Raw genomic sequence first — 65,312 nt, 5'->3', positions numbered from 1 at the left:
TGTGTGAAGGGGTTCCATTTTTAATTTTTTGAAGTAGTGCCTTTCACAGTGGCTTTGCGTTCCTACCAAGAATGCACAAGGATTTTCTTTTCTCCACATCTTTGCCAATACTTGTTGTTTGTTGATGTATTGTTGATAACCATTATGGCATGTGTGAGGTGATATCTCATTGTGGTTTTAATTTGTATTTCTCTGATGATTAGTGACATTGAACATATTTGACATGTCTATAAGCCATCTGTATGTCCTCTTTGGAAACGTTTCTATTCAGGTCCTTTGCCCATTTTTTAATTGGATTGTTTGTAATTTTGTTGTTGAGTTTCATAAGTTCTTTATAAATTTTGGATATTTAACCCTTCTCAGATGTATCAATGGTGAATGTGTTCTCCCATTCAGTGAGTTGTCTCTATATTTTGTTGATAGTTTCCTCTGCTGTGCAAAAGCTTTTTAGTTTGATGCAGTTCCATTTGTTTATTTTTTCTTTCATTTCCCTTGCCCAAGGGGATATATCAGAAAAAAACTTTGCTACAAGAAATGTCCAAGATTTTACTGCCTATGTTTTCTTCTAGGATATTAATGGTTTCGAGACTAATATTTCATCTTCAATTCATTTTGAGTTTATCCTTGTGCATGATGTAAGAAAGTGACTTAGTTTCATTTTGTTGCACGTATCTGTCCAATTTTCCCAACATCATTTATTTATTTATTTTATTTTTATTGACTTTAGAGAGAGAGGAAGGGAAAGAGAAAGATAGACAGAAAAATTGATCTGTTCCCATATGTGCCCTGACCAGGATCAAATCTGCAACCTTTGTGTATCAGGACAACACTCTAACCAATTGAGCTATCAGGCGAGGACACAACACCCTTTATTGAATAGACTTTCTTTACTCCATTGTATGTTTTTGCTGCCGTTGTCAAGTATTGTCTTTAAAAGCATGGGTTTATTTCTGGTCTCTGAACTGTTTCAATGATCTATATGTCTGTTTTTTATGCCAGTACCATGCCCTTTTGATTATTGTGGCTTGTAGTATAGTTTAATATCAAGTAGTGATTCCTCCAACTTTGTTCTTATTTCTCAAGATCATGTTGCTATTCAGGGTCTTTTGTGGTTCCATAGAAATTTTTGGAATATTTGATCTAGTTATGTGAAGTATGTATCTTTTTTAAAAAAACTATTGATTTTTAGAGAGAAAGGAAAGGAGAGAGAAAGAGACAGAAACATCGGCCTGTTTCTGTGTGTGCCCTAACTGGGTATTAAACCAGTGACTTTCACATATTGGGACGATGCTCTAACCAACCAAGCTGTCCAGCCAAGGCTGTGAAATTATGTGTTTTGATATCAATATTGGTATCTTGATAAGAATTGTATTGAAGCTATACATTGCTTTGGGTAGTATGGACCTTTTAATGATGTTAATTATTCCTATTCATGAACACAGTATATGCTTCCACTCCTTTGTATCTTCAATTTCTTTCTTCAATGTTTTATAATTTCCCGAGCATAGGGTTTTTGATATCTTTGGTTAAATTTATTCCTAGGAATTTTATTCTTTTTGAAGCAACTGTGAATGAAATTGTTTTCATTGTTTCTCTTTCTGATAATTTATTATTGGTGTATAAAAATGCAACTGATCTCTGGATATTTATTTTATATCCTGCTAATTTACTAAATTCATTTATCAGTTCTAGTAATTTTTTAATGTTACTACCTGATGACCCAGTGACTCCACTTCTGGGAATATATCCAAAGAAACTGAAACATTTTATGTTTTCTTATGTTCAGCATTATTTACAATAGCCAATATTTGGAATCAGCCTAAGTGTCTATTAGTAAATGAGTGGATAAAAAAGCAGTGGTACATTTACAAAATGGAGTACTATGTGGCCATAAAAAGGAATAAAATCTTTCTTTTTTATCTTTGCCAAAGTTGGATTTATTCATTCATTAAAATCAACTTAACAGCTCAAGAAGGGAACAGAAGTCCATGAATTGGGTGGCGAAGTCTGCTCCACAGTTTACAGTGGAACTGTGACTCCTATCACGTTGCTGGAGTTTGGCGAGAACGAACACCTGCCGTCTCACCTCCTACTGCTTTTAGGTGCCAGTTCCGAGAGCTCCAACCCAGCCACTCTCGCCGCACGTGCTGGCTGTTACGGACGGCCCAGCAAGTCCGTCCGAGGGAGGCTGACTCAACCAGCCGAACACGTGGCTTTGGACAGTCTTGGAGGCTCCTGTGTAGGCCTGGCCACCGCTGAGAGATCTTCCGCAGCAGTCCAATCCGCCAGCATTCACTCCGCTGTCCGGAGGGGCCGCCAGCCCACCTCTACAATTCCCGGCAGCTAGGAATAAAATCTTAACCTTCATAATAGCATGGATGGACCTGGAGAGCATTATGCTAAGTGAAATAAGCCTGTCAGAGAAAGACAAATACTATATGATTGTACTAATATATGCACTCTAATGAACAAAATGAATTAACAAGCAAAATAGAGAGAGACTCACAGAGAGTAGACTGACAGCTATCAGGGTGATAAATTGGACCAGACCCACTTGAGTTCTTGTCATTTGAAATAAATGAATTTAGTTCAGGACACTGATAATGCAAATAATATTTATTTCAGGCCTGCAGAGAGTGGCAACTCTGGGCATCAGAGATAGTGTCACCAGAAAAACTAAAAAATATTTAAGCACTCAGAGGCTAAATAACATCTTATTAAATAACAAATGGGTTAACAATAAGACCATGGAAGAAATAAAAAAAATTCTTTGAACCAAATGAAAATGAACTTACAACAAACAAACATCTACGGGATATAGCGAGAGCAGTTCTGAGAGAAAAGTTTATAGTATTACAGGAATACCTTAAGATGCAAAATAAAAAGCTCAAATAAACAAACCCTGCACCTAAAAGAACTATGAAAATAACAATAAATAAATCACATAGACAGTAGAATGAATAATATAATAAGTATCAGAGCAGAAATAAATGACTTAGAGCAGGGGTCCCCAAACTTTTTACACAGGGGACCAGTTCACTGTCCCTCAGACCATTGGAGGGCCGGACTATAAAAAAAAAACTATGAACAAATCCCTATGCACACTGCACATATCTTATTTTAAAGTAAAAAAACAAAACGGGAACAAATACAATATTTAAAATAAAGAACAAGTAAATTTAAATTAACAAACTGACCAGTATTTCAATGGGAACTATGGGTTTGCTTTTGGCTAATGAGATGGTCAATGTGCTCCTCTCAATGACCACCAATGAAAGAGGTGCTTCTTCCAGAAGTGTGCGGGGCCGGATAAATGGCCTCAGGGGGCCGCATGCAGCCCGCGGGCCGTAGTTTGGGAACCCCTGACTTAGAGGCTAAAAAAACAACACAAAATATCAATAAAACCAAAAGCTAGTTCCTTGAAAAGGTAAACAAGATTGATGAACCTTTAACCAGACTCATCAAGAAAAAAGAGAAAGGGCCCAAATAAATAAAGTGAGAAATAAAAGAAGAGAAGTCACAACTGACATCACAGAAATACAAAGGATTGTAAGAAAATAGTATGAAGAATTATATGCCCAAAAAATTAGACAACCTGGGCTAAATGGATAAATTCCTAGACACATACAATATTCCAAAACTGAATCTGGAAGAATCAGAAAACCTAAGCAATCTGACCTGTGGTGGCGCAGTGGATAAAGTGTCAACCTGGAATGCTGAGGTCACCGGTTTGAATCCCTGGACTTGCCTGGTCAAGGCACAAGTGGGAGTTGATGTTTCCTGTTCCTCCCCCTTCTCTCTCTCTCTCTCTCTCTCTCTCTCTCTCTCTCGCGCGCGCGCGCGCTTTCACTCTCCCCTCTCTAAAATGAATAAGTAAAATCTTGAAAAAAAGAGAGAGAAAAAGAAAGAAAGAAAGAAAGAAAGTAAAAGAAAACCTAAGCAGATCGATTACAACAAATGAAATTGAAACTGTTTTCAAAAAACAAAAATCAGCCTGACCAGGCGGTGGCGCAGTAGATAGAGCGTCGGACTGGGATGCGGAAGAATCCAGGTTCGAGACCCCAAGGTCGCCAGCTTGAGCGCGGGCTCATCTGGTTTGAGCAAAAAGCTCACCGGCTTGAACCCAAGGTCACTGGCTCGAGCAAGGGGTTACTCGGTCTGCTGAAGGCCCATGGTCAAGGCACATATGAGAAAGCAATCAATGAACAACTAAGAAGTCGCAACGTGCAACGAGAAACTAATGATTGATGCTTCTCATCTCTCTCCATTCCTGTCTGTCTGTCCCTGTCTATCTCTGCCTCTGTAAAAACAAACAAACAAACAAACAAACAAACAAACAAACAAAAATCCTGGAATGGATGGTCTCACAGGCAAATATTACCAAACATTCAAAAAAGAACTAACATTTGTCCTTTTCAAACAATTCCAAAAAATTCAAGAGGAAGGAAGAATTCCAAGCTCATTATATGATGCATGTATTATCCTAATTCCAAAACCATGTAAAGACACTACAAAGAAAATATACGACAGGCCAATATTCCTGCTGAGCATAGATGCTAGGATTCTCAACAAAATATTAGCAAACTGTATCCAGCAATATATTATAAAGATCATACATCATGATCAAGTGGGATTTATTGCAGAGAGGTAAAGCTGGTAAAACATTTGCAAATCAACTAATGGGATTTGACCCTGGCCAGCTGGCTCAGTGGCTAGAGCAACAGCCTGGCATACAGATGTCCTGGGTTCGATTCCTGGTCAGGGAACACATAAGAACTGACCATTTGCTTCTCTTTCCCTCCCTATCTCCCTTCTCTCTCTCTCTCTCTCTCTCTCTTCCCCTCTCACAGCCAGTGGCTCAATTAGTTTGAGCGTTGGCCCCTGGCACTGAGGATAGCTTGGTCGATTTGAACATCAGCCCCAGACAGGGATTGCCAGGTCGATCCTGGTTGGGGCACGTGCAGGAGTCTGTCTCACTATCTTCCCTCCTCTCATTTAAAAAAAAAATAAATGAGACTCATCACATAAACAAAATGAAGGATAAAAATCTCACAATCAGCTCTTTTTTTCCAGCTGGAAAGGAACCATGGAGGGTGCCGAAGAGAAGAAGAATGCTAATGTCAAAGAAAAGAAGAATGCTAATGTCAGAGAGAAGAAGAATGCCAATGCCACTGAGAAGAAGAATGCTAATGCCAGTGAGAAGAAGAATGCCAATGCCAGTGAGAAGAAAAAGGTTCCTGCTGTGCCAGAAACCCTGAAGAAAAAGCGAAGGAATTTCGCAGAGCTGAAGATCAAGCGCCTGAGAAAGAAGTTTGCCCAAAAGATGCTGCGAAAGGCCAGGAGGAAACTCATCTATGAAAAAGCTAAGCACTGTCACAAGGAGTACAGGCAGATGTACAGAACTGAGATTCGAATGGCTAGGATGGCGAGAAAGGCTGGCAACTTCTATGTACCTGCAGAACCCAAATTGGTATTTATCATCAGGATCAGAGGTATCAACGGTGTGAGCCCAAAGGTCCGCAAGGATCTGCAGCTGCTGCGCCTGCGCCAGATCTTCAACGGCACCTTCAAGAAGCTCAACAAGACTTCGGTTAACATGCTGAGGATCGTGGAACCATATATTGCATGGGGGTACCCAAACTTGAAGTCAGTAAATGAATTGATCTACAAGCGTGGTTATGGCAAAATCAACAAAAAACGAATTGCTCTGACAGATAACGCATTGATTGCTCGATCTCTTGGTAAATATGGTATCATCTGCATGGAGGATCTGATTCATGAGATCTATACTGTTGGAAAACGCTTCAAAGAAGCAAACAACTTCTTGTGGCCCTTCAAATTATCTTCTCCACGTGGTGGAATAAAGAAAAAACCCACCCACTTTGTAGAAGATGGGGACACTGGTAACAGGGAAGACCAGATCAACAGGCTTATCAGAAGGATGAACTACGGTATCTACCATGGTTATTTTTGTAATCTGGTCACTTAATAAACAGCAAAGTGACGGCTTTAAAGTTGAAATGTAAAAAAAAAAAAAAAATCTCACAATCATATCAATAGATGCAGAAAAGGCATTTGATAAAATTCAGCACCCATTTATGATAAAAACTCTCAGTGAAGTGTGAATAAAAGAAACATACTTAACATAGTAAAGTTCATGTATGACAAACTGACAGCCAATACCATACTTAATGGGAAAAAAACTAAAAGCAATCCCCAGAAGATCAGGAACAAGACAGGGTGTCCCGTTTCACCACTCTTATTCAACATAGTAGGTACTAAAAATCCTAATCAAGGCAATCAGACAAGAAGAAGAAATAAAAGGCATCCAAATTGGAAAGGAAGAAGAAAAATTGTCATTATTGATGATGACATAATACTGTACATAGAAAATCCTAAAGTCTCCACCAAAAGACTACTAGGTCTGATCAATGAATTCAGCAAAGTGGCAGGATATAAAATTAACATTTAGAAATTAGTGGCATTTTCATACAACAATAATGAACTGCCAGGAAGATAAATTAAGGAAATAAATCCCATTTACTATTGCAACAACAAAAAAATAAAGTACCTAGGAATAAATTTAACCAAAGAGGTAAAAGACTTGTGCTTGAAAATTATTAGACACTGAAAAAAGAAATCAAGAAAGATACAAGCAAATGGAAGTATATACCATGCTCATGGATAGGATGAATTTGCATCATTTAGTGTCCATACTACCCTAAGCAATTTATAGATTCAATGCAATTTCTATTAAAATACAAATGGTATGCTTCACAGATGTAGAACAAATATTTCAAACATTTATTAGGAACCACAAGAGATCTGAATAACAACAATGATGTTGAGAAAGAAGAGCAAAGTTAGAGGAGTCATGCCACTTGACATTAAACTATGGTACAAAGCCAAGGTAATTAAAACAGCATGGTACTGGCATAAAATCAGACATACAGATCAATGGAATGGAACAGAAAGCCCAGCAATAAACCCAATCCTTTAGAATCAATTCATTTTACAAAGGAGGCAAGGATATAGATATACAATGGAGTAAAGAAAGGCCCTTTAATAAATGGCATTGGGAGAATTGGACTGGTGCATGCAAAAACAACAACAACATGGAACTAAACTACCAACTGACACCATTCACAAAAAAACCCAAAACTCAAAATGAATAAAAGACTTAAATGTAAGTTGTGAAACCATAAAAATCTAGAAGAAAACATAGGCAGTAGACTCTCAAACATCTCCTGTAGCAATATTTTGCTCATATATATCCTCAGGCAAGTGAAATAAAGGACAAAATAAACAAATGGGACTATATCAAACTAAAAAGCTTTTGCACAGAAAATTAACAAAATAAAAAGACAACCCACTCTATGGGAAAGCATACTCACAGATATGTCTGATAAGAGGTTAATAACCAAAAATATGCAGAAAACTTCTAAAACTAAACACAAGGAAGACAAACAATCCAATTAAAAAATGGGCAAAGGACCTGAATAGACACTTTTCCAAAGAGGACATACTGATGGCCAATAGGCATATGAAAAAATGCTCAACATCACTAATCATCAAAGAAATTCAAATTAAAACCACAATGAAAAAAAATCACAAAACACCACAATGAGATATTACCTCACACCTGTCAGAATGGCTTTTATTAACAAATCAACAAACAAGTGCTGGCGAGGTTGTGGAGAAAAGGGAACCCTCTTGTACTGCTGGTGGGAATGCAGACTTGTGCAGCCACTGTGGAAAACAGTATGACGTTTCCTCAAAAAATTAAATATAGAACTGTTTTATGACCCAGCTCTCCCACTTCTAAGAATATATCCTAAGAATCCCAAAACACTAATTCAAAAGAAGATATGCACCCCCATGTTCATCGCAGCATTGTTTGCAATAACCAAGATCTGGAAACAAACCAAGTGTCCATCAGTGGTACATAAAAAGAAGGAAATCTTACCTTTTGCTACAGCATGGATGGACCTGAAGATTATTATGTTAGGTGAAATAAGCCAGGCAGAGAAAGATACATACTATATGATCTCACTTATATGTGGACTCTAATGAACACAATAAGCTGAGGAACAAAATAGAAACAGAGGCAGGGTCACAGAGAACAATGGACAGCTAGCTGTCAGAGGGAAAGGGCAAGAGGGGTTAAGATTTAAAAGGTGAAGGGATTAGCCAAAATCACATGTATATATCACATAGATACAGATAAAAGGGTAGCAACAGCCAGAGGGAAAGGGGGAGGGAGGTAAGAGTAGGGGGGCAGAGGGGTAAATGGGGGAAGAAAGAGACTTTGCATGGGGCATGGGGTGGCACAATGTAGCATGTAGAGGGTGTTACAGTGAGTGAACACTTGAAACCATGTCAACACAATAAATTTTTTTAAAAAAGTAATAGTGTTACCCTGAGGTAAAAGGGTTGTATAAGGTTGTTGAAGTTCTGCTAGGCTTTGAGTTTCTGTTAGCTAACAGGGTTAAAGAAAAAAGGTTTTGTCTTTGTCTTTATTTAATACCCAGTGATATATACCAGGTTGATTTCAGTTATTTTTCTGCTCAGCAGGAGTTTTGGCCTATTTTTTTTTTTTCATGGAGCAGTTGACAACATAATGCTTGTGGGTTCACATCCTTCTTTCTTCGCCCTGGGTTTCATGAATAGGTTATTACTCATATGTGCCCTTCATTAGAACAGTGCTCCATTCTGGCTGACAAATGGTCTACAGATTGAGCAAAAAGAAAAAAAAGAGGAAAAACTCATGGACACAGAGCAGTGTAGTGACTGCCAGGGGGACGAGACTGCCAGATTACACCCTTCTCTACCTCCTCCCACCACCCTGGTGGGATGGACAGAGGCTTGACTTGGGGTGGTGAACACACAGTGCAGTGTACAGGTGATGTGTTGTAGAATTGTGGGCCTGAAACCTGTATAATTTTGTTATCCAGTGTCACCCCAATGAATTCAATAAAAAGGAAAAAAAAAATATAAGTGTAGGTAACAATGTTTGAAAAAAAACAGCCTCAGCCCCGTCCACAACAACCAGACTGCCTCACCTCTCCAGCCTCTCCTAATAGGTAATTCTGTTTTGTTTCGTTTTCTGACCAACATAGTTTAACTTCTTTTCTTGAGCAGGTTGGACTAATCTATATAATGTCAGGGTCTATAAAAGCCTTCTCTCAACAAATGATAGTTTTATAATAAATATAAATTCCCTTGGTTCAGTACAGCTCAACTTGTGACTTCCACTTTTGCCCCCTTTTATTATAATGATCATATATTTTCTTTAGCCTAACAACTGCCAAAGACTGGGTAACTGGATTAGCAACAATCACCAGCTGGTTAGGGTTTATGGTGATTCTGCTGACTCAGTTGGCAGCTGGTATATCCTGAAGGATCTTTGAAAATGATGACCTCATCAAAGAATGTGCTCCTCCCCAGCATTTAATTCAAAGACTTTTCAGAGGCTTTCATGGATATTAAAATAAGTGACAGATTTTCAAAACAGATAATTCCAATTTTGAAGGTAACTCAGTTTTGGGACACAATGAAAATTGTGCTTACTGTAGAAATATTTACAAGAAAAAAAAGCGTCTTTATATATTCTCAAGTTTTTTGTGCTATATATGTGCCTATGTCAAAAATGTTCCCCAAAGGAGCATTTAAAATAATAATCTTTATATTGCGTTTAGGCTAACACAATTGATATTTATAATATTACATGTGCTTTGCTTCATTTTCATGATCAGTTTTGCAAGGTATGAAATGATTCTTCGGGAACTAAGTTCTTATTAATAATAATATGTCTATAGATCAGAGGGATTTTACTCACAACGATTTAAATTTCAACTGTCAGCCTAGAACAAAATTTATACAGACTGATTCTGTTTTAGAGAAGATTTTAGATAAATTCTAGATGAGGACATCAGTTTGCCTCTGTTTTCACATCAATAGGAAATTAAATTAATTTCAATACTCCTTCCAAACCACAGTGCTCTATTTATCATTTTCTAGATTAATCTGTGCTTAGAGGTTTCTCACTCTTCACATTTCACTTCTCATCTCTTTCTTTGTATTTGCTTTTAACTGTTTTTCCATTACTTAATTCTGCTGCATTTCACAAATACTCTCCTCCTGAATCTGCCAGCTTTCTTCTCTCATATTCATTCTAATTGTGATACTGACAAATATAAAAAACTGGTTAAAATAAAAAAAAGTTTTCTTTTAATGACATTATTTTGTCTTAGTGATATAATTAAATTGCTCTTGTTGAAATAACTACACCAAGCCTAATCAAGTTTTATCCTTATATGCTAAGAACATGCATTACAGATCACTAACATCACTAATACCACATCACTAAGACAAACCACTAATCCTATCTGATTTCAAGATTCATCATGAGGCTATGATAATCAAGATAATATGGAACTGGTGTAAAGATAGACAAATAGATGAATGAAACAGAATAGACATTTCAGAGACATTTATACATATATGGACACTGATTTTTAAAGAATATCTCTTTTGTTCTTCATTTATTAATTGATTTTAGAGAGAGGAAAGGAGAGAGAGAGAAACATCAATCTGTTCATATATGTGCCCTGACTGGGGACTGAACCTGCAACCTTTGTGCATCAGGATGGAGCTCTAACCAACTGAGCTATCCAGCCAGAGCCTATGGACACTGATTTTTAACATGGGTACAAAAGCAATTCAGTGGGGAAAGGGTGGATTTTCAACAAATGATGCTGGAACACTTGGATAACTGTAAGCAAAATTATGATCTTCAGCCTCCATCTCACAACATATACAAAAATTAACTTAAAATGGATCATAGACCTAAATGTAGAACTTCAAACTATTAATCTTCTACCAAAACTGGACAAAAATCTTTTGTAACCTTGGATTAGGCAAAGGTTCTTTTATATGACATAAAAAAATACAATCTAGTAAGGAAAATAGGGTAATTAGAGCTTCACTAAAATTACGACTTGCTACTTTTGAAGACAACATTAAAAGAACAAAAAGCAACTCACAAACTGAGAGAAAATACTTGCCTATCATATCTGGTAAAGGATGTGTATCCAGAATATATAACATACTCTCAAAAGTTAATAACAGCCTGACCAGGTGGTGGCGTAGTGGATAAAGCGTCGGACTGGGATATGGAAGAAGCAGGTTCGAAACCCTGAGGTTGGCCACTTGAGCATAGGCTCATCCGGCTTTGAGCATGGGCTCACCAGCTTGAGCATGGGGTTGCTGGCTTTAGCGTGGAATCATAGACATGACCCTAGGGTCGCTGGCTTGAAGCCCAAGGTCGCTGGCTTGAGCCCAAGGTCACTGGCTTGAGCAAGGGGTCACTCACTCTGTTGGAGCCCCCAGGTCAAGGAATATATGAGAAAGCAATCAATGAACAACTAAGATGCTGTAGTGAAGAACTGATGCTTCTCATCTCTCTCCCTTCCTGTCTGTCTGTCCCTATCTATCCCTCTCTCTGACTCTCTCTGTTTCTGTAAAAAAAAAAACAACCCAAAACAATACAAATTTTTCTTACCATCAATAAACTTTATTAAATAATATAATTGCCATTATTAATGATTTCTTGCCAGCATGAGGGCAATTTGTATATCCCATTTTTGAAAAATGTTTTATCTTTTTTTTTTTTTTTTTTTTTACAGAGACAGAGAGAGTCAGAGTGAGGGATAGACAGGAACGGAGAGAGATGAGAAGCATCAATCATTAGTTTTTCATTGTGCATTGCGACACCTTAGTTGTTCATTGATTGCTCTCTCCTATGTGCCTTGACCACAGGCCTTCAGCAGACTGAGTAACCCCTTGCTCGAGCCAGCGACCTTGGGTCCAAGCTGGTGAGCTTCCGCTCAAACCAGATGAGCCCGTGCTCAAGCTGGCGACTTCGGGGTCTCGAGCACGGGTCCTCAGCATCCCAGTCCGACGCTCTTTCCACTGCTCCACCACCTGGTCAGGCAAAATGTTTTATCTTTTGATGCAAAAAATTGAACCAGTGCTTGTTTGATATCTTCTTCATTTTTGAATTTTTTGCCCTACAAAAAATTTTGTAAGGACAAAAACAAGTGATAGTTAGAGGGTGGTAAGTCCAGGTAATATGGTGGATGTGACAGACATGCTTCTGTAGCATTTCTTCCTTGTTGAAATCCATAAAAATTACAGTGGCGTAAATGAACTTTATCAGTAGCCATGGGTACACTATGGCTTCACACATAAGACTAACGTGAATCAACTTTGTTTTAGTTAATTTGCTACGTCAGTATGTATACATTAAGTGATAAAAATAGAGAGGCACACATGCGCCAAATAAACATGTGCTTACGTGTCGAAACTTGTTGTGATAGAAACAGACAGAACTTTCCAGTAGACCTTATACTTACCATGTGATTGTCATTCTATTTACATGTATTTACCAGAGAAAAATGAAAGTATACAAAGACTTGTCAACAAATGTTCATAAAAAAGTATTCATAGATGCTTTATTTGTAACTGAAAAACCCCAAAACCCAAATGTCTAAATATCAATGGATAAACAAATTATATGGTAAGTGAATAAATAAATTGTGCCATATCCACACTGCTCAGCAATAAAAGAGTGAATTATTGATACACACTATAGCATGAATGAACCTCTAATTCAGGACAACTACATAATTTGTGGGACACAGTACACAATGAATATATGGATTCCTTTGCTCATAAATTATTAAGAATTCCATTTACTCCTCTTTCATATCATGCATTCATTCAATCATAAGCACTCACTATATGCCAGCCACTGTGCAAAGCACAATACTCTAAGTATAGTAAATTAGAAGTGCAGTCAATGGTCATCATGTCCTGTCCATTCAATTTCCAAATATCTCCTAAGCCTTTGTTCACTTCCTTCATCTCAAGTACCTCTGCCTTGCTTCAGGCCTCAGTAGCTGTCCTTTGGGTTATTTCCTTGGCTCTCATCTCTTTCTGTCCAGTCCATTCTCCACCACTTTTCAAGAGAGATCTTTCCAAATTGCAAACAGGACTGTCACCCCATTGAAGATGACTGGTTGTCTCCCAGTATCCATCCTTCCTATAGTAATAGAGCCTTTACATTTTAGCCTATGTCTTTCCAGAATAAAAATTACATTTTCCAGCACTCTGGATGCTAGTGATGGCCATGTAACTAAATTCTGGACAGTGCAATGTTAATGAAAGTGATGTGAGCAAGTTCTAGGTTATGCCTTCAAGGGGAAGAGGTGTGTTTTCCATGACCCTTTACTCCTCCCTGCTGGCTGAAATGCAGAAGTGATGAACAGAAGTTGGGACCACCCTTTTGGACTGCAAGATGCAAGCAATATGTTGAGGGTTGCAGAGCAACACACCAGGAGCCAGGGTTTCTGATGATTGTGGAGCCACCATGACCACTCTGGCTTGCCAACTGAGGGTTCTTTTTTTTTTTTTTTTTTGTATTTTTCTGAAGTTGGAAACGGGGAGGCAGTCAGACAGACTCCCGCATGCGCCCGACCAGGATCCACCCGGCACGCTCACCAGGGGGCGATGCTCTGCCCATCCAGGGCGTCGCTCTGTTGCAACCAGAGCCATTCTAGCGCCTGAGGCAGAGGCCACAGAGCCATCCTCAGCGCCTGGGCCAACTTTGCTCCAATGGAGCCTTGCTGCGGGAGGGGAAGAGAGAGACAGAGAGGAAGGAGAGGGGGAGGGGTGGAGAAGCAGATGGGCGCTTCTCCTGTGTGCCCTGGCCGGGAATCAAACCCGGGACTCCTGCACGCCAGGCTGACGCTCCACCACTGAGCCAACTGGCCAGGGCGGGGGGTTCCTTTATAAGAAGTTAATTTCTATCTTGTTTAAGCCATTGTTATTTTGGAGTCTTTGTTATAGTATCTGAGCCTGTTTTATAACTAATAAACACTATAACTCAAAGCTCAAAAAAATTTTTTTCAAAACAGTGACAATAGAGCATTAAACTGAGTGCTAGGCTTCCAGGCACTTTAAAGCACAGAATCCTGTGGCGCTGCAAAGGTCCCATGCTCATGAAGCTGCATCTGCTCAAAATAATTATCAAAGTGAAATAAGCCAGAGAGAAATGAGTAGATAATGTATGACATAATTTACATGAAATTATTGAAAATGCAAACTAATCTGGAGTGATGAAAAGCTGATCAGAGGTTGCCTGGGGACATTTTGAGGGTGGAATAAGGTAGGAGGAGGAATTAAAAATTAGCACAGGGGCCTGACCAGGCGGTGGCACAGTGGATAGAGCGTTGGACTGGGATGCCGAGGATCCAGGTTCGAGACCCCGAGGTTGCCAATTTGAGTGCGGGCTCATCTGGCTTGAGCAAAATAAAAAATGCTCACCAGCTTAGGCCCAAGGTCGTTGGCTCAAGCAAGGGGTTACTCGGTCTGTTGAAGGCCGACGGTCAAGGCACATATGAGAAAGCAACCAATGAACAACTAACGTGTTGCAACGAAAAACTGATGATTGATGCTTCTCATCTCTCTTTTTTCCTGTCTGTCCCTATCTATCCCTCTCTCTGACTCTCTCTGTCCCTGTAAAGAAAAAAAATAAATAAATAAAAATAAACTTACTTTAAAAATTAGCACAGGGAAACTTCCAGAGATGATGGACATGTTCACTATTTTGATTATGGTGAAGGTTCCAGGGATGATACATATGCCAAAACCTAGCAAATTATAAATGCACAATACATGCATATTACTATATGTCAATTATACTTCAATAAAGCTATTAAAATTTCAAACCACTGACCTTTGAGAAGTATTTTTAAAAATAGAGTTCACAATCTCTGATATTCAATTCTCCCCCACAGACCAAACATACACAAGTGTAAGTTAAGTAAAAGCGGAAGATACTATAAATTAACTTCTAAAATGACTGACATTTTACCGATACAAACTGTATTATCTGGGAAAAAAAATCATCCAGTATGAACTGGAGTGGACAGGAAAAGTCAGTTGAAAGGTGTAAAGCCAGTAGCCACGGCCACCTTTACAGCCACCTGGCCCATGCAGGTTCTCATTTGATTCGGACAGACGGTAATGAAACAATGGAGCCAAGAACTGGTGGGCCATTATCTTTAATCCTAGCTCACAACTGGCGGGCAAGAAATACACACAGTGAGAAAACACTTCCTTTCCATTCAGGGCTCCCAAAGCCACTGACTTATCTGAGTATTCCTAGAATCAAAGGTTTCTACCTCACCAGACTTATTCACCCCTGTTCCCCATCTCCTTCTCTCTGCACAAACTGGCTTCTCCTTTAGCACTCCGTCATCTTGGCTGCCTCTCTCCTGCAATGCTAATTTCAGGAACCGAGAGAGAGCAAGCCCCAATCTGCCCCATTTTATAGTGTAGAAATCCAAACCTTTAAGCCAATATACAAATAAGGAAGTCTCTGATACAAAGTCACTTATCTGAGGCATAATGGGATTCCTAATTGGAGTGCACTACCCTACATCATGCAACAGTCAAGGGCAGGGGTCGGGAACCTTTTTGGCTGAGAGATCCATGAATGCCACATATTTTAAAATGTAATTCCGTGAGAGCCATACAACGACCCATGTACGTTAGGCATTATTCAATAAAAATCTGGTGTTGTCCTGGAGGACAGCTGTGATTGGCTCCAGCCACCCTCAACCATGAACATGAGCGGTAGGAAATGAATGGATTGTAATACATGAGAATGTTTTATATTTTTAACATTATTACTTTTTTATTAAAGATTTGACTACAAGCCAGATGCAGCCATCAAAAGAGCCACATCTGGCTCGCAAGCCCTAGGTTCCTGACCCCTGGCCAAGAGTGTGGGGAAAAGCTTCGTTTTGAAAAGATCTTAGTATTAAAAGGGCGGGAAAGGCTTAGTCTTAAAACTAAGGCTTTGTCTTAAAACTAAACCTTAGGCTATAATAACTTTGCCGGCTTATAGCCTGTCTCCCACACCCAATGCACACTATAAGCGAGCAAACATATACATCATATTTGCAAACTTATTTGACCCACAAAAGGGTATTGAATGCAGCCTTGAGAGTGAATGAGACTTATATAAATGAGAAAAGGCAAAAAACCCAGTTTGCATAGTGTGGATCAAATACATTTGCAAATATGATATATATGTTTGCTCATTTATAGTTTGCATTGAGTGTGGGGGACAGGCTGTAAGCAGGCAGGGTCTTTATAGCTTAAGGCTTAGTTTTTTTTTTTTTTTAATTCACTATAGAGAGGGAAGAGTGAGAGAGAAGGGGGGAGGAGCAGGAAGCATCAACTCCCATATGTGCCTTGACCAGGCAAGCCCAGGGTTTTGAACCAGCAACCTCAGAGTTTCCAGGTTGACGCTTTATACACTGTGCCACCACAGGTCAGGCAAAGGCTTAGTTTTAAGACTAAGCTTTTCCCACCCTTTTAATCCTAAAATCTCAACACTAAGCTTTTCTCCACACCCTTGACTGTTGCATGATGTGGGGTGGTGCACTCTTATGAGGAATCCCATTATGCCTCAGATAAGTGACTTTGTATCAGAGACTTCCTTATTTGTATATTGGCTTAAAGGTTTGGATTTCTACACTATAAAATGGGGCAGATTGGGGCTTGCTCTCAAGCAAGCAGGAGAGAGGCAGCCAAGATGACGGAGTGCTGAAGGATAAGCCAGTTTGTGCAGAGTTTGTGTAGAGAGAAGGAGATGGGGAACAGGTTGTTGGTTGAATAAGTTTGTAAATATGATATATATGTTTGCTCGCTTATAGTTTGCATTGGGTGTGGGAGACAGGCTGTAAGCAGGCAGGGTCGTTATAGCCTAAGGCTTAGTTTTAAGACTAAGCCTTTCCACCCTAAGTGACTTTGTATCAGAGACTTCCTTGTTTGTATATTGGATTAAAGGTTTTTATTTCTACACTATAAAATGGGGCAGAGGAGCCCATGCTGGAAGAGAGCAGAGAAAGGCCACATGGAGGAGAGGAGAAGCAGCCAAGATGGCGGAGTGCTGAAAGAGAAGCCAGTTTGTGCAGAGTTTGTGCGGAGAGGAGGAGATGGGGAACAGAGATTGTTGGTTAAATAAGTTTGTAAATCTTTATTATATGCAGCTTAAGTGTCTGTTTGTCGCCGATAGTTTACTGGTTGCTTGCGTAACTGTACTAGCCAATGGGGTGAAGTTGCCACGGCTGAACGCAAATTGAGCGGGTCAGGGGGAAGGTGAACATTTGTTTGCATTGGCAATCATCTGTTTTACATAAAAACTATGTCTTAACGTAATTTCTTTTAAGAATGCCTCCTAGAAAATACAGCACTGAAGAGGAGAGAAAAGGAGCTAAAGCTGCACAAAAACGGCTTTCTCGACAAAAAGAAACCACTGAGCAGAGAAAGACAAGGCTTGCTTCAGTCGCAGAGCAAATGCATCTTTCTTGGCAAAATGAGCATAGAGAAACAAGGCTTGCCTCAGATGCAAGACAAAAAAGCCTGTCTTGACAAAATGAGTCCCTTGAACAAAGGCAGGAGAGAAATGCAAAAAAAACGACAGAGTAATGCTGACCGAAATGCAAAAAGGATTAAAACAGTTTCAAACGGAGAAACTTTAATTTTTGAGCATTCCTCTGGTGACATGAATATTAAATGTGAACACTGTCAGTCCTTAAACTTCAAGTTAGAAACTAATCGATTTGACCGTGGCAAGAAAGGATTTTCTCAAGGGGCGTCCTCGCCGCCTGCCCTGGGTAATTCAGTTTGAATTAGCAGACACCTTTGCACAAATCATTTTAATTACAATTTATAATATCTAGAACAGCGGTCATTTCGCATGACCGCCGGGCTTTCTAGTTTTAAAATATGTGGCGTTCATGGCTCTCTCAGCCAAAAAGGTTCCTGACCCCAGCTCTAGGCTAATTTTCTAAAACCCATTTTCATACATTCCTTTGTGTCTGTCTGCAAGAAGGTCACTGCATCCAAGAGACATTCACTCAGGGCTTTTAACTAAAGTTCACCAATCCAAGTCATAGAGGGTTCAAGGTTAGATGGGTGATTCCCTAAAGATGGATAAAATAAAAGATGTTTTGAGAAGTCAAACCCTCTTTGCTTTCAATTAGGCTACCTACCTCAATTTTCTTTTCTCTACCTGAAAAATAGTCCTACCTCCAGTTTCTTTATTCCTATCTGAAAAAAAGGTGTCTTTTTCTTTGAAACTTATTTTCTCTAATCTATCTTTCTGATCCTCTACTCTCCCACAATCAGAGGGATCTTGCTTGATAAAATAGATTATTTCACATAGATAATCAATCTCTCCCTAACTCATGGCACCTTGGTTTCAACAAATAAAACCCCCCTTTTTTTTTTTACTGTGTTGTGTCTCAAGATATCTCCTTATTCATTCCCTTCTTCATGCTGAAACTGACCACCAACCTAGTTTTGGCCTTTCTTACTTCTCTTCTAGACTACTTACTGACCTCATATCTTACATCCTGCCCACCCTCTTGCCAATCTGTTCAATACACTGTTGCCAAACCTTTGAGGTTCCTTTGAAATGATTTTCCTTGTCACAAATCTTTAGATATTCACCACTGCCTTTAAAAATAGATGGAAGCTGGAAGAAACACGAGTCCCTGATGGCATGAGTCCTACTTAATGATTTCTGGACTTTGTGTGAAAAACAAAACCAAAAATAAACCCCCAAAATCCCCCTCTTATTTGTATAAGCCAGCAGAGTACATTCCTAACTGATGTAAATATGAATGAACACTGATTTCATAGCTCAAATTTTGTGAATTAAAAGCTTTTCTTTCCTAAATAAAATAGGTTTCTCAACATACTTCTATTGTTTCTCCAAATATTTTTAAGACGTAGTCAAACTGCATAGAGTGATCCTCAAGCTTGTTTGTTTTTTCCTGCTCCCATGTTCATGGCAAGCTCTTAGCCTGCAATAATCTCTGGCAATTTGTCTGTTGTAATCATACTCTTCTTCAAGTACTCGAGTGATGCTTTGCATAAAGCAAGCCCTTCTGAGCCCCCAAACAATTTGCATCTTCTGGCAGCTCTTGGACTCCCATAGCACTTTGCCATTCACTTTTACAATTTATTTTGCATTTGATAATAGAATATGGACTTTGGAGTCAGGCAGAACTTCAAAATCATTACTTAATAGTTTTTGAACTTGGGAAAATTTCTTAATCTCTCCAGACTTCAATTACCCCATTTGTAAAATGTGAACACTAATACCTACCTATAAAGATTGTTGTGTGGATTGAATCAGCAGAAGTACCTGGCATAGGAGAAGTGACATGTCACATATTTTGAAATACATTTATTTGTATGACTTTCTTATCCAGTATGAAGTTCTGTTAGCTTTATGAGGACAAGTCCCAGTTTCCATTCATTTGGTATCACCTATTTGTATATTATACATAGTAACTTATTTGTTTTTGTTTTTTTATTTATTCATTTTAGAGAGGAGAGAGAAAGAGAGACAGACAGACAGACAAACAAGGGGAGGAGGAGCAGGAAGCATCAATTCCCGTCATGTGCCTTGACCATGCAAGCCCAAGGTTTCGAACCAGCGACCTCAGCGTTCCAAGTCAATGCTTTATCCACTATGCCACCACAGGTCAGGTTTCTTTTTAGATTTTTAAAATTCATTTTACTTTTTAAAGAAAAGGTTTGTATGTTATTATTAAGATATTCAAAGTTTTTTCAAAATGTCACATTCAATTTTGTAAAACACACAGCCATTGTGAAAATGAGTTAGATTTCATGTCATATGGTTTAAAGGAATAATTGGAGGAGAAACTATATATTAACTGCAACATACAAGCCCATTCTGCCACAGTATTTGGGTTTTATGGTAAACATATCAATAATATCGTAAGTTTTACATTTTAAAAAATATTTACTATCCATGATACTTCAAAGTAAATTCTAAGTAATACTTTATACACAAAGAAATGTATCCATTTTATGTGTTTAATATGATGAGTTTTGACAAATGTATGGATATATATCTGGGTAACACTACAATCAATGAATAGAGCATTTACATTACTCTAAAAGGATTCTGTGTCTATTTTCAGTCTGTTCTATCCATATGCACATCCTCAACCCCAGACAACTTTTCTGTTTGTCATTAGATTTTTCTTTTCTAGTTTAAATATAAATGTAATCATAAACTATGTAATCTTTTGTGTCTGTGTTCCTTTGCTCATCTAAAGTTTACGACATTAATTCATGTTGTGTGTACAGTATTGTGTTCTTTTTCACAGGACTTGTTCCTTGTCTGATACATTATGAATATTTTCACTTTTTAAATGGTGTCTTTGGATAGTAAAAGTTTTACTTTTTTTTTTTTTTTTTTTTACAGAGACAGAGAGTCAGAGAGAGGGATAGACAGGGAGAGTCAGGAACGGAGAGATGAGAAGCATCAATCATTAGTTTTTCGTTGAGCATTGCGACTTCTTAGTTGTTCATTGATTGCTTTCTCATATGTGCCTTGACCATGGGGCTACAGCAGACCGAGTAACCCCTTGCTGGAGCCAGCGACCCTGGGTCTAAGCTGGTGAGCTTTTGCTCAAGCTAGATGAGCCCACACTCAAGCTGGATACCTCGGGGTCTCAAACCTGGGTCCTTCCCCATCCCAGTCCAACGCTCTATCCACTACACCACCGCCTGGTCAGGCAAGTTTTACATTTTGATGAAGTTCAATCTGTCTTTTCTTTTTCAGATTAATACCCTTTTTTGTCATTGTATCTAAGAAATCTTTGCCTTCCTCAAGGTCACAAAGATTATAATAAGGTATATGATCCTTATCAAATTAATACTTGTCTATGCTGTAAGGTAAGGATCAAGGTTCCTTTTTTTTTCTTTTTTCTGTGTGGATATCCAGTTGTTTCAGCCTCATTTGTTGAAAAGACTTACCTTGACATCTGTTGCAAATCAGTGGACATATGGGTCTGGACTATATTCCATTTCATTGATCTATATATGTCTGTCCTTATGCCTACCTACCACACTGTCATATGAACTATGGTTTTATACTAAGGCTTAAGAACAGGTATGTATGTGCTCCAACTTTGTTCTTCCTATGCATCTCCATATACATTTGAGTTACTTGTTAAATTGAAATGTTTTCTTCCGGTAGGTGGGCATAACTGATAATTTTAACAATCCTGAGTCTTCTAATTCATGAACATGGAATAGCTATTTAGGTCTTTATTTTCTCTTGGCAGTGATGTGTAGGGTTCATTGTACAAGTTTTTAAAATTTATCCCTTCACATTTCATTATTTAGCATGCTGATAAGCATTATGTGGTTTTATTTTCAATTTTAATTTCTAGTTCTTTTCTAGTATGTGGAAAATGATTGTTACGTGACCTTGTATCCTGCAACCAGTTCCAGTAACTTTTTAGTAGATTTCTTAGGACTTCATAATTATAATACAATGTGGTCATTTGCAAATAGTTTCACTTCTTCCTTTCCAATTTAATTGCCTTTAAAAATAGTAGTTGATAGTGTTTATCAAATTTGAACAATTTTGAGCTATTATTTCTTCCCCAGGCATACCTCAAACTCCCCATCCCCTTTTTCCCCCTTCCCCTATTGGAATGTCTTCCTCAAAATTACCTAAATTACCTGGAGCAGGCTGGTAGTACTACCTGGGCCATGGGCCAAGAGCCTGGAGTGCAGCATGGTCCAGGTTCTGTTTTTTTCCCTTTTGGTTGTCTTTTCCAACCCTTTACTCCATCCACATAAGGATGATGCCATAGCTGAAAAGCTCCCAGACCTGGGTCTCTACAGTTGTTGGGTGGTTGGCCCTGGACTGGGGCAAAGTTTTCAAGTTCCAGGAGGAGCTCCTATTAAACAGATCACTTCCGTTGGCCTGAGCAGAATTTCTTCCCCTGGATGGACGGAATTCTGGAATTGACAGAAGAGTGCTGACATGCCGATTTGGGGGGACTCAAAGTGTTTCAGGCCTGTAAGTGGTTTACACAGATGATTTCACTTAAATCTCACAACAGTCACATGAGGTAGGTTTTTAAATTCTTTCCATTTAAGAAACAGGCATAGAGAGGTTTAGCTGCCCAAGTTCACACAGACTGGTGGAGCCAGAAATTTGGGGTTTGAATTTCAGTACTGCAACTCCAGACCCTGCCTTCTTGAAGGGGAAATAGGCAAGAGCTATTAGGAGAAACTGTATTTGGAGGAAGATTTAAATAAATAAGCAAATTAAACAAACAAATAAATGAATAAAGGAAAACTATAGCGTGAAGAACAGTGGGATAGTAGCTTCCTACTGGGAAATGGTTCTTGTGAGCTCTAGGTCTGTGGAATGCCTTTATGTATTCAAACTTTTCTTCGTTGGTTTTTTTTGCCATGTCCTCTTTCCTCGAGCTTCCCTCAAACAGGAACCATTCTGCGCTGCATATAAATCAATGCCCTTACAACACCTGGCTCCATGGTCAGTCCTATTGTGTTCCCACTATCCCACGCCCCTCAGGCCAGTAAAAATGAAGCCAGGTGAAGTGGAAATTTCTTCCCCCAAAGCTCTTAAGAATGAAGCTTTAGCGGGAATATCCCTGTACCTGTCTCGGCATCCAGAAACCACTTTATGAAAGGCTGGGTGGGGCAGGGCCACTCGAAGCCCAGGTGAGTCTGTCCTGACCGAATGCCGTAGCAAGGCACCCGGCGCCTGCGGCGTCTCTCTGAGAGGAGGTTCCCTCAGCCAGCAGGCAGGTGTTTCGTAAAAGCCCACAAATCGTACCCACGGACTCTGGGGCCCCAGAGGCCCCGCGCTCCGGGCGGGGCCGCCGGGTCTCCGCCTCGCGCGCCCTCACGCGGGCCGGGGGCGGAGCGCCCGGGGCGGCGGCCGGGGGCGCCCGCTCCACCCCTCCGGCGGCCGGGCAGGCGTCGCCGAGCCCCCTGCGCGCGGCAGATGGGGCGCCTGACGGAGGCGGCGGCAGCGGGCAGCGGCGCTTCAGCGGCGCGCTGGGCAGGGCCCCCGCCCACTCCCCTTCCCCTCTCGGCCACCTCCCCCGGCTGCACCGCAACCATGGCGTCCAGCGAGGAGGACGGCACCAACGGCGGTGCCTCCGACACCGAGGAGAGGGAGGCCCCCAGCAAGAGAAGGCGCCTAGGCTGGGCGGCCACCGCCTGGCTCACCTTCTACAACATCGCCATGACCGCGGGGTACGTACGCCCCAGAGTCCCTGCGCTCCCTCAGGCCTCCCCGCGCTGCTGTGTCCTGATACTCCGCGCGCCCAGCGCCGGCTGGACGGCTGGGGGCGCGGACTCGAGGGGCGCGCAGGTGGGGCGCGCGGAGGGGCGCGCGGGGCCGGGCTGCGGCGTGGGGGCGCGGGCAGAGGCCGTGGGGGAGGGGCGCGGGAGCCGCCGGCCCAGCCGGCGGGTTGAATGGAGCGGGGCGGGGGACCGGGCCCAGCTCACGGGCATTGCCTAATACGGTGCACGGCGTGGCGCGGCGGCCAGGCGCGGGCCGGAGGTTAAGTATAGACCCGGCCAGGAATGCGGGGCCGATCGGCGGGGGAGGCTGCTTCTGCCCGACCGCCCCGGGCACCGCCGCTGCTCCTGTTCTTGGAGAAACGCCTGTGTTCAGCCAACCCGGAGCCCGGAGCTGTCCCGTTGGTGCCCCAAACCCGCTTTCTCGGCTGCCGACCCCTAGTGTGCGTTCCCTCGTGTTGCAGATCTCTGGGCAGAGGTTTCTTTTAAAACTGTTACTGTCACCACGATTTTTATTTTTTAAGTAAACATACTTCCTAGAGCTTCTTTCTTGGGACTGTTAAAAAAAACCCCAAAACACAAAAACACCCTGTCTTATTGGAGCGTGTCAGTCATGTCCAGCATCTTTAGGGCCCCATGCTCCATTTACTAATACTTTGTAGTTTTGTTTCTGGCTTTGAGTTTGACTTACACGTTGTTACACAGTGACTATCGCACCATTCATTTTAATTTTCATAGCTCTCTTCATTTTTGCTCAGGCTGTTCACTCTTCGTATAATATCCAACATATACCTCCCGTGACTTTTAACCATCTCACCCTCTTCGAAATTTTCTAGGTCACTTACCCGACCTAGAGCAGAATTAACGCTGTCGCCTTTGGTTTCTCACACTTCATTCTCTCTTTCCAACCTGCCCCAGCAAATTACTGCTTATCTGAAACTTCTCTGTCTCCCTGCCTGTTGTGAGATGGTTCCTTGTCATTTCATCTCTGTTAAAGGCAAGGATAACTGAAACGGAATGATCTATGTAACTAATTCTTTGGAGGTTTTCTAAAGGCATTGAGATTTGAAGAAGGAATAGGATTTACATATGTAGAGGGTAAATATTTTCCAGTGAGAAATTTTGGAAATAGGCATGAAATGTGATAAAGCTTGGGTATTTTCTTTTGATTTAATTGGGAAGTTGGGGAACCGTGGCAAATAAGGCTAGAGAAGTGTTGAAAGTGGAACCCGAAGGTCTGCGTTTAATGGGGTTTTGCTTTTCTCTTAGCAGAACTTTGGAATGTTTATTACTTTTTTGTAATAGTTTTGAAAATAAAATAATATTTAAGAAGTACAGTTTTTACAGAAGTGTGAAAAAACTTGCATAATTCTATAAACTAGCATGACCTTTTAAAAAATTGTTTTGTATGACTATCTAACCTTCAGGTTTTTATTGAAACCTATTCTCAGCGAGGCCTTACCTGGCTATCTTCATTTAAATAGTAACCCCACTGAAAAACTCGTTATTGCCCTTTCCTGCTTTTCTCCATCCCACTTATTGCCATATAATTATACAGTGTATTTTACTAACTTGTCTTATTGATGATTTCAGTCATCCTCTATTAAAGTGTAAGCTCCATGAAGCAGTCAATAAATATTTATTGTGAATGAATATACATTATAGAGTATTGTAGTTATAGTATCTGCTCTATAGTATATTGTTTTCATTTATTATTCTGTCAAATATTTATATGTAATTTTCATAAATACAGTCTTTCATGGTCATATAAGTGTAGAGTAGATATATGATAACTGATTAATAACCCTAATAACATTTTATTTTTATTATCTCTATTGAATTAGTTGCTTAGGGTGAATTCTCAGTAGAATTACACATTTAAAGGATGTAAGGGAAAAAAAAAAAAAAAAAAAAAAAAGGATGTAAGGGCCCTGGCTGGGTAGCTCAGCTGGTTAGAGTGTATTTTCAATAAGCCAAGATAGCGGGTTCAGTCCTGGGTCAGAGCACATGCAAGAATCAACCAACGAATGCATAAATAAGTGGAACAACAAATTGATGTTTCTCCTTTCCTCCCTTCTTCCCTCTTTCTCTTTCTAAAATCAATAAATTAAAAATATAAGTAAATATGGGTAGGGAAGTGAGCTTTTTTTCTTTCCTTTTTTTTTCCTTTTCAACAAATACTTTTGAGGCTAAGTGCATTTTCCTAGGTTAACTAAGCAACATAAGATTAATAAATATTTTAGGTCCTGTCCTTGAAGAAGTATAACCTTCCTGGGCCAACAAAAGAAATGAAATAAGTATCTATAGAGGTTTTAGGTCAGTGTAACAAAGCTTTGTGGGGGAGACAGTGTATAGCCAGGAGCTACGGCCAGGGCCACCATCACAGCAGCCCGGCCCATGCAGATTCGCATTGGATTCGGACAGTCGGTAAAGAAACAACGGAGCCACAAACTGGTGGGCCATAGTCTTTAATCCTAGCTTGCACTCGGCGGGCAAGTAAAAACATACACTGGGCTCCAAAACCCACTCACATTCAGTGCTCACAAAGCTACTGACCTATCTGAGTTTCCTAGAATCAAAGGTTTCTAGCTCACCAGCCTTATTCTCCTCAGTTCCCCATCTCCTTCCTTATCCCAGATACAAACTCTACACAAACTGGCATCTCACTCAGCACTCCGCCATCTTGGCTGCTTCTCCTGGCCTACTCCACGTGGCCTCCTTCTGCTGCTCTCTGCTCTGCTCTCTCCTCTAATCATCCCAGGAACCAAGAGAGCAAACTCCCACTCCGACCCCATTTTATAGTGTAGAAATCCAAACCCTTAATCCAATATACATAATAGGGAAGTCTCTAATACAAAGTCACTTCTCTGAGGCATGATAGGATTGTACCACCTCACACCAAAAAGGGTGGGAAAGGCTTAATCCCAAAACCAAGCCCCAGGCTACAAGGATTCTCAACGCACATTAATATCACCTGGGCGATGGCCTCACGTGGGCAGGGCCATCTTTAACAAAGTGAGCATAATACATTTTATCTGCCCAACAGATAGCATTTCAACTGAGCTTTGAGGGATGCGTAGGATTTAGTAGGCATAGAGAAGGGAGCAGCATGAGTTGGGCATGACATTGCTGGACATGCTGATGAAGCAACAGCAAATGGTTTGAAGTGTAGGGAGGGAAATGGAGATGGAGGGGCAGTTTGGGTCACTGCAAAGGCTTCAAATGCCGCAGTAACATGTTTGGATTTAATCTGTAAACGGTTCGGGAAGGTGTTGATGAAAGGTTAGGTTTCACTACTTTTTAGCTGGGGAACTTCAGATAAGTTACTTAACCTCTGTGCCCCTGAGTTTTCTCATCTGTACAATTGGAACAACACAGTTTTGCTAGATTATTACAGGGACTAAACATTATAGATATGAAGTGTTGAGCAGGGTGCCTGAAACACAGTTGGTGTTTAAAAATGATAGTTCCTATTACTAGTGGTTAATTTAAAAATACACTTCTTACAGAAATAACAACTATTTAAGACATTTTCATTGTATTCATACTGTGAATTATTAGATCATCAAACCCAAGATTTAGGCATATGGTATATGTTTTCCAAAATATTAAATAATAGACATATATTTTATGCATGGATTTGCCACAACATGTTCATCCATTCATCTAGTGATGGACATTTGGGTCCTTTCTTATTTTTTGCTATGAACATTCATGTACAGATTTTTAGATAGACATATGCTTTCATTTTTCTTGGATAAACACCTGTGAGTAGAGTGGCTCGGTCATATGGAAGTCACAGTCTTGATTTCCTAAGAAACTGCCAAACTGTTTTCCAAAGTGGTAGTACCATTTTCCATTTCCACAGTCAATGAATGAGAGTTCCAGTTGCCGCATATTCTCACCAGCACTTGGTATAGTCAGTCATAGTTTTAGAAGTCCTAATAGTTATGTTGTGTTATCTCATTGTGATTTTAATTTCCATTTCCCTATGGCAGTGGTTCTCAAACTTTTTGAAGTTTGGGCACATTTAAAATCCTACAAATAATTGTAGGTGCACTATATACAAATTTCTGAGAAATATAATAATTAAGTCAAATATTAAAGAAAAAATATATAAAGTCCAAGCGTGCTTTTATGGTAATTAAACAAAATAAATATGACAAAATTAAATTTATTCTGACATTAAAGAATATTTTTATGTTTACATTTTTTGTTACGCTTTTTAGAATTTGTAATAAAGGGGTTAAAAAAAAGATAAGAAATTATCTTTTTAGATAATTATATTCTTAGTAAGATTTAGTAAATTCGGCAGGTCCCCGGGGCGCTAATGTGTTAAGTTTTGTTCATTCTTATGTTTATGAGAAACATGAACCTGATGTGTCCTAGTGATTTCTTCAACGTTTGGGCATATATTTGAAAGGCAAACTGTGTTGAGTGCAGAAAACCCCCACCATACATATCATCTTAACTTTATACCGAAGGATAGAAGAAACTTGCCTCCAGTCTTTCCGTGGGGGGTAGTGTAAACAATCCAGCACCACAGCTTAACAGCCTTTAGCAACCTAATCAGGCAAGGTGGAGGTGGGGGGGGGGGGGTGGGCAGACTCTCACCTTACAGCCAATTCCCCACACTTCTGTCCCCCCCAAAATCTAAACCCCAAAAACCCTGTTGGTTTTTTGGTCCCCAACAGACACATATTTATCTGGAATACCATAGGGCACACCTGGAAATCTTCTAGGGCACACACTTTGAGAACCACTGCCCTAGGGACTAATGACACTGAGCATTTTTTCATGTGGTTACTTACCAATTGTTTATCTTTTTGGAATGGTGTCTGTTCAGATCTTTTGCCCATATTTTATGGGGTTGTTTCACTTTCTGTTAACTTTGAGAGTCCTTCATATAGTCTGGATACAAGCCCTTTATCAGATTATGTGACTTGTAAATATGATATTTTGTCCAAGTTTTGGCTGGGATTTTCATTCTCCTCTTAATGTCTCTAAGAGCAGAAGGTCTTAATAAAGTCCAGTTTATATGCTTTTCTTTTTTCTATGAACCTTTCAGCTTAACTCTGTTAACTTAAATGTGTTATGTGCAATAAGTTAAAATATGCATTAGCTGCTAAATGAAAGTTTCAGATAAGGAAATTTAGATGTGTCATTGAGCAATATATGCAAGTATGGATGGTATGAATGTCAAAGACCATTGCTGGTACAAGCCTCCAAATGGTTACTTTCAAAGAGGTATAATATAAAGAAGAAATGATCTAGCTGGGTAGCTGGGTAGCTGGGTAGCACCATCCTGATACGCCAGGTTGCAGGTTCAATCCCCAGTCAAGGCATATATAATAACCAGTAAATTCATCAGTAGGTGGAACAACAGGTTGATGTTTTTCTCTCCTTTCCCCTTCCCTCTCCCCCTCCCTCTCCCCCTCCCTCTCCCCTTCCCTCTCCCCCTCCCTTTTTTCATGTGGTTACTTACCAATTGTTTATCTTTTTGGAATGGTGTCTGTTCAGATCTTTCCCCCCCCCTCCTTCCCCTCTTGACCTCACCTCTCTCCCTTCCACCTTCCATTCCTCCCTCATTCCCTTCCTCCCTCATTCCATCCCTCTTCCTCTCTAAAATCAATAAGTAAAAGTTTTTTGTTTTTTTTTTAAATTTTATTTATTCATTTTTTTTTTTAGAGAGGAAAGAGAAATGGAGAGAGAGAGACAGAGAGGGAGGAGAGAGACAGAGAAGGTGGGGAGGAGCTGGAAGCATCAACTCCCATATGTGCCTTGACCAGGCAAGCCCAGGGTTTCGAACCGGGAACCTCAGCATTTCCAGGTCAACACTTTATCCACTGCGCCACCACAGGTCAGGCGTAAAAGTTTTTTTTTTAAATAAAGAAGATAAAATAATAATGTGATTTTTTAATAAACTACTAAAATAATGGGTCTGGACAGTAATTATCAATGACGATTAACATCACAGACAAGAGGGACAGCCAGAAATTATGTACTCCCCAAAGAAGTACACAACACAGCCTGTGAAGTAGCCTGGACCGGGAACTGTGTGATCAGGCCCCTGTAACTATCAACTTACAGGAATTATAGGGGACAGAAGAACAAATAAATGACATCTGGGTATTTGATTAGTGCAACCCAGCCTGAGGGTAACTACAGGACAAACCACTTAGTGTCTTGACAGAAAAACTCTTAAGAGAAAAGCAAATGGAGGGAGGGAGGGGAAACCTATAGATTAAATGAGACATAAAGACAGAGCAACTAATTGCAAAGTATGATTTTTATTTTAATCATAATGTAAAGAAAAGAAACAATTGAGGAAATTTGTGTTTTCATTGTTTTGTGATTTAAGTTATCAATTTAAAAAAATAGGATAATGGTATTCTAATTTTGTTTATTTAAAATGCTTTTAGAGATGTATAATTGAGCATTTATGAATTACTGTAAGAGGTATGATTTGATTCAAAATAATGAGGAGAGGGGGTGGTGGGGAGAGAAGTGAAAAAGGTTTATATGAAACAAAATTGTCCATAAGATAATAGTTGAAGGGGGGAATGGGTACATTATAGCATTCTCTATATCTTTGTTTATGTTTGAAATTGTAGTAAACATTTAAAATGCAGTGTTTAAATTTTTTTTTTTAATTTTTTTCTTTTTTTTTTTTTAGAAGCTGAAAACGGGGAGAGACAGTCAGACAGACTCCCGCATGCGCCCAACTGGGATCCACCTGGCACGCCCACCAGGGGGCGGACGCTCTGCCCACCGGGGGGCGACGCTCTGCCCCTCCGGGGCGTTGCTCTGCTGCGACCAGAGCCACTCTAGCGCCTGGGGCAGAGGCCAAGGAGCCATCCCCAGCACCCGGGCCATCTTTGCTCTAATGGAGCCTTGGCTGCGGGAGGGGAAGAGAGAGACAGAGAGGAAGGAGGGAGGGGGGTGGAGAAGCAAATGGGCGCTTCTCCTATGTGCTCTGGCCGGGAATCGAACCTGGGTCCCCCACACGCCAGGCCAATGCTCTACTGCTGAGCCAACGGGCCAGGGCCTAAATTTTTTTTTAAAAAAGGAGATGTAGATAAACAGGTTCTTAAAGAAGCATGTGGTCTCCAAGAAATCTTGGGAGAAAAAGAAACATGAAAAGACAGCTAGAGGAAAGCCCCTCTCTCAGTAAGGTTTCTCAGGGTGGTTATAGCCATATGGGCTCCAGAAGAAGGCCCTGTGTTTAGCAAATAATGGCATGTATCTGCTGTTACCACACTGTTCTATTGTCTCCACTTATTGATTCTGTTCTTTGAGGTAAGAATTGTCCTGTTTATCTTCTAATTCCCCAGCTTCTGGCACATTACCTGGTTTAGCAATAAATGTTGAACCTAAAGACAATAAAATAAATTACACAAGTAAGCAAGGAACTTTCTACAAGTGGGACACATGTTTACATTTTCCTTAGAGAGTGTTTTGTCAAAAACCATGTATCCATTTGGGTAATCAGTAGCTCTGACACACATACACACACACACACACACACTCACACACTCCATGCATGCACATACACATTTAATACAGAACATTTTCAGAAAAGAATTTCTAAATGCATAAGTTCTAATTGTTTTTGGAATTGCTTCTGGTTTTGGTACAATTACTGAACTGATGGCTGTAGAAGTCCAGTTAGGTAAATGTAGGGCCCTTAGGAGAGAATTTGTGCTAGTGGGATTTAGGAAGTGAGTGCTCATTACTTCAGATTAGTTCTTGGCCAGATGAGAGATTAGCATAGATGGTTCAGTGGCCCTTTCTGACCCCACTGTGTTAATTTCCTTTATTTTAAACAGGTTAGTGATTAGTATTATCATAATACAATACTAGTTGGTACAATACTGCCACCTATGGAGTAACAGTAAAATTTGTTATAATGATATAATGGATGAATTTTTATATCACGCTATTTAAAAATACAGAAAACTTGCCCATGAATTCTTTGGTAGGTTAATAACTTACCTCTTTGATCTTTTGTAAAAATATGACTTTGGATTTACCTAAAAAAAAGAGCCATGTATATGGAAAGTGTGAATTCAAACATCTTATTGAACTTTTTTTTTCTTTTTCTTTTTTATTTTTCCAAAGTAAGAAGTGGGGAGGCAGTCAGACAGACTCCCGCATGTGCCTGACCTGGATCCACCCAGTATGCCCACCAGGGGGCGATGCTCTGCCCATCCGGGGGTGTTGCTCCATTGCCGCTGGAGCCATTCTAGAGCCCGAGGCGGAGGCCATGGAACCATCCTCAGCACCGGGTCCAACTTTGCTCCAATGGAGTCTTGGCTGTGGGAGGGGAAGAGACAGAGAGGAAGGAGAGGGGGAAGGGTGGAGAAGCAAATGGGTGCTTCTCCTGTGTGTCCTGGCTGGGAATTGAACCCGGGACTTCCACATGCCAGGCCGACCAGCCAGGGATGAATTTTTTGTTTTCTTTATTAGAAGTAGTGAATTTCTTGTTTTCTTTATTAGAAGTAGTGTAGGGACTTGGAATTGAGGGTAATGAAATAACGTTTTAAGCCTGGAGGGTACCTAAAACACTATCCAGATTAGTGGTCTAGGGTTAGCCTAGCACAGAATTCGGTGTCGGCTCTCATGTGGGGGTGACACCAGCAGTTGGATTCAGTAAAGCCGTGTTTTAGTGGAAAGGGAACAGCACTGGGTTTTGGAGACCTCAAGGATTGTATTTCAAACTCAACCATTAACTTACTCTAAGACTTAGGTAAGTCACTTGATGTCTCTGCATGGTGATTGTCTCATATAGAAGAATGACCTTCAAACTTTTTTGAGAGCATACTGATGTCAGTTACAATATTTGAGTATAACTTTCCCTATAACTTTTTAAAATTTGCTTATAATTTAAATATATGAATTACTGTGATTAGGAAATATCTCAAGGCACAGTATATACTTAGAACCAGACCAGTACAACATAATGGAGCATAGACTGAGCTAGTGGTGGGTTTAGGTCGCAGGTGAGTGCTTATGTGACCCTTTCTGCCTATTTCCTAAGGCAGGGGTCGGGAGCCTTTTTGGCTGAGAGAGCCATGAACGCCACATACAGTGATACCTCGGTTCTCGAACGCCTTGACTTTCGACCAAATCGGTATTCGACCAGGAAATTCGAGAAAATTTTGTCTTGGAATCTGAACAAATATTTGGAACTCGAACGTCCGAGATTAGCCGAGTTGAGCCGAATGGCGTTCATTCGGCCGAGCGCGCCTTGCCTGCGTCATCAGTGTGAGTCACGCTTTGTCACGCTTTGTGGTGAGACTCACGCTTTGTGGAGAGACTCACGCTTTGTGCACGCTTTGTACACTGAATTTAACCCTTAGACATGGGTCCAAAGAAAGCCAGAAGTGGTAATGCAGACAAAGGTAAGCGGAAAGCTGTGAGAACAACGATTGAGCTGAAAAAAGAAATCATTGCCAAATATGAACAGGGCACACGTGTTTCAGATCTGTCTGCTGAGTATGGCATGCCAAGATCTACTTTCTCAACTTTCCTTAAGAATAAAGCTGTTATAAAGGCTGCCAATGTTGCCAAAGGTGTTACATTGTTAACAAAGCAAAGGCCTCAGATAATGGAGGAAATGGAGAAGCTGCTTCTTATTTTCATTAAAGAAAAAGAGTTAGCAGGTGACAGCATCAATGAAGTCGTTATTTGTGAGAAAGCACCAGTAAATAGGCATATTTTGGGGGCTTGGAACAAATTAATCCAGTTTCCATTATTTCCTATGGGTTTCATTGTTTCGGTTCTCGAACAATTTGGTTCTCGACCGTTCTCCCGGAACGAATTATGTTCGAGAACCGAGGTATCACTGTATTTTAAAATGTAATTCCGTGGGAGCCATACAACGACCCGTGTACCTTATGCATTATCCAATAAAAATTTGGTGTTGTCCTGGAGGGCAGTTGTGATTGGCTCCAGCCACCTGCAACCATGAACATGAGCAGTAGGAAATGAATGGATTCTAATACGTGAGAATGTTTTATATATATATATATATATATATTTTTTTTTTTAAGATTTTATTTATTTATTCATTTTAGAGAGGAGAGAGAGAGAAAGAGAGAGAGAAGGGAGGAGCAGGAAGCATCAACTCCCATATGTGCCTTGACCAGGCAAGCCTAGGGTTTTGAACCAGCGAGCTCAGCATTCCAGGAGAATGTTTTATGTTTTTAACATTATTTTTTTATTAAAGTTTTGTCTGCGAGCCAGATGCAGCCATCAAAAGAACCGCATCTGGCCCTGGCCGGTTGGCTCAGCGGTAGAGCGTCGGCCTAGCGTGTGGAGGACCCGGGTTCGATTCCCGGCCAGGGCACACAGGAGAAGCGCCCATTTGCTTCTCCACCCCTCCGCCGCGCTTTCCTCTCTGTCTCTCTCTTCCCCTCCTGCAGCCGAGGCTCCATTGGAGCAAAGATGGCCCGGGCGCTGGGGATGGCTCTGTGGCCTCTGCCCCAGGCGCTAGAGTGGCTCTGGTCGCAATATGGCGACGCCCAGGATGGGCAGAGCATCGCCCCCTGGTGGGCAGAGCGTCGCCCCCTGGTGGGCGTGCAGGGTGGATCCCGGTCGGGCGCATGCGGGAGTCTGTCTGACTGTCTCTCCCTGTTTCCAGCTTCAGAAAAATGAAAATAAATAAATAAATAAATAAATAAAAAAAATAAAAAATAAGAAAAAGAAAAGAACCACATCTGGCTCGCGAGCCATAGGTTCCCGACCCCCGGCCTAAGGAGTCAAATGGGATTATAGTAGTCACTTCCCCATAGGGTCACTGTTAGGGTGGAATATTAAGAGATTAAATATGTGTTTATTTTTTTTTAGGTGTTAAATATGCTTTTAGAACAGTGTGTAGGACACTGAAAGCATGCTGAATCTATATTGTTATTGTCATTATCAGGAATATGTCTACATTTCAGAGGTCTTTGTGATGGTTTCAGACATTCATCTGACCTTTCACATTTCATAAGAAAGTCATGGCTTCTCTCTTATGTGCTGAGGTGGAGTAGAAGATCCAAGAGTGAAAGTGTCATTCTGCCACTTACTTATGCTCTATTGAGCTTGCATGTTCATCTGATTCAATCAGTAGTTTCTTTGTAGGAGTCTGAAGCCACTTTATGACTGTTCCTTAAAAAGTTAAAACCATATATTTTCTCTTTTTTTATTTAACTGTATTAGGGTGACATTAGTTAGTAAGGTTATATATGTTTACAGTATATAGTTCTGTGATACATCATCTGTATATTGCATTGTGTGCACACCACCCAAAGTCAAATTTTCTTCTGTCACCATATATTTGACCCCCTTTACCCTTTACTGACTACTACCCTACCCCCTCCCCTCTGGTAACCACTATACTGCTATCTGTGTCTATGAGTTTTTGTTTATTTTCCTTATTTGCTCACTTGTTGCTTTCAGTTTGATATCTCATATATGAGTGAAATCATATGGTTCTTGACTTTTTCAGTCTGACTTATTTCGCTTAGCATGATATTCTCCTTGTCCACCCATGTTGTTGCAAATGACAGTGTTTCGTCTTTTCTAATGACTGAGTAGTATTCATTGTATATATGTACCACATCTTCTTTATCCAATCATGCACTGAAGGACACTTGAGTTGTGTCCATGTCATGGCTACTGTGAATAATGCTAGTAATGCTTCAGTGGACATAGAGGTGCGTATATCTTTGCAAATAAATGTTTCCAAGTTTTTAAGATAGATACCCAGAAGAGGGGTTGCTGGGTCATATGGTAACTCTATTCTTGATTTTTTGGAAGACACTGCATACTGTTTTTCATATTCTTGATTTTTTGGAAGACACTGCATACTGTTTTTCATAGTGGCTGCACCAGTTTACATTCCCACCAGCAGTGAAAGAGGATTCCTTTTTCTCCACAGCCTCTCCAACACTTCTTATATTTGTCCTATTGATACTAGCCATTCTAACAGGTGTGAGGTGGTACCTCATTGTAGGTTTGATTTGCATTTCTCTAAAAGCTAGTGAAGTTGAGTGACTTTTCATATATCTGTTGGCCATTTGTATGTGTTCTTGGGAGAAGTGTCTGTTCAAGTCCTCTGCGCATTTTAAATTGGATTATCTATTTGTTTGGTATTGAGTTATATGAGTTTTTAAATTTATTTTGGATATTAACTTCTTATTAGTGGTGTTGTTTGCAAATATCTACTCCCATTTGGTTGGTTGCCTTTCTTTAAAAATTTTTTTAGATTTTATTTATTTATTTTTAGAAGGGGAGAGATAGAGAGAGAAGGAGCAGGAGCAGGAAGCATCAACTCCCATATGTGCCTTGATCGGGCAAGCCCAGGGTTTCAAACCTGCAACCTCAGCATTCCAGGTTGACACTTTATCCACTGTGCCACCACAGGTCAGGTGGTTGCCTTCCCTTGTTGGTGGTTTATTTTGTTGTGCAGAAGCTTTTTAGTTTGATACAGTCCCATTCATTTATTTTTGCCTTTACTTCCCTTTGGGGTCAAGTTTATAAAATCTTCTCTAAGACCAAGGTCTGTGAATTTAGTACCTATGTTTTTCTTCTATGTAGTTTTTTGCTTCAGATATAATATTTAAGTCTTTGCTCCATTTTGAGTTAATTTGTATACAGAGGGACAAATTGTAGTCTAGTTTTATTCTTTTGCATGTGTTTTTCCAATTTTCCCAGCACCATTTATTGAAGGTTTTTTTTTTCTAATGTGTATTTTTGGCTCCTTTATAGAAAATTATTTGCCCACATATATGTGGCTTTATTTCTGGGCTTTCAGTTCTGTCCCGTTGGTCTGTGTGTCTGTTTTTCTGCCAATACCATGCTGTTTTGATTATTGTTGCTGATACCTCTGGCTTTGTTATTTTTTCTCCAGATTGCTTTGGCAATTTGGGATCTTCCGTGGTTCAATACAAATCTGATGAGTTTTTTGTTTTATTTTTAAAAGTAATTTTGTAATTTATAAGTTCATTTAACTAGACACTCTGGAGATCACTGATTTAAAAGCCTGGGGTGGCTATTTATGTCTGTGGGTACATCATTTCAGATTTAAAACAGTTACAGATGGTGGGACTTTTTAAAACTTAACTATATTTTTGTAATTGTGAGAGAAACCAAAAAAAAATTTACCTCTCATCACTAGGTTTAGGAGGTTGAGTAGTAGGGTGATAAAGCTGGTCTCCTGAAGGGTAGCTTATATTTTAACTACCATTAGTTCACAGTATAGACTTTATATTTGATGTACAAATAGAATTTGAAAAGTGAGGACATAGATTTAAAAAAAAAAAAAACTCTATAAAAGCAGGTCCATGCCTATCTTCAATATGTCCATTATATATATGTATCCTTGTGTGTCACAGCAATTGTTTTTATTTAAATTATAAAAATAATGATTATTAAAGATTTTATTTACAGTTACATATAGTTATATATTATGCATTTATATAAAGTAAATATTTACACATACACAGCTTTTTACCTTAAGAAACCACTATATAATTCTATATAATTATTAAATGCTTTATAATAACTTCATTTTTGATAATAAACCCGATGTTTTTCAGTCTGTCAGCCACAATGAATGTTGTTTGACATTTTTATGTAGTTGGTCTCAAATATGTTCTAGACCCTCCTTTGAAGAGTCAATGTAAAAATAATGTTCGTCATTTCTTCCTGGGATTTTTAAAAATAGAATAATTAACTGAGCATAATAAAACATACATGTTATTACTATATAAGTTACGCCATCCTTTTTAGGAAGATCAGTGTATTCATTTTGATAGAACTTTATAAAATACTTTTATTTTCTCTAGGTGGTTGGTTCTAGCTATTGCCATGGTACGTTTTTATATGGAAAAAGGAACACACAAAGGTTTATATAAAAGTATTCAGAAGACACTGAAATTTTTCCAGACATTTGCCTTGCTTGAGGTAAGTGTTCAATGATGCTATTTTTCTGACATTTAGTATTTACTTGAAAATATATTTGTTAAGCAAAGCAATTTTGTTGATTACATACAACCTATAGATTCATTTAAAGCACAATTTATGTTGAATGCTACTAACTTGTGATTTCTTTTATTTGCTTACAGATAGTTCACTGCTTAATTGGTGAGTTTTTTATTTAACTTTTATTTTTGGTATAAATTGCCTGAAGACACTGTTTGACTTGTTTTTCTCTTTAAGGAATTGTGCCTACTTCTGTGCTTGTGGCTGGGGTCCAAGTGAGTTCCAGAATTTTTATGGTGTGGCTCATTACTCACAGTATCAAACCAGTAAGTGACGCAGACATATTCTCTACTTGAGCCTACAAGACAGCTTTTTTATTAATAGAAATCTAAAATGTTAATACTGGTGTATTTCAGGAAGGAGAACCATTGGACAAAAAATTATTGGGTTTGGATTTAAGTGTGATTGTTGACTCAGTGAATTAGTAGAATAACTCTGAAACACAGGCAAAACCAAATATTGGCATTTTATATTCATAATATACTCTCCTCTGGTGTTTTCCTTTTCCAACTTTTAAAATTAATATTCTTCTTCTAATGGTTAACAGAAATTTTTTTATTTTCTACTAAGGTTATGTGTATTGTCTTTGTTTTTATAATTGTAGTTGTCATTGTAAACAGTTTATTTTTTCTCATGTAGCCTTGAATGTTGTAACAAGAGACTTAAAAAGTAAATGTAGTTCTGGAGATCAGAACAAATGGGAAAGACTAAAAGTTAGTGGTGTTAAGGAGCCTAGGGAAAATAAGTACATTTTTTATTGAGACATGATAGGAGAGAGACCTGAATGTATTTAATGGCTTAAACCTTTTTAGGCAAACACACACATGCTTACTATGTCAAGACATTTGGCTGCTGCTGCTTCTTCCTTTTTTTGGGGGGGGGGGGAGTGAGGAGAGGAGACAGTGAGGCAGTTTCCCGCATGCTCCCCGATCAGGATCCACCTGTCAGTCCCATCTGTGGCTGATGCTCAAGTATTGAGCTATTTTTAGCACCTGAGGCTATTGCATTCGGACCAATTGATCTATCCTCAGCACCCGGGTCGATGTGCGAACCAATCAAGCCACTGGCTATAGGAGTGGGAAAGGAAGAGAAGGGGAGAGGGAGAGAGGCTGGGAGCAGAGGGGAGAAAGAAGCAGATTATCACTTCTTCTGTGTGCCCTGCCTGGGAATCGAACCTGGGATGTCCATATGCTGGGCTGACACTCTATCCAAAGAGCCACTGGCCAGGACTGACATTGGGTTTTTTAAACCCATAACAGAAACATTTCCCAGATGGGCCCTTCTCATCTTCTTGACAGCCTCTGGAATCTCCTGTCTACTTGAGGACAGATCTCTGGCCTCCTTTCCATTCTTCAGATGCCTTTCTTGTCTCCTCCACTTGGGATGAGACCTGTCTTCCCTTCCATTGCCTGCAAGACTCACTGGCCTCCTGTCTGTGTGGAGACAGATTGCTTGGACCTTCTGCCCTTTTATTACTCTACACCAGGGGTAGTCAACCTTTTTATACCTACCGCCCACTTTTATATCTCTGTTAGTAGTAAAATTTTCTCACCGCCCACCGGTTCTACAGTAATGGTGATTTATAAAGTAGGGAAATAACTTTACTTTATAAAATTTATAAAGCAAAGTTAAAGAATATAATAATAATTACTTACCAAGTACTTTATGTCGGATTTTCGCTAAGTTTGGCAGAATAAATCTTTATAAAACAACTTACTATAGTTAAATCTGTCTTTTTATTTATACTTTGGTTGCTCCACTACCGCCTACCATGAAAGCTGGAATGCCCACTAGTGGGCGGTAGGGACCAGGTTGACTACCACTGCTCTATACTTTAGCCCTCTTGACTAGTATTTTCACTCAACTTACTCAGTCCACCTGGTCCCTGACCAGTGACTGCCATACTAGTCATTGCTGTCTAGCAATGACCGAATGCCACATGGAGAGCCAGACTTTTAATTCAGATTGCTGAGTTTAAAGCAGGAGTCCAATATTAACAGAATAAAAGAGTCTGTCTGGACAGCAGATGACTGTCACAGCTGAGCCAGGACCACAGAGAGTCTGAAGACTGAGGAAGAAGAAAGAAAAGACAGGGTGGCCAACATTAACTGGAGAAAAGAGTCTAAAATAAAAACAAGCTAAAGGGTGGCTAGTCCCTAAAAGAAAGAAGATCCATCTGCTTTTTCTTTATGCTCCAGAGGATCTCTGCCATAAAATTGCTATTTAATTTTATCTAACTGTACTTCCCCTTTCCATCACTCTTTCATTAATTTAACCAACATTTACTGAGTGCATTCTGTATACCTGGCACTGTGATAATTCATGGATTTACAGAAAACGAATAAGACATTCCAGCCATCCTGTGTCCTAGCTGTTGGGGTACAAGGGGCAGTCATATACAGATGTTGAATCATTCAATAAACACTGCACAACTGCCCTGTGTATGACACCATGCTGGGAATCTGGCTATAGGTAACACCAATATGGTTTTTTACTATAATTGGGAGGGATACTAAACAAGTGTTGCACAAATCATTGTTTCATTATATTAGTATTGGTGCTTTGAATAGAGACCAGCATGTACTGCAATATACTTGGGGACTTAGCCTGACCTAGGGTGTGAAGGACAGCTCCTTGAGAAAAGAATGTGTAAGTTGAGCACTGATAGACATATAACAGTCAGGCAGACACATTTTTGTACAATATTGGCCCATGTTGTAATACAGATACAAGGAGGGTGAGCAAATTACTGCTCAGGGTGAGGGGAGAGGTTTGGGAAATGTTTTTTAGAGTGTCTTATGTTTTAATTCAATCTTAAAAAGATGAAGGATAAAAGGTTTTCTATGGGAGTAGCATTCTAGTTAGAGAGAATAGCATGTGTTAAGGCACAAATGTTCATAGCGTATTCTGAAAATAATGCAAAGTTCACTGTCACCAGAGAGACGTATTGGGGTTGCAGGGGTGTGGTGGTCAAGGTGGAGGTGGGTCAAGTGATTGCAGATGAAGTTGGAGAGATTTCTGAGCTCAGATTATACAGAACCTTGAACTTCATGCTTAGGTGGTAGCATTGTAGCCTTTCCTCTTGTTAAGCTAGGGCAGTGGTCGGCAAACTCATTAGTCAACAGAGCCAAATATCAACAGTGCAACTATTGAAATTTCTTTTGAGAGCCAAATTTTTTAAACTTTAACTGTATAGGTAGGTACATTCCTTATTGAGGTAGTGCCTACACGTGGTGTTTTGTGGAAGAGCCACACGCAAGGGCCAAAGAGCCGCACGTGGCTTGCGAGCTACAGTTTGCTGACCAGGGACTAGGGGAAACAGTGAAGCTTTTAAGTCACAGGACTAGCTGCCTCCAATTTTGTTTTTGTTTGTTTGCTTCTTTGTTTTGCTTCTAAGAGGAAATTTTCTTCCATGAAGAGAATAAAGACTGGAGAGACTTTTTAGGAGGCTGTCACGTGGTCTGGATGAGAAGTGATAAGGCCCTGGATTAAATTGGTGGTAGCAAGGCCAGAGACAAGTGGGCAGATTTGAATTAGTGCTACAGTAGAGTGGGCCTCATTTGATGGCCAGTAGATCATCAGAGGGTTAGATTGTTCCCATGCTGGTGTTATTTTCTTTTGGGGGGAGGGGGATGATGCTATCTGTGGATAGCTAAAGGGTGAGAGAGAATCCCGTAGAAATGTGACCGTTTCTGTGCTAAGGACATATTTAAATTGTGTGTTTATAATGAATTATGAAGTGGTGACAACATTATATCTGTCTAACCATTCCATTCCATTATAATAAAAGATGCACAGTAAAGAATTAAGATAAAATATTCTTATGGAGAGAAAAGTTCAGCCCAAACGACACTGGATTTTTCTGTCGTTCTGCAGATCCAGAATGAGGAGAGTGTGGTGCTTTTTCTGGTCGCGTGGACGGTGACAGAGATTACTCGCTATTCCTTCTACACATTCAGTCTTCTCAACCACTTGCCATACTTCATTAAATGGGCCAGGTGGCGATGCCTTGTAGTTTAGTTTCTTGCAGTCCTGTGCATGTGTATTTGGTTGCTAAGCTAACACCAGAGAATTAAAATTTGTGTTTTAATCCTGTGGTGCCAGGGTGCTGCTGTTCTATACATTTAGCAGAGTTATAAGTTGCATTCTAAAGGCATAATTTAATGATCAGAGAAAAATCACAGTAATATATATTTTTAGTGAAATCAATATAAGACAAGTCATATTAGCATCCTTAACCTATAAGTTGGTCATTAATTTTTCTTTGAAAGCAAAATACACATTCTTGGAATTATATTAAATAAACTGTGCCAAAAATAAAGCATTTTGTCGGATTGATTTATTTTTCAATCTGGTAGCCACAATTTTTAGTATCTTATTCACGCAATGTCAAGTTCTTTCAGTATGTCTTAAGTAGCAGAGACAGACATTTTTAAAAGTCTCATTTATTTGAAATTTTATTATTTGAAATGGGAACAACATTTGTATTTCAAAGGTTCTAAATATTTGTCCTAAAACAACAGTTTTTAAAGCAAAAGATTTTATTTTTTTAAGTGAGAGGAGGAGAGATAGAGAGACAGACTCCCGCATGTGCCCTGACCAGGATTCACCTGGGGCTGAGGGAGAGAAGGGTGAGAGGGAGAGGAAGAGAAGCAGGTGGTCATTTCTTATGTGTGCCCTGATCAAGTATCCACACAGCAGGCCGACACTGCTCTATCCACTGAGCCAACAGGCCAGAGCCAGTTTTGTTCTTTTTAAAGTTTGAATTCTTTAAGCAGCTGATATTTTATAAAATTATTATAAAAACTAGACTGTTCTTTGGAGAACAAATCACAAACCAGCATAGATTTATTTCATTCTCTTTGTTGTACTTATAGTTGCAATAACAACAGTAACAAGAACTTAATGTGCTGTGCGCCAACTGCATACCTGAGATGCTGGCATGAACACAACAAAATCTCTGTATCCAAGATGGAGGAGACAAAAAATAAAACCACTAACAGCTATGTGACATGCCAGGTGGTTAGAAGTTCAAGGAGGCACAGGATAATAGATGTAGATATCGTATGCATCTATCCCATGTAGTAGGATAAAAGGGTTCCACAGTAATTTCATTTTCATTTACATTTTTTTGTTAAACTACAGAAATAATATGTTCTCATTGTAAAGAGCTCAAATAGTATAGGAGGTTGTAGAAGAAAACACAGAAAGACCCTGTTATACTTTTATGTGATCCACTTCTTTCCCCTTGGATGGAAAACATTTAGAGTTTACCTATCCAAGCTTTTTCAAAACAAAATGTGAATTTTAAAAACAAATAGGATGGCATTATACTTGCTTTTTTATTTTTGAAAGAGAGAAAGAGTGAGAAGCATCAATTCATAATTGCTTTTACTTAAAAATTTTTTGGGTTTTTTTTTAAATTTATTCATTTTTAGAGAGTAGAGGGAGACAGAGAAAAGGTGGGAGGAGCAGGAAGCATCAACTCCCATATGTGCCTTGACCAGGCAAGCCCTGGGTTTCAAACTGGTGACCTTAGCATTCCCAGGTCAACACTTGATCCATTGTGCCACCACAGGTCAGGCCATGGTTGCCTTCACTTTAGTTGTGCATTGATTGTTTCTGATATGTGTCTTCACTGCAGCCAAGCCAGCGACCTTTGGGCTCAAGCTGGCTAGCGCTTTGGAATGGTATGGACAATCCCCTGCTCATGCCAGAGACCCGATGCTGACAGGCCCGTGTTCAGAACCGGTGGCCTCCAGGCTTCGAGCCTGAGACCTCAGTATTCTGGGTCAATGCCTTATGCACTGTGTCACCACTGGTCAAGCACTTTCTTATTGTTTATATCTTGTAGCTCTTTTTTTTTTTAAATCACTAAGCATATTTAGATTTGGCTTGTAGTATAACTGACTCTGTTTTATCTCTAGAATATAGATCATTCTTAGGTTCCTAATTTTATAAATACTGCTTTGAGTTATTATAAATACTGTCATGCTATATTCATATTTCTGTTATTTTTAAAACTGGCATTTATAGTAATACATTTCTAACTTGTTTGAAGGTAATCCATAACTAGTGTCAGACTTGTTTTTGATCCCTATATATTAAAAGCCTACCACTTTTTCTTTATTGATTACTTTTTATAACATATAATATACATATTAAAATATAATAAATGATAATATATAAATAAACCAATAAACCAAAAAGAAGAGAAAAACCCTTTAAAGTTTTTTATAATCTCCCTGTACAAGGACTATCACTATTAATTGTGTTATATAATTTTTCAGACTTTGACATTTGTGGCTTATCATTCTGTTTGTAATAAAATGCTTTGAAATTAAAATTTGAGCCTAAACATAATTTGTCTTAAGAAGGTTGCATTACCATTTATATGTGTTGGTTGGTTTTATTTCGGTTTATTCCTGTTGTACCTGCAAACGTACTCACTTTTAGCAGTTGGGCCTTTCATAAGGTCGGTGGTTTGGAAGGTACTGAACTCTAATCCTAGAATGCTTGCCAGTGTCATTTTGTGTGACCTCAGTCTTCCGGACCCCTAGCACCTTTAAAAATACTAATTCCTGACATAGTCCTTTTTAAATTTACTGTATTTATAACATTTGTTTGTGGAACATAATAGTCTTTAATGGCCTTTTGGAATGCATTTGCACGTCTTGAATTTCTAGAACAGTTCAGAACTCTACCATTGCATGTTGAAATTTGCTGTTTAGAAATTCTTTTTTCAGTCGTCTTAATGTTAAACAAGGTACCTTTCAACTTTGAAATGCATGTTAGCCTAATACATCATGTCATTTCATTATAATCATGAGTAATTATGTTTGCCAACCCCCTTAAATAACCCGAAGTCATATTTGCTGTTCAAATGTTGAAGCTATTGTTCTCAAATAAAGCTTCACTTTAGAAATGACTTCATTTATAACTAGTTGGCCTACTGTGACGCTTCAAATATAATCTGATTCTATTTGTGTTGGAAGTGTTCCTAGAAAAGTTCACCAAATATAATTATATATGTTATGTTTTCATTTTAGTTTCAAAAATACATTCCCTTTAAAAAAACTTAGATACCAGTTAGAAATCTTTAAGGAAAATTATATCTTTTTCCGAATGTTAGTTAAATCCTGCTGCCATCAGAACTCAGAGTTGGTGACATGTAATCTTTTATAAATGCAAATGAAGAAAATTATATAATTTATTCTCATCTCATGAAAAATAATCATTCTTTAAGACTTTAAACTAGTTTATTTTAGGAGTTGTTTTTTTTTTTTTTTAACAGACAGAGAGAATCAGAGAGAGGGATAGACAGGGACAGACAGGAACGGAGAGATGAGAAGCATCAATCATTAGTTTTTCGTTGCGCGTTGCAACACTTTAATTGTTCATTGATTGCTTTCTCATATGTGCCTTGACTGCGAGCCTTCAGCAGACCCAGTAACCCCTTGCTTGAGCCAGTGACCTTGGGCTCAAGCTGGTGAGCTTTTGCTCAAACCAGTTGAGCCCGTGCTCAAGCTGGCGACCTCAGGGTCTCGAACCTGGGTTTTCCGCATCCCAGTCCGACGCTCTATCTACTGCGCCACCGCCCGGTCAGGCGAGTTTTTTTTTTTTTTAATTAAAGAACAATGCTACCCCCAAAAATCTTGAGTCATGTAAAGTTAAAAATACTTAAATAAGTCTGAATATTTTACTTGAAAAGGAATCTAATATCAATATGTTCAGTTATATGATTTTAAATTGAGATAGTAAATTGATATATATATATTTTTTTTGTATTTTTCTGAAGCTGGAAACGGGGAGAGACAGTCAGACAGACTCCTGCATGCGCCCGACCGGGATCCACCCGGCACGCCCACCAGGGGGCAATGCTCTGCCCCTCCAGGGCGTCGCTCTTTTGCGACCAGAGCCACTTTAGTGCCTGGGGCAGAGGCCAAGGAGCCATCCCCAGCCCCCAGACCATCTTTGCTCCAATGGAGCCTTGGCTACGGGAGGGGAAGAGAGAGACAGAGAGGAAGGAGGGAGGGTGTGGAGAAGTAAATGGGCGCCTCTCCTATGTGCCCTGGCCGGGAATCGAACCCGGGTCCCCTGCACGCCAGGCCGACGCTCTACCGCTGAGCCAACCGACCAGGGCCTGCAAAAGATTGATTTAAATGATACACAAATAACTTCACAGACTGGAAAGAAAGCAGGTGATATATACTGCGGGGAAACAAGTAGATAAGAGGGACAGGAAAAGGACCATTTTCTTTTGATAATAATTCTGTCCTCATCCTCCATCTCTAGTCCTTGCATATCCTTGGCATATCAGAATAAGGTGGTTTTTAGGTTGTCTCCAAGCTTCTGTCATACTGACAAATTTGACTTTTCTTTACTAATATCTCTTAATGCCAACAAAATGATTATGTAAGATAGGGAGTCTTTTTTTTTTTTCCACTGAAGTTTTGACTAATTTTCTTCTATATAGTGACTGACTTGGGGAAAAATGTTTATTTTATTTTTTTAAAAAAATGGAGAAATGTGTTTGCCTTGGATCCTGGAAGCTCCTGCTGCTGCACTAGAAACTTGGAGACTGTCCCCCAGACTGTACCATAAATGACACCTGGCCTGCTTCATGTCAGAGGATTTGCCACAATCCAAATGAATGAATTATGATGATTTTGGATTTTGAATAGAACTCTCTCAGCTCTCTCTTTTTTTTTTTTCCTTACAGAGACAGAGTGAGAAACAGAGAGAGGGACAGACATACAGGAAGGGTGAGAGATGAGAAGCATCAATTCTTTGTTTCGGCACCTTAGTTGTTCATTGATCGCTTTCTCATAGGTGCCTTGATAGGTGGGGGGGAGGAGTCTGGTGGGGAGCTACAGCAGAGAGAGTGACCCCTTGCTCAAGCCAGCGACCTTGGGCTTCAAGCCAGTGTGACCTTTAGGCTCAAGCCAGCGACCATGGGGTCATGTCTATGATCCCATGTTCGAGCCAGCGACACCTCACTGAAGCTGGTGAGCCCGCCTTCAAGCCATATGAGCCCACGTTCAAGTCTGCGATCTCAGGGTTTCAAACCTGGTCCTCTGCTTCCCAGTCTGATGTTCGAATCCACTGCCTGGTCAGGCTCTCAGCTCTTTTTTATGCAAATGAAAGTAGTTTTTAATATGAGAATGCAGGAAACAACTTGTTTTGTTTGTGAACGTAGTTTTATATAATATATTTATTAGTAGTTAGGGATAATTTAGGTAGTATTATCAGTTTTCTGACATATTAATTCTTTTTTAATTAGCCACAGTTTCCAAAATTCCCCCGAAGAACTACACTGGTAATTTCAAGGTTAGGTGTAAAATTAGGATCACAACTGGTCTTTTAAAGCACAGCATTTGAACAATAAATGTCTAGCTGTAGGGGGGCAAAAAATATACACTTGTGATTCCTGGTGTCATAGGAGTTACTGTCACAGTACCTTACAGTGCTACATATGTTTTACAATACAATACTTGTATACTTTAAAATGCTTAAAAGACTGCATATACATTTTAAAAGTGTATTCAATTATTTTAGTATTATATTGACTTCTCTTTTTATTATAATCTTGCCATTTGAAATGTAAACTATGGGGGGTGGGGGTTAATTAATAAGCAAGTGATTAAAGTAGAAGAAAATCAACCTTTTTTTGTGAGGTTATTATAAATAGGTATAGGAAGGAGAATTTTTAAGTTTAAATATAGTAGTAGCAAAAGAACCATGATGAGAAATGTAATTATTCTAGAAAAATAATTCTCTGAGGTTTTTCTTTCTCCAGATATAATTTTTTTATCATCTTATATCCTGTTGGAGTTGCTGGTGAACTTCTCACAATATATGCTGCCTTACCATATGTGAAGAAAACCGGAATGTTTTCAATAAGACTTCCTAATAAATACAATGTCTCTTTTGACTACTATTATTTTCTTCTTATCACCATGGCCTCGTATATACCATGTAAGTATGTATTCATTAGTACTTTGATTTATCATATGCTCTGAAAGTTCTTAGAAAGGTATTATAATTGCTAGCTTAATAATTAAAGAGAAATAATGGCTTGCAAATATATCAGACCTCTTTTCAATCCCACATATATTCATTAATTTGTAATAATTGAAGAGCTTGTGAGTCACAAAAGACTTTTTCCTAGTTATGAGAAGAAAGGTAAGTAAATTAATACACAGATGATTACCTTCTCAAAATTACTTAAAAATAAGCTTAGCAGAATTTTTTTTTTAAATTATTTATTTTTATTTATTTATTTTTATTTCAGAGACAGGGCGAGAGTCAGAGAGAGGAATAGATAGGGACAGACAGAAAGGAACGGAAAGAGGTGAGAAGCATCAATCATCAGTTTTTCGTTGCAACACTTTAGTTGTTCGTTGATTGCTTTCTCATATGTGCCTTGACCGTGGGTCTTCAGCAGACCGAGTAACCCCTTGCTCGAGTCAGCAACCTTGGGTCCAAGCTGGTGAGCTTTTTCTCACACCAGATGAGCCCACGCTCAAGCTGGCGACCTCGCGGTCTCGAACCTGGGTCCTTACGCATCCCAGTCCGGCGCTCTATCCACTGCACCACCGCCTGGTCAGACAGAGAATTTTTTTTTTAAAGCACACATTTGTAAGCATTTTGAATTATGTATCTGAATAGAAACATTTTATTCAAAAAATGTCAGGTCATTTCTACATACGCATTAAGCATGTACTTGGAAAAATCTAGGAGTACATTTTTAGTCTTATGAGCGCTGCTTTATGCCCTAGAAAATAATGAAGCTACTTTTGCTAAAATATTTTGAATAATTGAGCCTTTTTACTAATTTCTCATCACCTTTTAATAGTTGCAATGAATTATTGAAGCTTTACTCCATTTAAATACTAATTATAGTATATGCTTAGGTCAAATTTTGATAGTCACTAGCGGGACATTGTAAAGCAAGGTGGTTAGTTGCTCTTTTCAATAAAATTAGAGACTGATGTCAGTGGGGTAAGAGATGAATAAGAAAAGTTTCTGGGCTTGGCCAGTTCGCTCAGTGGACAGGGCATGTGGATGTCCTGGGTTCAATCCCTGCTCAGGGCACATATGAGAAGCAACCATCTGCTTCTCTTCCCTCTCTCCCTCCTCTCTCTTCCACTCTCATAGCCAGTGCTTCAGTTGGTTGGAGCGTGACCTCGGGTGCTGAGGATAGCTCAGTCAGTCTGAGCCTCAACCTCAGGTGCTGAGGATAGCTCAGTTGATTTGAACATTGGCCCCAGATGGAGGTTGCCTGATGGATTCCAGTTGGGGTGCATGCAGGAGTTTGTCTATCTCCCCTCCTCTCACTTAAAAAGAAAAAAAAAGTTTATGGAATCTAAATCTACATTGGCACAATATAAAATATTTAACTTAAAGGAGATGAGCATAAAACATGATCAGCACCTGAAAGCCTCCAGTTTCTTAGCTTTTCAAAATCAAGATTGACTTGATGGTCAGGTAGTGTTTTTATTCCCCTCCCCTTGGTCCATTTCAGCCTGACTATCATTAGATTTCCACCAGAATCAGTTCAGGAGGGCTAAGGAGTGATATACCTATAACACTTGTTTATACTCCCCTGCTTTTCCCAACACCCAATGAATGGCAGCACCCTTGAGCAGAGCTGGTCCTTGTTTCAATGTCTGTAATATCATAGTTGCAAGTTTAGGCATAGGGTGCTGTTCCTCATGACCACTGAGATATCTGCACGAAAACCCACGGTCCAACAAATCATGGTTTGAAACAAGCAAACTAGTTTTTTCTTTTCTTTTCTTCTTTTTTTTTTTTTTTTGTATTTTTCCAAAGCTGGAAACGGGGAGGCAGTCATTCAGACTCCCGCATGCACGCAACCAGGATCCACCCGGCATGCCCACCAGGGGGCGATGCTCTGCCCATCTGGGGTGTTGCTCTGCTGCAACCAGAGCCATTCTAGCGCCTGAGGCAGAGGCCATAGAGCCATCCTCAGCACCCGGGCCAACCTTGCTCCAATGGAGCCTTGGCTGCGGGAGGGGAAGAGAGAGACAGAGGAAGGAGAGGGGGAGGAGTGGAGAAGTAGATGGGTGCTTCTCCTGTGTGCCCTGGCCGGGAATCGAACCCGGGACTCCCGCACGCCAGGCCGATGCTCTACCACTGAGCCAACCAGCCAGGGTCAAACTAGTTATTTTTGACTGTGTTTTTCCATGTCCTGGGAGATATAACTCCATCCCATGTCAGTAGCAGCCTCTCAGTTCATCATGCTGACATTTACCTGCAAGCCCACTTGCTGGGAGATATCAGCCAGGGGGCTGTTTTCCCCTTGATTATTAATATCAGTAATAATAACTAATTTTGCTAATTAAAAGTATTAAAGGTACTTTTTCAGAATTTATTTTAATACTCAAAAGATGTATTGTTAGTTCTTATTTATCATCAGGACTTGACAGATTAGAGAGGTTACCCAGTTAGTTAATAAAGCCAGGATTTGAATTCAAACCTATACTTCTATTAAACTACTCAGAATGTTAAAGAAGCATTTACAATCATCAGTCAGTTTGCTTCAAGTATATAGTATTACCTGAATATATTTAGGCCCATAGTGTAATATAATGGTTATGTTTATCAAAATGGGCAGTACCTAAATTTAAAAAAGTAAAAGCTAATGTCTGTTTTTCTCCATTTGAACTATGTTTTAAAAATAGTTATCTAAAGTTGCATAAGCAAGTTATTCAAAGCTTGTTTTGTTACTAAATTCATTGATTTGGTTATTCTATTTATCATATTCACGTTTATATCTATCATTTTCACATTTGTATTGTTGATAGTTGATGTGAATTTGTTCATTCACTAATATTTATACTGTAATCCAAAGTACTGATTAAAGTTGACTTAGAGTGATTTTCCAAAATTTGGTAGTGTAGATGACTGGTTGTCTAACTGGTCTAATACATGCATATTTCTGAGTTTGTATATAACAGACTACCCTTATATCCAGCCAAGAGGGGCTTCTGCTCTAGGCCCTGTTCTGGTTCTCCACACAGGTCCCCTGCCTTCTGGTACACACTCTGGGAACCAGTGGCCGTGGAATTTGCTACCCACAGTGGCACTGAGTGTACATCGGGGACTGCTTAGGCCTCTCCCCAGGCGGTTCTCCTGAGGGTTAGCCATGGCAGCCGTGTACACAGCCCTGAAATTAAAAGGGTAGCTACGGGCAGCCGTTTGGGAGGGTATGGATTGTGTGGGCTTGCATATCCACACATAGAGTCACAAGACTCCTTGTGGTTCAGGACCACAAATAGAAGGGAGAGAAGGCAACGAGGAGGGCAACTTTGCTGGGGTGTTCTGGCACAGTATTCCAAATTGTTACAGGATTCTAAATTTAAACATGGCCTTCCAGGACATTATGAAGATATATTTATCAAGATATTTTAATGCCGTAAGCTATGGGTTTCTTAGCAAACCCACAGTTTACGGCATTAAAATATTTAGGCAGATGGTATGTGTGCCTCCATTTGTACTCCTACCCTGAGCTCTATAAGTATTAGGTGGTAGCAGTGGAACCTGTAAGTATTAGTGGGTAGCAGTGGAATATGATGTGCTTGCTCTCAAACTTTACCTCCTTTAAGAGCTACTCAAGTATAAGTAATTTCCAACGATAGCTTATCTTTCTTTGTTTTCTTTTTCAATGAAGTGTTTCCACAACTCTATTTTCACATGTTACGTCAAAGAAGAAAGGTGCTTCATGGAGAGGTGATTGTCGAAAAGGAAGATTAAATGACCTCCACAAACAAGGTGCTTTGTCCAGAATAACCAGGATTACTTGAGTCCAAGTTTTAATAACAAGAATAAACAACTTCATGAAATATTACAGATTGTCTTATTTTGTCAAATATAACTCGACACACATTGCATTTGCTAATATTGTCTAAACATTGTGCCAGGTCCATTTTCTACAAGAACCATGCAAGTATTTATCAATTCCTGGGTAGATGATGATCATTAAGAAAATAATTGGTGTATTACCTGCAAAAAAAAACCTTTTGTTTTTTTTTCTTTTTTGGTTTTACTAAGTTTTTTGCAACATATGCTCAAAACTTTTAACATTAATATTTAGAAATTAGTTTTGTGATTTAACATTATATGTCTGCTAGTGATAATTTATGTGATGAGTAAATACAGAATTATAATAACTTATCAATAATGCATTGGTGTTTCTTGAACCCAAGATCTATTTTTTCAAGTTATAAAAGAGCATTTTGACTAATAACAATTTTTGGAAGCATGGCTATAATTTACTATTGTGAGACTTTAGATATGGGTATCACAATTGGAAAATATTCTTTGAAAATATGTCTAGGCCATGGAAATTACTTATGCATACTACTAGGCAAATTTATTTTTATATCAATTAACCATTCAAGGACAACCTTTTCAACTCTTAAGGGATTTTAAGGGATTAGAAACAACATATAGCCTGACCAGGAGGTGGCACAGTGGATAGAGCATCGGACTGGGATGCAAGGATTAGGGTTCAAGACCCCGAGGTCGCTGGCTTGAGCATGGGATCATAGACGACCACATGGTCGCTGGCTTGAGCCCAAAGGTCACTGGCTTGAAGCCCAAGGTCACAGGCTTGAGCCCAAGGTCGCAGACCTGAGCAAGGGGTCACTCACTCTGCTATAGCGCCCCCATCAAGGCACATATGAGAAAGCAATCATTGAACAACTAAGGTGCCAAAATGAAGAATTGATGCTTCTCATCTCTATTCCTTCCTGCTGTCTGTCCCTCTCTCTGACTCTGTTTCTGTCAAAAAAAAAAAAAAAGGAAACAACATATATACTTGGCCTCACTTATTAAGAAATAACAGCATTAGGTCTGATCATAATGTTATACTCAGATCCGTGGCTGAGAAAGGCTGTTCTATACGATGGATTCATCTAATTAAAGTCATATTATGTTAATTTTTTTGTGGTACTGAGGTAAGTAGAAGTTTGGGGCTATGGTCTAAAACAGATTCATTTTATCTAAATTCTACATAATAGCAAAAGTCTTACAAAAAGCTCCTATCTATGTGTGCAATTAAAAGATACACTGAAAGATATACTTTTATAGTTTTAATTCTAAAGTAGGTCATTTAAATAATTTCCCCCCCTTTTAAAAAAAATTTTTTTTAATTCATTTTAGAGAGGAGAAAGGGAGAGAGAGAGAGAGAGAGAGGGAGAGAGAGAGGAGAGAGAGACAGAGAGAGAAGGTGGGGAGGAGCTGGAAGCATCAACTCCCATATGTGCCTTGACCAGGCAAGCCCAGGATTTCAAACTGGCGACCTCAGCATTTCCAGGTCGACGCTTTATCCACTGCGCCACCACAGGTCAGGCAATTTCCCCCTTATAATAAAGTATGCTGCTTTACCAACCCAGTTGAGAGAGAATACTAAATATATGACTACAAGGAAAAGAAACTTTTGTCTGCTTTAATAGGCATAACTTTGGCTTGAAATGTTCTGTATTTGCATTTACATCAACATGTAAAATTTTGTCACCACCTCCATTTCTTTTTATTTTTAAATTTTAATTTATTGTGTTTACATAGATCCTAGTGTCCCCTCAAATGAATCCCCCCTCCCCCGTGTTCCCCACAACATCTCCTTTTCCCCCTTCCCCCAACACCCTCCCCCTTTCCCTCTAGGATTAGCTTTAATGCTCTCTATAATGCTGTGTTATGTGTATATAATTTCACCAATCTCTTGCCCTTCTCTGATCCCATCCTCTCATCCCCTTTCCCTCTGTCTGCTTTCCCTCTGGTCCCTTTGATCTCACCTCTGCCTCTATTCCGTACCTCAGTTCATATTGTTCATTAGATTTCTCAAATGAGTGAGGTCATGTGATATTTTTCTTTCTCTGCCTGGCTTATTTCACTTAACCTAATAGTTTCCAGTTCCATCCATGTTGTTGCAAAAGGTAAGATTTCCTTCTTTTTCATGGCCCCATAGTATTCCATTGTGTGTATGTACCAATGCTTTTTAATCCACTGGCTCACTGACGGACACTTGGGCTGTTTCCGTATCGTGGTTATTGTAAACAATGCTGCCATAAACATGAGGATACATTTCTTCTTTTGAAACATTGATGTGGTATTCTTGGGATATATTTCTAAAAGTGGGATGGCTGTGTCAAAAGGCAGTTTGAATTTTTATTTTTTGAGGAATCTCCATACTGTTTTCCACAGTGGCTGCACCAGTCTGCATTCCCACCAGCAGTGCAGGAGGGTTCCCTTTTCTCCACATCCTCACCAGCACTTATTCTGTGTTGTTTTGTTAATGAGCACCATTCTGACAGGCCTGAGGTGATATCTCATTGTGGTTTTAATTTGCATTTCTCTAATGATTAGTGATGAGCATATTTTCATCTGCCTAATGGCCATCTGTATGTCCTCTTTGAAGAAGTGTCTCTTCATTTCTTTTGCCTATTTTTTGATTGGATTGTTGATCTTCCTGGTGTTGAGTTTTACAAGTTCTTTATAAATTTTGGTCATTAACCCCTTATCAGACATATTGTTGAATATGTTCTCCCATTGTGAGGTTTGTCTTTTTATTCTGTTCTTGTTGTCTTTAGCTGTGCAAAAGCTTTTTAGTTTGATATAGTCCCATTTGTTTATCCTTTCTTTTATTTCCCTTGCTCATGGAGATAAATCGGCAAATATATTGCTGTGAGTGATGTTGGAGAACTTATTGCCTTTTTTCTTCTGGAATGCTTATGGTTTCACGACTTACATTTAAGTCTTTTATCTATTTTGAGTTTATTTTTGTGAATGGTGTAAGTTGGTGGTCCAGTTTCATTTTTTTGCAGGTAGCTGTCCAATTTTCCCAACACTATTTGTTAAAGAGACTGTCTTTACTCCATTGTATGCATTACCTCCTTTGTCAAATATCAGTTGTCCATAAAGGTGCGGGTTTATTTCTGGGTTCTCTGTTCTGTTCCATTGATCTCTATGCCTGTTCTTATGCCAGTACCAGGCTGTTTTGAGTACAGTGGCCTTGTAGTATAACTTGATATCAGGAAGTGTAATACCACCCACTTTATTCTTTTTTTTTCAAGATTGCTATGGCTATTCGTGTTCTTTTTTGGTTCCATATAAATTTTTGGAATATTTGTTCTATATCTTTGAAGTATGTCATTGATATTTCAATAGGAATTGCATTGAATTTATAAATTGCTTTGGGTAATATAGACATTTTAATGATGTTTTTTATTCCTATCCATGAACACGGTATATGCTTCCACTTGTTTATATCTTTTTTTATTTCTTTTATCAATGTTTTATAATTTTCCGAGTACAAGTCTTTAACCTCCTTGGTTAAATTTACTCCTAAGTACTTTATTTTTTTGTTGCAATAGTGAAGGGTATTGTTTTCTTAATTTCTCATCAGACAGATCATTGTTGGTGTATAAAATGCCTCTGATTTCTGTGCATTAATTTTATATCCTGGTACCTTGCTGAATTCATTTATTAGGTCCAGTAGTTTTTTGACTGCAACTTTAGGGTTTTCTATGTACGGTATCATATCATCAGCAAATAATGATAGTTTTATTCTTTCTTTTCCAATTTCAGTGCCTTTTATTTCTTCTTATTATCTGATTGCTGTAGCTAGGACTTCCAGGACTATGTTGAATAAGAGTGGTGAAAGGGGATACCCTGCCTTTTTTTTTTAATCTTAAGGGGATTGCTTTTAACTTTTATGCATTGAGTATGATGTTGGCTGTTGGTGTGTCTTAGATGGCCTTTATTATGTTGAGCTATGTTCCATGTATTCCCACTTTGCTGAGAGTTTTGATCATAAATAGGTGCTTGATTTTATCAAATGCTTTTTCTGCATCTGTTGATATTATCATGTGGTGTTTCTCCTTCCTTTTGTTTATGTGATGAATCACATTGATTGATTTGCACATATTGTACCAGCCTTGCCTCCCCAGAATAAATCCCACTTGATCATGATGAATGATTTTTTTCATGTATTGCTGGATCCAGTTTGCTAATATTTTGTTGAGAATTTTAGCATCTAAATTCATCAAGGATATTGGCCTATAGTGTTTTTTCTTTGTGTTGTCTTTGCCTGGTTTTGGAATCAGAATTATGCTCGCCTCATAAATGGAGCTTGGAAGTCTTTCCTCTCTTTGAATTTTTTGAAATAGCTTGAGAAGGATAGGAGTTAGTTCTTCTTTGAATGTTTCATAGAATTCGCCTGTGAAGCTATTTGGCCCAGGGCTTCTGTTTGTTGTGAGTTTTTTGATAACTGTTTCGATCTTATTTGTTGTAATTGGTCTATTTAGGTTTTTTGATTCTTCCAGATTGATTTTTGAGAGATTATATTTTTCAAGGAATTTGTCTATTTCCTAGGTTGTCTAATTTTTTGGCATACAGTTCTTCATAGTATTTTCTTACAATCCTTTGTATTTCTGCTATGTCAGTTGTTACTTCTCTACTCTCATTTCTAATTTTAATTATTTGAGTTCTGTCTTTTTCTGGGTGAGTCTGGTTAAAGGTTTATCTATCCTGTTTACCTTTTCAAACAACCAGCTCTTGGTTTAATTGATCTATATTGTTTTTTTTAGCCTCTATGTCATTTATTTCCGCTCTGTTCTTTATTATTTCCTGTTTTCTACTTCCTCTGGGCTTTACTTGCTGTTTTTTTTCTATTTCTTTTAGTTGCAGGGTTAAATTGTTTATTTGAGCTTTTTCTAGCTTCTTAATGTATGCCTGTAATGCTATGAACTTCCCTCTCAGGACTGCTTTTTCTGTGTCCCATAGATTTTGAGTGTTTGTATATTCATTTTCATTTATTTCAAGGAAATTTTTGATTTCTTGCTTGATCTCATTGTTGACCCACTCATTATTTAATAACATGCTGTTTAGTTTCCAAGTGTTCGAGTGTTTTTTAGTTTTTCTATTGTAGTTGATTTCTAGTTTCATGCCATTGTGGTCAGAGAAGATGCTCAATATGATTTTAATCTTTTTAAAGTTTTTGAGGCTTGTTTTATGCCCTAACATGTGGTCTGTCCTAGAGAATGTACCATGAGCACTTGAAAAGAATGTATATTCTGCTGCTTTGGTGGAAAGGTTCTGAAGATATCTGTTAAATCTAGTTGATCTAGTGTGTTCTTTAAGGCTGCTTTTTCTTTGTTAATGTTCTTTCTTGAGGATCTATCTAGTCATATTAATTGGGTATTGAAATCCCCTAGTATTATAGTATTGCTGTTGATCTCGCCCTTTATCTGCATCAAAATCTGCTTTATATATTTAGGTGCTCCTATATTAGGCACGTAGATATTTATAATGGTTATATATTCCTGTTGGATTGCTCCCTTTATCATTATGTAGTGACCTTCTTTATCCCTTACTATAGTGTTTGTTTTAAAGTCCATTTTGTCAAATATAAGTATTGCTACTCCAGCTTTTTTAAATTTCCATTTGCATGAAATATTTTTTTCCATCTCTTTACTTTCAGTCTATGTGTGTCTTTTGTTTTGAGGTGGGTGTCCTATAGACAGCATATGTACGGGTCCTATTTTCTTATCCATTTAGCTACCCTATGTCTTTTTTTTTTTAAGCAATGTTTTTTTTTAATTTTTTTAAAATTTATTCATTTTAGAGAGGAGAGGGAGAGACAGAGAGAAAGAGAGGAGAGACAGAGAGAGAGAAGGGGGAGGAGCTGGAAGCATCAATTCCCATATGTGCCTTGACCAGGCAAGCCCAGGGTTTCGAACCGGTGACCTCAGCGTTTCCAGGTCGACGCTTTATCCACTGTGCCACCACAGGTCAGGCTCTACCCTATATCTTTTAATTTGAGCATTTCCTCCATTTATATTTAAGGTTATTATTAATATGTAGTTGTTTATTGCCATTTTTTTTTAAGCTACATTCCTCTTTTACTACATTCCTCTTTTATTCTCCCCTCCCCTTGTTCTGTCTAGAGCAGGCCCCTTAATATTTCTTGCAGCATTGGTTTGGTTGTGATGAATTCTTTGAGGGTTTTTTGTTGTTGTTGTTGTTTGGGAAGCTTTTTATTTCTCCTTCAATTTTAAATGATAGCCTTGCAGGATGAAGAAGTGTTGGTTGTAGGTTCTTGTTCTGCATTACTTTGAATATTTCTTGCCATTTCCTTCTGGCCTCAAGTTTTTCTGTTGAAAAGTCAGATGTCATTCTTATGGGGGCTCTTTGTAGGTAATTGACTGTTTTTCTCTTGCAGCTTTTAGTATTCTTTCTTTATCTCTTAGCTTTGGTATTTTGATTATGATGTGTCTTGGTGTAGGTTCTTTTTTAATGGGGTTCTCTCTGCTTGAACCTGTATAACTCTTTCCTGCATCAATTTAGGGAAATTTTCAGATATAATTTCTTCAATCAGGTTCTCTAGCCCTTGTTCTTTCTCTTCTCCTTCAGGAATCCCTATTACACAGATATTGTTTCTCTTCACGTTGTCTCAGAGCTCTCTTAGAGTTTCCTCAGTCTTTTTGATCCTCTTTTCTTTTTGCTTTTGTGCTTTTGCTTATCTTGTCCTCTAAGTTGCTAATTCGATCCTCAGCTTCATCCAGCCTGCTTTTTATTCATTCATTCATTTTGGTGTAGTCTTTATTTCTGATACCGTGTTTGTCTTTTCTGTCTGGTTCTTTTATATGATTTCAGTGTCCTTTTTGATGCTTACAGTTTCTTTATTTAGGTGCTCATTAAGTCCATTTATTGTAGCTTTGAGATTCTTAAGCATCCTAACAATCATTATTTTAAACTATGCATCTGGTAATTTGATTACTTCAATTTCATCCACATCTTGTTGAGTCATGTGGCTCACGTTCCTCTGTCTTCCCATTGTTTCTGTTTGTGGTTTGCAGGCTTGTTCAAGTTGTGGTCTCTTTAACTAGTAGAGCCGCTTTTCCGTTTTCTATATCTTATCTGGTTCAGGTGTGAGGAGCCCTTCCTTAAGATATCACTCTAACAAGGGTTGTTAGGTCCTGAACTGATGCTCTCCATTCTGGCCTCTGGATGTGCCCTCCCTGGACCTTCTTGGCCGGAGCCTGGCACAGACCAGTGGGGGTCACTGCCTATGACTGGCTCTTATCTATCTTTTTGGAGCAACAGGTGATCCAGATCCTGTGGCTGCCTCTGCTGAGTCCAGGTGCCATTGTTAATATCAACTTAGGCTGGCTTTTATCTACTTTGGCCTGAGGATGTTCATTTAAATGTTTAGGTTCCCCTGAGATCTGCTTTTTGCCGTCTCTTATTGTTGGCTACTTGTTGGGCTCAGTACTCTAAATCAGGGGTTAGGTAAGGTATTGGATGTGGCTTGCCCCTTAGTCTCAGGTGACGTCCTATCCAACCTTATTTTATTTTTCTTTCTTTTCAGCCCTCAGAAGGGTGTGGCCACAGGAGTTTAATGGGGGTGGCCTTTGTGTTCCCGAGGTGCTATCTGTTCACAGACACGCCACCACCGCTGCTACCACCTCGGGCGTTCAGGCATGAGTGGTGCCGGTGCTGGCCTGCTGCTATGGTCGCTGCAGCTACCACCTCGCCTCCATGGGTGTGACTGTGCACACGTGCCAGGTCTGCAAGTCCTGGCCGCTCTGGCCTCCACCCTGCCCCCACGGGCAGGACTGCTTTTGAGCACCGGGGTCCCAAGCTTGGGTTGGTTCCCTGGGCTCTGCTCCTGCCCACAAGTGGGACTGCATTCACGTGCTTGGGCCACAGCCGTGGTGGTCTCCCGGCTTCTCACCGCCACCCACCCTCTGGCGAGCTCTCAGCAGTGTGGGGGTGGTGTTGTAGCTCAGACCTCAGCACTCAATACTGTATCCCCCCTGATGGGATCCCTGCTTCTAAGTGATTCTTGGCTCTGACTGTAGCAGGAGAGCTACTGTTTGGCTGGTGACCTGCCTCCCTTTGCTAGTATTGCTGGTTTCAGGAAAAATATTCACTTTAGATTTGGGGAGTGACTCAGCCCAGGGGTTAGGGTGGCTGTTCCTCAGAGTGTTTCTCCCTGTGCCTCCTAGATTACACTGTGTTCCTGCTACTCTGGTCCTCTCAGCTCTCCCCATTCCCCAGAGCCCCAGGTGAGTAGTTGTGAAAGAGATTTTCTGCGAGGTCCCTTTAAGACGAATCCTGGGTCTGAGAAGTCTGTCTCTTTCTCACAAACAGCATCCTGACTTGTTTCACAGCTAAATACTGTCCGAACGCCTCTTCTAGGCTCCAGGGCTGCAGGCTGGGGCTTCGGTCTTGGGGTCCAGGACCCTCATCTCTCCATTAAAACCCACCACCACGCAAATCCCTCCGGGAGGCCGCTTGCTCTTGGGAGCTGGACCCTCTCCATGTTTCTGCTTTTCCTACCAGTCTCAGTGTGGCTTCTTCAGTGATCTTTGGTTATAGATTCCTCTTGGTTTAGCCCAAAGTTGGTTTTTCCAGATGATTGTTGTTAAAATTAAGTTGTAATCCACTTTGGTTCTGGGAGGTGGAAGTTGGAACATCTGCCTACTCCATCGCCATCTTGCCGCCCCAAGAAGTAAATCTCACCACCTCCTTTTCAAATGATTTCATGTGACTTGTAGTTCAGAATAGTTCTGCAAAATTTCATTTTAGATAACTTGATTTTCAGAAGGTGCTATTTCTTTTATTATATTACATTTTAATATTTCCCCTGCAGCTGAATGTTTTAATGAGCAATCTGTATTAGGTTACTGATTCTCAAATGCTGATGGACCTTCTCTGATTATATGGCTTGATCCATTTTCATCTTGTGTTTTTATATGGAAGAAATTTTCAGGGAGGTTTTGTATTTGGAAACAGTATAAAACTTGCACATATTTGTCTTGTTAAAGGCCTGTCTTATGAAAAATATTGCAAATCCTTTTCCTGAAATTTGCATTAATTCAAATATACTTCCTTTAAACAGCTGTAATACTTCCCCCACCCTTAAATTGTGGAATGTCTTGAAGCAGGAATTGTGATTAACTTTAATTACAAATGAAAGTACCCCTCATGCACTATGGGAATGCAGATTGGTGCAATCACTGTGGAAAGCAGTATGGAGCTACGTAAAAAAATTAAAAATGATACTGCCTTACGACCCAGAAATTCTACTTCTGGGAATATATCCAAAGAAACCCAAAACACTAATTTGAAAAAATATATGAACCTCTATGTTCATTGTAGTGTTATTTACATTACCCAAGATTTAGAAGCAGCCCATGTGCCTATCAGTAGATGAGTGGATATAAAAGCTGTGGTACATTTACACAATGAAATAGTACTCAGCTGTAAAAAAGAAGGAAATGTTACCTTTTGCCATAGCATGAATGGACCTGGAGAGAATTATGCTACGTGAAATAAGCCAATCAGAGAAAGACAAGTAACATAGGATTTCACTCTTGTGGTATCTAACCAACAAAATAAACTAACAAAATAGAAGCAAACTCACAGATAGAGAACAGACCAACGGCAGTCAGAGGGGAGGGGAAGGTGTTTTCAGGGCTCGGTGAAAAAGGTGAAGGGATTAAGCAAAATCAAACAAAAAACCTCAGACACAGATGGTATGGTGATGACCAGAGGGAAAGGGCGGTAGGTGGAGGTAGAAGAGTAAAACGGGTAGAGATGGTGATGCAAGGAGACTTGCCTTGGGGTGGAGAACACACAGTACAATATACGGGTGATGTGTTATAGAAGTGTATACCTGAAACATATAATTTTATTAACCAGTGTCACCTCAGTAAATTCAATGAAAAAAGAAAGAGCTGAAAGTACAAACTCACTGAGATTGGAGCAGTGTCTTCCACTAAACATTTATGCCCCACACTGCAGTATCTGTGAAAAGTATTCAATAGATTCACAGTGTGATGAAAATGCATCAAACTATTTAGTGACATATTAGTATACTCAAAGCACGCATAATTTTAGGTTTAGTTTATCTTCAGTATCTTCCATTTCAGCTAATTCTAACCCGTTCTTTGTGTAGAAAACAAAGTGCTCAAAAGGTACTTTGATTTAAAAAAGAGAAAGTAGTCCTTGGCCCTGTAGCTCAGTTAATTAAAGCATTGTACAGATATACTAGGGTTGTGAGTTCAATCCCCGTTTAGGGCACATACAAGAATCGACCAATGAAAGCATAATTAAGTGGAACAAATTGATGTTTCTCTCTAAAATTAATAAAAAATCAAACTAGGAAGTATTTGAAAGTCCTTTGCACTTGTTTCCTATGACTATCTTCTTTTGGATTGCTCCTGAAGTCACCAGAATTTTCAGAAGATGAGTCAGGGCTTGAATCACGTAGAACCAGAATTCAATCCTGTACACTTTAGATTTTGAAAAATATATCAAGAAATTTTAATACGAGCAACTTGCAATTGGATTTGGTGACATTTTTCAAATTCTGGTTTAAAATATTTCATATCTTTATAGCTTGATATGTGATAATACAATGTCTTTTTAAAATTGATTTTAGAAAGCTACAGCAAATAGTACTGTAACTTTCTCTTCATATATATTTATAATATTTTATGAATCATTTCCAAGAAGTTCACACCATTAATCCCTAATTACTTCAGTGTGTATTTCCTCAGAACAAGGAAATTCTATGACATAGCCATAGCACAATGATCAAAACCAGGAAGTTAATGTTGCTAGCGTAGCTTTATCTGAACCACGGACTTTATTCAGATCTCATCAGGGTGATGTTCTGAACATGTATATGTTCTGGTCCAGATCCAATCCAGCCAGGTTCAGGCATTGCATTTAGTTAACTCTGAGTCCAGAGCGGGTCCTTGGTTTTCCTTCATGTTTCATGACTACATTTTCAGCATTACAGGACAGGTGTTTTATACCAAGTCTCTCAAATGGGGTTTGTTTGATGTGTCCAAGTTGTTAGATTTAGTTTATTTACTCCTGGGAAGGAATATTGATTTGTTCCATTTACTGCTGATACTTTGATATTTTAGGATTTGTGTTTTTAAAAAAATATTTTCGTTGTAGGTATTTTGCCAATAGAAGACCTTTTGTTTAGTTCACTGGAGTTTGGCTTTGACATGAGGCACTGAGATTTTTTTTTCCTAACCTGAATATATCTGTGCTCTGATACATGAAGATCAATGTCTTTTTTTTTCTTTTTTTTTCACAGAGACAGAGAGAGAGTCAGAGAGGGATAGACAGGGACAGACAGACAGGAACGAAGAGAGACGAGAAACATCAATCATCAGTTTTTCGTTGCAACACCTTAGTTGTTCATTGATTGCTTTCTCATATGTGCCTTGACCGTGGGCCTTCAGCAGACCAAGTAACCCCTTGCTTGAGCCAGCGATCTTGGGTCTAAGCTGGTGAGCTTTGCTCAAACCAGATGAGCCCACGCTCAAGCTGGCGACCTCGGGGTCTCGAACCTGGGTCTTCTGCATCCCAGTCCAATGCTCTATCCACTGTGCCACTGCCTTGTCAGGCAGATTAATGTCTTTTTGAGTGCTTACAAAGTAGTGATTTTTTTACAAATGCAATTTCCAGCCATGTTATTAACTTACCTTTACATTGATTGGCTTTATGCTTCTAGAACGTAAAACTCCATGAGTAATTAATACACTTTGGTTTTTTTAAAAATTCTTAACTACAGCGTCTGTTCTTTGCTGTTATGTACTCTTTTTTTGTGTGTGTGGCAGAGACAGAGAGAGTCCAAGAGAGGGACAGATAGGGACAGACAGACAGGAAGAGAGAGAGATGAGAAAGATCAATTCTTTGTTGTGATTCCTTAGTTGTTCATTGATTGATTTCTCATATGTGCCTTGACCGGGGGGCTACAGCAGACCGAGTGACTCCTTTCTCGAGCCAGCGACCTTGGGCTCAAGCTGATGAGCCTTGCTTGAACCAGATGAGCCCGTGCTCAAGCTGGTGACCTCGGGGTCTCGAACCTGGGTCCTCCACATCCCAATCTGATCCACTGTGCCACCGCCTATTATGTACTCTTATCATGGTGTTCCTAAATGCTTTACTGAAATGATATGTAATGAAAGATTGAGGTTGCTATAAAAATACATTTTATTTCTTGATTGATGATGGTGCATTACTTCTATATTTTTAAATGCAGTTTGTACAATTTGAAAACTAAAAATTATTCTTAAATCCACTTAAAATGTGGTTTTGCATTAAGGGTAATAACTGTACAACAGTGGTTTTCAGACCACAGCTTTTGTGAGTCATCTGAAGACTCCAGAGTCCTTCCCTTAGAGAGTTTGTGTCAGTGGCCATGGCACTGAGAACTCTTCATTTTTGCCGAGCTACTGGGCAGTTCTGATTCGAGCAGGTTATTTGTTAAACACCCTTTGAGAACACTGCAATAGAGAAATGTCAGGGTGAAGGGAGATAACCTCTTCCTAATGCCATATCCAATGTACTTACAGAACTGAAAAAAATTAGCATTATCATTCTAATCAAAATGAACACCATCATTTTAAGTTAATAAAAATGCAAAACTTGATATTTACATTACGTAAAGTAGTAAGACTTTTTGCATTTTTTTTTTTTCAGAGACAGAATCAGAGAGAGGGACAGATAGGGATAGACAGGCAGGAACGGAGAGAGATGAGAAGTATCAATCATCAATCATTAGTTTTTTGTTGACACCTTAGTTGTTCATTGATTGCTTTCTCATATGTGCCTTGACCGTGGGCCTTCAGCAGACCAAGTAACCCCTTGCTCGAGCCAGTGACCTTGGGTCCAAGCTGGTGAGCTTTTGCTCAAACCAGATGAGCCTGTGCTCAAACTGGTGACCTTGGGGTCTCGAACCTGGGTCCTACGCATCTCAGTCCAATGCTCTATTCACTGCGCCACTGCCTGGTCAGGCCATTTTGCATGTTTTAAATTGTTATTTTATAGCCATATGATTGGTCTGCCTACTAGAGCATAAGACAGATAACTGTAGTCACGTCCGCATTAAATATTTTTGTTGTGCTGAATTTAATGACATGAAGTAAATGGATAGTATTACAGTTAGAAACTGTTAAAAGATTTTTCTTTAGTAGTATTGTTAATTGAACAGAACTTCTAATTTTTTCTTTTTTTGAAAATAAAACATTTTATGAATAAATTCAAGATTGTGGACAACATATATGATCCAGTTTTTGAGAAATCTGCATGGCAGAAAATAATTATAATTTGCCTGAATGATTTTTAATTGAGTCATAAGTTGACTAAAATACACCTGTGGTGAAATTAATATGTTCAGAAGCTGTTTTATTGAATTAAACTTTAACAACTTTATTAAAATACAACAGAAATTAATTTTTCCCTGAATGATTGGCTCAGCGGTAAAGCATCGACCCAGAGTGTGGAAGTCCCAGGTTTGATTCCTGGTAAGGGCACACAGGAGAAGCAACCATTTGCTTCTTGATCCTCTCTCTCTCTCTCTCTCTCTCTCTCTCTCTCTTCCTCTCCCACAGCCATGGTTTGAATGGTTCTGATTGAAGCAAAATTGTCCTGAGCATTGAGGATGGCTCCTTGGCCTCCCCTTAGGCACTAAAATAGCTTCATTGCCAAGCAACAAAGCAGCAGCCCCAAACAGGTAGAGCATTGCCTGGTAGGGGGCTTGCTGGGTGGATCCCAGTTGGGGCGCATGCGGGAGTCTGTCTCTGCTTCCTCACCTCTCACTTAATAAAAATTAATTTTAAGAACCGAGGAAATGGAAGATTAATTTACAACTTAGCTTGTATGTTTGCTCTGAAACCTGGTGTTAACATTTTGTTTCCACTCCAAAATCAGTATATATGAGAGTTTACAATTCTTTTGCTGTGGGGTTGAGATTGTGGTAAGCAGTATGAACTACTGTGTGATGGTTGGCAAAAGTTAGGTATTGGTATGGCTAGAAAAAAGGCTTTTAAAGATTATATTGTAAAAATGTTGGTTATTTTAGAGGTTGTACATATTCACGGTTATGAAGCACTTTTGGCCCTAGAAATTCCTAATTATTTCTTACACTTATGGGTTAACTACTTGATATAAATGCATCCAGATAGTTT

The 65,312-nt window shown here is 39.4% G+C and overlaps 1 protein-coding gene and 1 pseudogene across 1 annotated transcript; both read left to right on the top strand.

The window, feature by feature from the left end:
- The first annotated feature begins 5,086 nt into the window (after window positions 1-5,086).
- Window positions 5,087-6,014, top strand: LOC136405349 (large ribosomal subunit protein uL30 pseudogene; annotated as a pseudogene).
- A 16,840-nt stretch (window positions 6,015-22,854) lies between these two features.
- HACD1 (3-hydroxyacyl-CoA dehydratase 1) lies at window positions 22,855-51,157 on the top strand. Its single transcript, XM_066385931.1, has 7 exons — window positions 22,855-23,205; window positions 37,089-37,206; window positions 37,368-37,386; window positions 37,462-37,550; window positions 41,161-41,282; window positions 47,084-47,262; window positions 50,981-51,157. The coding sequence occupies exons 1-7, from the start codon at window positions 22,952-22,954 to the stop codon at window positions 51,061-51,063; spliced, it is 864 nt and encodes a 287-aa protein (XP_066242028.1). The 5' UTR covers window positions 22,855-22,951; the 3' UTR covers window positions 51,064-51,157.
- The last annotated feature ends 14,155 nt before the right edge of the window (window positions 51,158-65,312 follow it).

Source organism: Saccopteryx leptura, chromosome 5 (genome assembly GCF_036850995.1).
Source record: "Saccopteryx leptura isolate mSacLep1 chromosome 5, mSacLep1_pri_phased_curated, whole genome shotgun sequence".
NCBI classification, from domain to species: Eukaryota; Metazoa; Chordata; class Mammalia; order Chiroptera; family Emballonuridae; genus Saccopteryx; species Saccopteryx leptura.
Note: the sequence above shows the minus strand (reverse complement) of the source record. Positions and strands in the feature narration are given on the sequence as shown.

Coding starts and splice junctions, on each gene's coding strand:
- HACD1 (XM_066385931.1), top strand. CDS start 22,952: ATGGGGCGCCTGACGGAGGCGGCGGCAGCGGGCAGCGGCGCTTCAGCG. Junction 23,206..37,088: donor AACATCGCCATGACCGCGGG/GTACGTACGCCC, acceptor TATTTTCTCTAG/GTGGTTGGTTCTAGCTATTG. Junction 47,263..50,980: donor CATGGCCTCGTATATACCAT/GTAAGTATGTAT, acceptor TTTTCAATGAAG/TGTTTCCACAACTCTATTTT.